The following is a 72,089-nucleotide window of genomic DNA, read 5'->3' on the forward strand; positions in this document are numbered from 1 at the left end:
ATCTTTTATTTCCCATGGTACACTTGTGAGAACTAAAGATATGTGAGTGCATTGAGGTTGTGCAGAAAAGTTGTCACCACAACTCGTAATTTGCACAGAAGTGCCACATAATTATCCCAAAGGACCACATAGATTTGCACTGAAGTGCCACATAGGTTTGCACCGAAGTGCCACGTAATTATCCTGAAGGACTAAATAATTGTCTTAAAGGACCACATAGAACTCTCGACACTTGGAATACCAACTATACCCCTAGGTCTCATATCACATAACATGGACATTATCATTTATTCTTATCACATATTCATATAGTCACACAATCATCACATCACTTATATCTTTTCACATGTAGTCACATGGGTCATATCTCATAGCATATATCACATGTCTTATGTAACATTTTCATGTGTTCACTTAGATCATTGTCTTATAACACATATCACATAACATATAATGCTAGCAAGATGTATTAATACATGCATGTAATCACATAACTTATATCATATGACTTATTCTTTGTTCTCTTATGATCACCTTTCAACTCATATAATTTAGGCAGTTACTCTTATAAATATTTTAATATAACTCGTATATCAATACAATATCACTTATCTTACCGATTTTCATAATCATCTATATTATATAAAGTTTATAATAGTTTCATATATTCACTTTTCAACTTCACATATTTTGTTACCTAACATGTATTAACATATGTTTCCTATATAATTACCATACAATTAATATTAAATGTTAGTATAATAACTTATGTCATTTTTTCTAGATTATATCTGACTCTTATTTTATTATCATATATATCAATGCTACTTAACTTATCTCATTCTTTATTTATTCACATAAGTCCATTATATTAGTTCACATAGATCTAATTCATATAACTTATACCTTGTTATCATATTTTACCTAAATCGTTATCATACAATATGATATATGCCATATAGTACCTTTAAACTTAGAATATTTCATATGGTTCATGTTCACATGTCACATTTTCACATAAGTACTTAAGTCGATAACACATAACTACGTAAATTCCTATTACATGGTTTACATATTGTTCTTATCTCTTTTCATAGTCTTATAGACACCTAGATCCTCATTACCTAACTTATATTACATGTCCATATAATCATTGATATTTATACCACATAGCGTATACCATTTCCTCTTGTTATCACTTATGTCATTGTTATCCACATAGTTCATGATCACACAACTTATATTACAGAGCCACGTCATTACATAAATCATATCACATAGCAAATAACTTAATAATACGTATTCACATACTACAGCTACCAACTATACTTATTTTCATGCATTCATAAAATCAAAACATGGATATAGACTCATCTCAAGTCAAATTTCCATATTATCATATACTATAATTATATGCACTCACCTGAGCCTCACCAGTCAATACAAACACTTATGACTCTTGTATATTCATGTAGCTCTGAATCGTCTTGAAGTTGTCTTCAATCGATATCTACACGAATATACAACTTCTATGAATATCGGAGTTCGAATTACTTATAACCAATCAATATAACGTAAGCTGAAAGAAACACTTAACTTAGCATTTTATATGAAATAGTATCGGTACTCCCCATATAGTATTGATACTACTCTTCTATGGTATCGATACCCCTCCTCGGTACTGATACCATTTTTACATTCTGTATTTACAATTTGATAATGGTATCGATACTAGACACTTGGTATCGATACCCGTTCAATCAGTACCGATACCACTCTTTCGGTATCAATACTTCTTAAAGATTTCATCTTCTTATCATATGGTATCGATATTGTTCCTTCAGTATCGATACCTTAAGCTAAATTTCTACTCATTTTGCTTTGAAATATCAGTATTGGATGAACACTACCGATACCCAATGCTCAGAATTTACTTATTTTACCCAAAATTTTTCCAAATCTTACTGAATTTCCACTCTAATAACTTCTTTCAATTACTCAAATTGAAATATATTTACTCAAATCATCTTATATCACTTTAACACCTCCAAACATCCAATATCTAATTAGAACACTTGAAACTAAAAATCTTACCAATTACTCAACATGTTATTAATTCATTTATATCACTTGAATCTCTTATTTCAACTCATGGCAAGTCAAATTCAACTTCAAAATCCATTTACTCTTTCTTTTTCAAAAATTCACTCAAAAACCTATTTTACTTAATCTCTCATAACTTGTCCATCTTTTAGTTTTTACTTATCTTTAAGCTTTTTTAAGCTTTCTTAATACCCAAAGAATCAAAACCAACCTTAAAATGAAAGGAATAATAACTAATAAGTATACTCACCTTATGCAAAAACCCACGATGGAGATGAAGAAGAAAGTTGAAGAAGACTCTGGATACTCTTTCTCTCATTTCCCACGCGTTTTATATCACTTAAAGAGGGAAGATAAAAATCTTTCATTTGAAAAGATCATAATACCCTTCCAATGATCCAACTTTGATATCAATCCCCAAAAAAAATTTCCAAAATAGATCCTTGAACTTTTCAAGTTATTCTAATTAAACTACTAAATTTTGAATTCTTTCAATTTGGTCACTGGCCCTGTTTTTGGGATGTTACAATTTCCATATTGATTCAAACATCTATAGACTTTTATGCTAAGTTGAGGTCCTATCGATATCTCATATAGTGAAAGACAATAAGCTTTCAGTTCAGAGGAATTGTTTCAGATGATTGGGTTCAGAAGATCAGAATAGTGTGTCTATTGTGTTCCCACAAAACCAGTGAAAATGTATAGATATTTTTAAAACAATGGCAATTTAAAACATATTTTTCAAAAACCATAGTAATCCCTCCAACCGAATGCCATATGTAGCTCCCCAAAACTGTATAACCTAATAGAGTACCTTGGGGCCCGATAACCTACCCAAGAAATATTCTCAAGGATGCAGAGCCTACCCAAGAGTCGCCTTAGGTCCATAAGGAATTACCAGTCGGTGTTGAACCTATACAAGGAATCACCAGGAGCGACTAAACCTGTCTAAGATAGGAATTACCAGTCGGTGTTGAATATATACAAGGAATTACTAGCACCTGACAGACTCTTCATACCAGATACCAGAGTATTAGTATAAAAATAATTACAGTCATTAAACAAAGATATCATAAATCAGAGCAGTGATCAATATTAGAAAAAATAAGAGAAAACATTTGTGTGGTTAAGGAACGCACTAGAGGTTTCAGACTTATCAAAATCACTTACTTAATCCTCAATCATTGAGGTTACTTAGTTCATTTAGTAGTTCAGTCTATCCCGGTCGATTCGGAGTTTCCATAGTAATTCAGACGTTTCAGATATATATGGTACTTCCGTTCAGTTCAATTTGGTCATATAATAATGTCATTTTGGAATTTTAGGTTGTTTCAATCATTTCAGAGCTTAAGGGTATTTAGTTATTCCATGGCTTAGAGATACTTTAGGGGCATTTTGGTCATTTTACACTTTAGGGGCAATTCTATAATTCCAATATAGATCTTGAATTTAATTCAATGATTCCAAAGTTCAAGTATGTTCTTTTAGAGTTATTTTTTCCATTCGGGGAAGTCTTGGTCCTTTTTCCATTACAAGGGCATTTGTAATTTTATCTCATGGTGCTCTTTTCGATAATTTCATATTCAAATAATCTCAGTATTTAACCTTTAAGAAAATTATCAAAATTCATGGATCTTAAAATCAAATAATTTATTATTTTTGATTGATCTTCCACTTTCTTAAGTGAGCCATATAAGTCATATTAGGTTACCGACTTTTTATAATATTCGAATCGAGTTTAGAAAGTGATCACTACATACATGTGACCAATTATACTCATCCAGGCAAAAATCAATGCCAACATGTTCTATAAAGCATGAAACATGTAGTAATGTATTACCTCGATTTCTATGCCATATCAATCGACCATTTAAATTTCATTCGATCGCCCTCAAACTTGAAATCAACGTCCAATAATTCCTCTTATACACAACAACATAAATTTCATCAAAAACGGAGCTTAATTACAAAAAATGGATTAAATCGGGTGTTAATCGGTGAAAACGGCTTACCATGTTTGAATTTGGTGAAACGGACCCCAAAAACGAACTCAGTACATCAAAAAACATGAAGATAGATGTTCTCGAAAAAAATCAACGGTCGATCAATGGCGATCAATGGTCAGTCAACGGTCAATGGCTCACCCAAACGGCTCGGCTTGCTCAGCTCGATTATGCTCATACTAGTCCAACCGGTTCAGACTGGTTTCCATAAAATCCTAGACATAAATCAACCCTCACGCGCAGTAAGCGGCTCGTGGGACGCATGAGTGGCGACAAGGGCCACTTCAGGAGGCCGATTCATCCAATAATTTATTTCAACCACTAATCAGCCAAAAAATCATATTCAAATACCCTAAACTAAACGAAAAAAAGAAACAAAAACCTTACCCACGGCGTTTTTCGACAGGGTGATTTTCGGACGAAGAGATCAGTCAGGTTAGGAGCGGATGACGATGGGGAACTCATTGGCAGCGGCGGTGAGGTGAGCTGACGACCGAGGTGGCCAAAATTCGTGAAAAATCGAACTACGGTCACGACATTTTACCCTCGATTCTGGCAACGGTGGCTGATTCAGGTTGTGGAAGGTCGTGGTTGAGTTATCGGAGAATGCTAGTTCTGATGATGGCGGCGGATCACGACAATAACGGCTGGAACAGGGTGAATCACAGAGGGGGTGCGGCGACTAGGGTTGGAAAATTGGGGGGAAATTTTTAGGAAAATTTTTGGGAAGGAAAAAAAAAGAACATTAATTTATTTTTCACTAATAAAGGAATATGATAAATTCAGGGTTAGGTTTTTGAATTTCCTACAACATTCAAAAAACTGACTATGAGTTTCTAAAACTTATAATTTAACCCCTAAATTAAGGTATTAACGCAAAGGTGACCCTTAAGTCTAAAAAAATATTTATAAAAATAAGGATGAATACATTCAAATAAATTTGATTATTTCAAGTTGGAATTACTTTTCGAGTTCCTGCACTTGTTTATTAGCTTCTTGAAGTCGAGAAGAACTTCAGCAACCATGTTTTGTGTGTAAAGTGTTGATGAGCGGTTGAGATGAAAGAGCCACAATGTTGCAGGACAGTTGGTGCTGAATTGATGAATCGGGTTGAGTATATTTAGCATTTCGTGAAGATTTTGAGCAAGACTTGTTTTTTCCTTTTTCTGTTTCTTGGGAACATTTGACAAGTCCATGGTACACAGGGTTTCTTATTATCTCTGGTGCAGGTCGGGATTCCATTGGTTGTAAAAAAAAAAATGGAACGTAATTGATCATAATATACAAAACAAAGACATACATTTACATCACAAAATTTGAAAGAGAAAAAAAAATCAGCCGATAACAAATTACAAGAGGATTATATTATAGCACATCAAACCCTAAAATCTTAGATACACGTAGACACAATAACTCTAGAGTAGATCATACTAGAAAAATTATTAGATGAACTCATATTACTACTTCATCTGTGGTCTCAACTAATAACATTTTTCTATATCATTTTTTCAAAGTGAATATTTATCTCTTTATTACGTGTAAATAAATAACGGACATTTATTTAAAAATTATTTTAAAATTAATGGATGTGATTCGCTAATACCTTGACGACAAAATGAGTCTGGATCATTAACAATTTATCGTCGAGAGCCTCCACATCCGCTAGAAATCCTCATTTATTCTTGTATTTTTTTTACCAAACGAATTGTAATACGAACTTCAACCAACTTCAAGTCATACGCACTATCATCAAGTAATTATGAATAGATAATTAAAATAGATATAAAACTGAATCTTCTAGAATAACCGTTGTTTAATTAATATAAATTTTGATTATAACCGTTAGAATAAAATTAGGTCAGATTCCTAAATAGGACTTAAAACTGAAGTTTTTCTTAAAATATATCCTACTTGTTATTATTTTATTCCAACAAATGTAAAATACCTTAGCTTTTACCTATTATTCTCCCTGTTATATCATTGTCTATTATCTATTTACAATCTAAATTTGCATGAATACTACTCTATTTTTTTTTCTCAGCAATAAAATTTTAATAATATAATCTAGATTAAGAATCTCGTTAAACCTCCCTAAACCTAAATAGAGGAATAGAGTACACTTAACTAGGAAATACAAATTGAGTGAAGATATGGCAAGAAAAAACATACCCATTGATGCTGCAGTGTAATCATGGGCTGTGTTGAATTCATTAATCTGCATCAAATTCCAGGCCAAGGCAAACAATTAAGAGGTAAACACAAAAAAAACAACGTAAAATTGCTGACAAAACTTACCCAACTTGGTGCAGCACCAGAATGGTCATCCCGGCCAACAAGTGCCACGTGTTTAACATCCGACGGATACCCAATATCCATCTCTCGCTCCTTCGAAACTGCTGCAACAAAAACCATATATGTAATCACAGGAAACATTAGCAGAAAGTGAATGTGGAAAAGGAAATCACCGAAGATTTTGGAAATGAATTTGAAGCTTTTGAAGATCCCTTTGATCTTTGACTTGTAGTCATGATGGTGGAGTACTAGGACCAAAGGGGACTTACCAAAGGGACAGCCGATTCAAAGAATGGTTGGATGTTGAAAGGAATCCTCTTGGCTCAATGTGGATCCAATCTTCATATCTTTGTTTCTTATCTGTTTCGATGAGTGGACGAGATACTAAAAAAAGGGTATCTCTAAGAGGAAATAAATCAAGCGCGGGGAGGGTGAAAATGCAAGCAAAATGGATGTAAATGGCGGCTTCAATAGAGTGTGGGGAGATATCATTTGTGGGTGTTTGTAAGCTGCTTGTTATTGGGAGTGAGTAAAAATGGGGAATTCAGGCCGTTCTTATGTCTTCTTAAGGTAACTATGAAAGGAAATATGCAAGTATTTTTCTCATTAAATGTGGGAAAGAAAAACCATAACGATTTGGATAGGGACAATACAAAATAAGTTAATTAAACTCATTATTTAATCCCTTAACTATAGGATTGATTCTATTCTGACCATTGAACAAAAGCTTTTCTCACCAAACTTTTAACTTGGTTTAAATCAGGTAGTCGATCATTAACTAGATAATGAAATTGTTGATATGACAATTTAAAAATTTATATTATAACATATTCAATCTTCATTACTTACATACTTAATCAATCTAATCTTAGCTAAAATTAATTTAACTAAATTAACTCTTCAAATTTACAAACTTTGTTAAATTGGTCTCATCTAACTCATCTTATATTTTTCCCTTTATTTCTATTTTGAGTTGATAAATCAGTTCATCCATGTCAAGTCCAAGACAACTAAGCCCATAAATCAATATAAAGCCATCGTGTTGTCGTTGTCCCTCTCATTAACATCTTGATGTCGTTTAAGTAGATTTCGCCTTATATACTAAGTTACTATTCGACATAGGCAGATTCCACCCTTTATACTAAGTTTTCAATTATTTGACTGTTATTCACTCGTTCAATTTCGTCGTCACTTGTAAGAAGCAAGTTCATCGTCACTAATTCAACATCCACTTGTTGGGCTCCACCTATAAATACCAAATTAATGAATAAAATAGAAGAAAGATCGACAAAGAAAAAGATACATGCACTTGAAAGATAACGTACAATCTTGAAAAAAGATTACCTCAAGTATATCATTAACGAGCTCTTTTTCAGAACGACACCTGACTTTGAAAACATAAAACCGAAACTAATAACCAACCTAACAGAAACATAACTAACCCATAACCAGCTTTACACAGTATAACAATACACACAAAAAGACCAATAGTCACGAGACAAACCCCGATAGCATCAAAAATAAACGAAAAGAAAATGAGAAGAAGCTCATTCTGGTTTGAAAGAATCGAAGGCCTCTAAGCCTTCCTTTGAGAATCCGTCCTTGAGGGGGCTTTAGAAGTGAACCGATGGCTACATAATTAATTTTATGATTGATCAGTCGGTAGACGATTGATATCATTGAAAGAAATTTTTTTTTTAGATCTACTTGGTTTGAATGCTTTTTAAGAAAAACAATAAGTCTATAATCGAGTTTAAAAAGAAAAAAAGACTTTAAAATATATTTTATTTTTTTGGGAATTGGAAATTGATAAGCGTAAGAGGATGACGGTTGACAGTGATAATTAGGATCTATTATTGTCGCGGCCGTCTTTCGGGTAAGTCTGAAATTGGGTTTCGACTTGAATAAAATGGTTAGAGTCGCCACCAATCATTTTAAAAATAATATTTAGACTGATCGGACACCATCTTACCTGATTTGTACCTTACTAAAGATATGTCGGATTCGAAAGTCGGTTACAGTTAAGGAAGGATTAGCACCCTTGAACTGCCCTTTCGGTACTAATTAATTTTCAGTTGTCTTAATTAAGAAAATCGTAATTTAAATTGAAAGATAAAAGTTTGATCCGATTTACTCATCTTTAATGGATTTAAAAGCATATTTTTTTAAAAAGTCAAAAAAAAATGTTAACTAAAGTGAAATGCAGAATCAAAAAAAATAACTATAAAAAAATATCCCGAAATAAAAAAGAAAATAAATACAAAATAAAAAAGAGTAAAAACTAAATAAATTAACTAAATTAAGGAAACAAATCAAATAAAAAAATAAAAATAAAAACAGAAACAAAACAAAATAATAAAAATAATATATATATATATATATGTTAAATAAAATAATAATAATGATAATAAAAAATAAAACAAAAAAACACATAATTCAACACTCTCCACCTAACCTAACTAACTACCATCATTTCATAAAAAAATAGAGAAGAAATCAGATAGAGAGAGGAAAAGAAGAAATTAAAGTGTGGGCCTAACAAATAATAATAATGAAGGTTAGGAAATATATGTATATATATATATATATATATAGTATTTAATAAGTAAAAAATAAAATAAAAATAAATAAATAGTGAAAAAAGAATAGAAATAAAAAATTAAAAATACATATATAACGTATTTAAATAAAAAAAAGGGAAAAATAATGATAAAAAAATAAAAATAAAATATATACAAAATGTTAGGTAAAAAAATAAAACAAATATATATATATATATATATATATATATATATATATGTTAGATTAAATTAAAAATAATAATAATTAAAATGAAAATTGAATAAGAAAATACTAAATTGAAATAAAAAATCAATCAGGTGGCCAAATTAAAAGGAAAATCAATGTAAAAATCAAATTTAAGGACGTTAAATGAGCTTTTAAAACAAAGGGGGACTGAAAATGTAATTATCCTAATTTTCCTCAAAAACACGCGGGTCAAAGCTGGATGGATCGGGTCACGGGTCGGTTACCGGGATGGTATAAATACCACTAATTTAAAAACATCACATTTTTCATTTTGAAAAACCCCTTTTTTTTAAACTCTCTCAAAGTGTTCTTCACTTTTGAAGAACACAGCCGTAGGGTTCTTGGTGAATCCAGATTCCGGCCGCCGGTCATTGGCGGTGAAACTTATTTTTTTTTTATTTTCAAAAGCTCTTCCTCTCTACTTTCAAAATATGGGCTTTGTTTTTTAAAAAACGCCTCGGGGAGACTAGATATAGGATCGGAAGCTTCGAAACCTTCCCCTTTTCATCGTCGATTTGGTTTTTAAACCGAAAACAAAAAAATGTGTAACATGCAAGCTAAAAAAGCAAAAGCAAGGTAAGGAAAAAATTACCTTTTATTTCAAATGACTTTTGAAATTTTTACAAATGTTCTTGCTTCGATTGCTCGTAATTTCTCCTAAAATTTTTGTATGTAATTTTCGTGTATTTCCAATGTATTTTTTTTTGAGTGATTTACTTGCATTTTTATAATGAAAATAAAATATTATTTTTAGCTTGAAAGAGTCCTAATGAAACTAAACTCTTTGCTTGGCTATGGCTTATTTTTCGGTTGCCCTTGGAGTGATGTTCACCGAAAAAAACGAGGGAGAGGCGTGCGACTATGGATCTAGCTTGCGGCGCAGAAGGAGAGAATAAGAACTAGGGTTTTGGAAACCCTATTTTGCTAGGCCGATTCAGGTCTAGACCGGTTCGGGCCTGGATTGGTTCGGGTGGCTCCACTGGTTCTGCTGGATTGGGTCCACTGTTGGACTGTTACACGCGGGCCTGTAAAATAAAAGAGAAAATATATGTAAATAACATATATGTTATATGTTATATATATATATATATATATATATATATATATATATATGTATATAATCATATCATTATTTATATATGGACAAAATATGGTGTTTACAGCTACCCCTCTTTACTCATTATCGTGTAACGAAAATATGGCAAAAATTAAAAGACACAAATTTCGTCCATATCGAATGCCCTCTATCGTAGAGTTGAAATCCGATGTTAAGATTGGTCTATCAATTTGGATTGAAACACGAAATAACTCCCTCATCATGAGGTTGAGTTGAATTGGAAAATTCTAAGCACGATATCATTCGTCGCGAAGTTGAAACCGAACTCAAAACTTTGGCAAATAGTCCATGAATCGTCTTCTAACTCAAGATACTTCGTCGTGAAGCTGAATTTGATCTGAAGACTGCATTGTTACAGATGACTCCTTCATCGTTAAGTTGGGTTAATCTTTTGGGTATGATATCCTTCATTATGAAGTTGAAATCGTAGGAAAATCAAAAAGTGGCTTCTGGTTGCCATTCTTGACCTTGGTCTTCTTCTCGACTTAAAGACCTTGGTGAATACACCCTTGAGCTTAATGGTATTGAACTTGACAGTGTTTATTGACAGATAACTCTTTTCTCCTTGAGTTATGTTGTACTTGGCTGGGGAATAAACCCCTGTTATTGAAGATGACTCATTTACTATGAAATTAAGTTGATCTATTGGGCACGATATCCTTCGTCGTGAAGTTAAAATCGTGGATGGCTCCTTCGTTGTGAAGTTGAGCTTTGAATTGGATATCCTTCGTTGTGAAAATGAAATCCAATCTAGAGATGGATACTACTGGTGGGCACGATATCCTTTGTCGTGAAGTTGAAATTATGGATGTCTAATTCGTTGTGAAGTTGAGCTTTGAATTGGATATCCTTTATTGTGAAGTTGAAATCCAATCTAGAGATGTATGTTGTTTGTGGGCACGATATCCTTCGTCGTGAAGTTGAAATCTTGGATGGCTCATTCGTTGTGAAGTTGAGCTTTGAATTAGATATCCTTCGTTGTGAAGGTGAAATCCAATCTAGAGTTGTATTGCTTCACCCAAATGGCTTTGAGTTGGATGTCCTTCGTTGTGAAGTTGAAATGCAATCTTGAGTAAGTTGCTTTGTTTCGAGTCCAATATCCTTCGTTGTGTAGTTGAAATTGACTCTGAATGAAACTCCAAAGTTGTTTACTGAGTCCAATATCTTTCGTTGTGAAGTTGAAATTGACTCTGAAGGAAACTGGAAAGTTGTTTGTTGAGTCCAATATCCTTCATCGTGAAGTTAAAATTGACTCTGAATGAAACTGGAAAGTTGTTTCTTGAGTCCAATATTCTTTGTTGTGAAGTTGAAATTGACTCTACAAGCTGTAAAAAATAATGAATGTGATGCTCTTAAGTATGTCTAAGATGCATGCAACATGAATTAGTTATTTTTTATCTCCTGGATGGAGTCTCATGCTTTGTCTGCCGATCTGGTCCTTGGAATCAATCATGCCCCATTTCTTCTTGGGTTGCAACCTTTCACATTTGAGACTATCTTGTTTGAAAATGTTTTTCCCTTTCTCTCATTTTAGGAGGGGAAAAATATATGAGAGTTTAAGAATTATGTAAAACATTGCCCCTTAATTCATGCTTGCAATCAAATCAAATCATAAACATGAGTTCATACAAATCAAAAGAATCAATAGATCTTTAATGCTTTCAGAGTTATAGCTCTTTGACAAATATTCAAGTTGATAAGTTGGTTTCAGGTTAGCTTCCTAATTTCTAAGGTTTCAGCCAACAAAATGTCATCGCAATATGCCACTCTTTCTCGGCTTGGCATTTTAGTAGGATACGAACAAAATAACGCAACTAGCATAATCAATTACTATACCTTCTATTTCTGTCATCTGAAATCTTCTATTTGTTCAAGCTTTATAGGCTCCTCTAACAAAGACAGTGCAGAAGTATTGGTCTAAAAATAAAATTCTTGAGTGCTCTTGTGAAATTGACCATAATAGGTGTTCCTTAACTCCATTAGTCCATCATTATCGAAAACTCCTTGTTTAGATAAATTTGATTCAACTTTGCCATTATCTGACTAGCTGGATCCATAAAGCCGGGGTGTTTAACCAAATGCTCTAGAGGGTCAGCTTAATATTGTAATCTTCTTTATCAGGTTAACTGAAGGGTTCATCTCATCACAAAGTCTTCGGCCTGACAATAGCAGTGGAGCAAACACCGAATTGCCAAGTGTCCGAGCAATGTCATGGTTTGAACGCAATCTATTCATAATGCCAGGGCTTTCGAGTTTCCTCTATAACCAATTAACTTAGTGAAATAGCTAAACTTTATGGATTTAACTTCTTAAGATTGTCAAGAAGAACCTGGTATAGTCTAGGTGTTTGTTGAAGGTCAAAAAATTTCATCTTTAGTTCAATTTCCAAGCAACATACCTAAACTAGACTCACCTACTCGACTATTCCATCTGTAAAGATCATTATCGTCATTGAACGTCTTAAAAAAAGCATAGTAATGTCATATGTAAAAGATGCCCCATGTTGTCTGCTCCTATGCATACCTAAATACCAAGCCTCTCGTTCACTCCCTTATGAAAGGAGAATGCTATATCAGTTTTTGCAAGGGAAATATATGGTGTTCGGGCGTATCTTTCTGGGGTAAGGTCGGTCAAAAGGCCTTGTTTAATCATGTTACTTTGTCAATGATCTGTAACTCTGAATCATTTACAGAGTTTTTTAATTCAGTCGATATTCAAAGAATCACAAGTTTGCAAATTTGATTCATTGCTCGCCATCTTTAAAGTAACATAAATTTATTTAAATGTCCTCACAAAAACTTGAGAAATGATGAAAAACAAATTCAAACAAAGTGCTAAAAATGATGAAATGATCTTCCTCCTCACTTGGATGCCCCTGAGTTGTTGAAGTCGATCCAGTTCTTGTTACGAATCTTCTGTATTATTCTCTTGAATACATAGCAGTTCTTAATAGTGTGCCCTGGGACACTGTCGTGATATTCGTAATGAGCATCCTCATCATACCACTTGGGGTATGGGGGCTTCATTGGTTCCACAAGGTATGGTGACACTACGTGGGTGTCAAAATTGTTTTGGTAAAACTCATTGTAGGTCATGGGAATATGGTCAAAATGTTCCTTTTCCCTTTCCTTCTTAGGTTCTCTGGAATCTTGCCTAAAAGTACCTGACGGTACAACTGCAATTGATTTTGGGTTAGATATTGTAACACCTTTATTAGTGTTGTAGGTGTTAACGTTGTTAATATCTTTATTCATGTTCTTCATAGGAGGTTTTTTGATTGCCTCCCCGTCCTCAATCTTGCATTGTTTTATGGTCGTTTCACCATTTCCCCGTCCATGACTAAGTTGGAAAAATTACCATATTTAATTGCAACTAGTGCCCGAAGTAAGGAGCCTTTAGTGTTTGCATGAAGAGCCTCCAGGTTTCTTTCTCATCCAAGGGTGGATGAACTTGCACAGCCAAATCCCTCTATTTTTTAGCGTGTATTCTGAAACTTTCATTATGCTTCTTTTTCATGCTTTGTAGCATAACTCGATCTAGCCTCATGTCATTGACGTATTTGTATTGTTCCATAAATGACTTGGCTAAATCCTTCCAAGTCTTGATATGGGATCGGCTTAGCTGATTGTACCTCCGAATGGCTGAGCCCGACACACTCTCTTGGAAGAAATGAATCAGGAGTTGATCATTTCCCACATATCCTGTCATCTTCTGACAAAATATCGTAATGTGGACTGGGGGACAACTGTTTTCATTGAATTTCTTGAATTCGAGGACTTTAAACTTTGGTAGAAGCACCAAATCTGGGACCAGACTAAGTTCTAATGCATCTATTCCGTAATAATCATAGTCCCCTTTGACCACCTTCATTTGGCCTTCCAACAGTTTAATTTTCTCTTCCATCTTTTTCTCTTTGTCTTCCTCATCAAAATCCAGGATATGGTAATCATCTGGAGTATTGTCAGGGTTGGTTGTAAAAGTTTATTTCTTTGCAACAGATGAGGTTTTCCCTTTTGCCGCATATAAGTCCCCTTGTAATCCAGGTAATATTCCGGGTGAGATAACCACCTGTGGAGTCGGTGGAACAGTTACCCCCTAGGACGAACCTGCCCCTAGTGCACTCGCTTTTTGTAAACCAGATAACTTGGCCACGATTTGATCGACCAAGGATTCTTAGCTCTTTCTGATGGTATCCAGTGTATTCTGACTGTTTTGGGTTATCTTGTCTTCCAGGTAAACTCGGTGTTTGTTTTTTCTTCTGATAAGACATGTTTTGTTAGTTGATATTAATTTAAAAATATGGAAATATAACAATAAACATGAAATATAAAATTCAAATGATGATATGCATGATGTATGAAATTTTAGAGGCATTGATCCAGAAATGTGTCTGTTATTATAAATAATCCTTATTTAAACAAAATTGTGTTATCTTTTTAAGAGACAATAAACATATCAAAGGTACATTCGGACTAAATCCTCTAGACCCTGAACATATTCTAATAGATTGACAAGTCTTATTCCTTCATCTATCACTGGTTGGATACCTTGTCGAACCACTCTGGCTTCCCTTGCTAAGCCATGCAAATGACAAGCCGCCTTCTATACTTGCTCCAGGAAGTCACTGATTACTACATCTCTAGCATTCACCCTTTGATGAGCTTGCTCCCAACGGAAATGCCACTAGAACCTTCCATCAAGGCACTATCTGAAGCTCGCTTGCTTGCTTCTTGAATCCATCCACAATAGCCTATAACTCATCTATGGGTTTTTCATCCCGCTCTTGTTGTTTCTGAATAGACTTCTCTAAGTCAGCTACCTAGATTCTCAAGTGCTTGTTCTGATGCTGACTATATATTAAATACATCTGACCAGTTTTTAGCTGTTCTTTTAGAGTCTCTCTTTCGTCATGCCCTTCAAACTTTCTTTTCAGGCTGCTAGCTTCGCCTTTCCAGTACTCAGAAGTCCTTTTCAGATTGGAGTTATTCTGGACTTGCTCTTGGTACCCATTTTTCAAGTCTTCAAACTCAAAATGAACTTTCTTATGTTCATTCTCCAGCTTGTTTGCCCGATCCTTCTGAGTATCGGTATCTAACTTCCATTGGTATTGTTCAGCTTCAAGTTCTCTTACCCTTTGTTCCAGTTTATTCTTCACGGCTTCAAAATCTTCCCTTGCTATCTCAAGTTCGGAAGGGACATACCATATATGTTCTTCCATGGCCTGGGTGTCCTCGCAATCTGGCACTAGGATGTTGTCATTTTTCCTTAATCTTCGCCACTCCAAATAGTCAACAGTAAGCATGTCTTTGGCAGCCACGACTTCCATTTGGAATATTTTCATCCATGACTCAGCTACATCCTTGATCATTTTCTTGTAGTTGTCTTCATGGTACATAAATTATGATCCAGATAGTCCGTATGTTACTAGGACAAACTGAAGTGCCCCATACTGTCGAAGTGTCAAAAGCAGAGAATACCCAACTCCTCCCCATAGTCCTAGTAGGGTTATAGTGTCTGAATCCCTACATCAGAAGAGAATGTCACTGTGAGTCAACCAAGGAACTCTTCAGGCAATATCCCGGTCCTAAAGATGTGTGAAGACTTTCATCCATTTTTCTTTTGAGGAACCTTTATGCCATTTCAAAGTGATGAACTCTCCCAAAGGTGAATAAGTGCTGTTGAATCGGCGGTAGGCAACTCCGTTAATCTTCCAGAAATGGCTGTGAATCCAAACTTGGAGAAACTGAGCACACCCTATGAACCTTCCTCCGCCAGTCTTTCTGCAGTGGTTGAGAGAGCGGAAGGTCTCAGTTAAAATGGTCGGTGCTGGATTTACTCACTTCGAGAGCTGTTCAAACAATTCCACCACATCTGTATCAATGCATCCCAAAGTCTTTGGGAAGATAACCAAACCGTACAGGCGTGCGAAGAGATCTATTGCCTTCCATTCGTTGGGGCGGTTCGTCATTAGTTGCTTGATATGGATCCACTCAATTCCTTCTCCGTTACCTTTGCGTCGAAGTAGGTCAGTTACCTATTTTTCATCTACCCCTACAACCTTTGCCAGTCCGTTCTTGAAAGGCAGACTTTTGATGTGTTTGATGTATGTCCGCTCCAATCTGATGCTTTCACAGTGTAACAGTGTAGTGTACTCTTCAATTATGGGCGCCATGTTCTCCTGGTTAAAGGTGAAGCAAATGTTCCCTGTGTTCCATAATTGAACCAATGCTCTGATCAGGGGCTCATCAGTCTTGACATAAAGCAAGAGTGCAATATCACCATACCGCTGGCTGAACTTCTATTTCCGACCACTCTTCTAACTGTCCCAGATGTTCTGAAGCTCTTGTACATTATTCTGCTTTAGGCTGATAGAGGCGTAGCTAACCAAGTCTGACACATAGCTTCCTTGAAGATTGTCTCCCTTTTCTTTATGGGTCTTTTCAGACCATAGTCGTACCTTGGTGTTTTTTACGTCTTGTATTGCAACCCCTTTGTCCATTAATTCAGATTATTTATGTATAACAAGCACCTTTCTATGGATCACTATCCTCTTTTTATGATGCAAATGCTAAAAAGACAAACATGAAAGCACAAAGTTAGTAAGATAATATATATATATATATATATATATATATATATATATATATATATATGACGAAAGTAAAAAGAAATATAAATGAAAAAACTGCATGAGTAAAATCATCATATGTTTTGAAATGGGATTTTGGGGTAGGCTCTAATTCCCTGTCGTATCCCAGTTTAGGTTCTAAAAAAGATACTTGAGTTCTCATTGTCGGTACCCCCTTGGGCTTGCCATACCCTTAGTCCTAAACCCATTACAGGCCCATGTGGACTAAGTTAAACTCGAGAGGATACATTCCCTTATGCCCGCACGGAAAATAAATTCTCAGAAGACATAAGGTATATGAGTCTCGAAGGCTATTTGCTAGGCCCGCACGGAGAATAAATTCTCCTGAAGGTGTACTTTCACCCCCACTTAAATAGGGTTTAGAGCTCAGGTATAAAGTCTTCGATGAAAAACGAGTTTGACAAACTGAAACCATTAAAAGAAATAATCAGTACAACTATTTATTTGAAAAAAATAATCAAAAGTAAGTAAAAAGGAATGAAAAGTTACCTTAAAATTTAAACTTACCATTTTCATTAAAAAGACAACTGGAAATTACCTTAGCCTGACTCACTTACATGTCCCCATTGGAGTCGCTAAACTATCGCGACCGCCATTTTCATTAAAATGATTAGAGTCGCTACCAATCATTTTAAAAATAATATTTAAACTGGTCGAACACCATCTTACCTGATCTGCGCCTTACTAAAGATATGTCGGATTCGGGAGTCGGTTACAGTCAATGAAGGATTAACACTCTTAAACTGTCCTTTCGGTACTAATTAATTTGTAGTTGTCTTAATTAAGAAAATTTTAATTTAAATTGAAAGATAAAAGTTCGATCCGAATTACTCACCTTTAATGAATTTAAAAGCATACCTTTAAAAAAGTCAGAGAAATGTTAGCTAAAGTAAAATGCAGAATCAAAAAAGACAATAACTATAAAAAATGTCTTGAAATAAAAAAGAAAATAAATACAAAATAAAAAAAAGAGTAAAAACCAAATAAGTTAACTAAATTAAGAAAACAAATCAAATAAAAGAAAAAAAGAAAAAAATGGGAAAATAATAATAAAAAAACATAAACAAAACAAAAAATAATAATAAAAAATAATAATGTATATATATATATAAATGTTAGATAAAATAATAATAATGATAATACAAAACAAAAAAACACCTAATTCAACTCTCCTCACCTAACTTAACCAACTACCATCATTTCATCAAACAAATGAGAAGAATTCGGGTAGAGAGGGGAAAGGAAGAAATTAAAGTGGGGGCCTAGAAAATAATAATAATAATGAAGGTTAGGTAATATATATAGTATTAATAAGTAAAAAAAATAAAAATAAAAAATAAATAAATAGTGAAAAATAGAAATAAAAAAACTAAAACATATATATAACATATTTAAATAAAAAAAGGAAAAATAATGATAAAAAATAAAAATAAAAATATATACAAAAATTATAGGTAAAAAATAAAAACAAATAATATATATATATATAAATAAAACGTTAGATTAAATAAATAAATTAAAATGCAAATTAAATAAGAAAATACAAAATTGAAATAAAAAAGCAATCAAGTGTCCAAATTAAAAGGAAAATCAATGTAAAAATAAAATTTAGGGATGTTAAATGAGCTTTTAAAACAAACGGGGACTGAAAACGTAATAATCCTCATTTTCCTCAAAAACACGTGGGACAAAGCTAGATGGATTGGGTCACGGGTCGATTACCGTGTTGGTATAAATACCACTAATTTAACCCAAAACACTTCATTTTTCATTTTAAAACACAACCCCCTTGTTTTTTAAACTCTCAAAGTGTTCTTCAGTTTTGAATAACAACCCCGTGGGGTTCTTGGTGAACCCATATTCCGGCCGCCAGTCTTCGCCGGAGAAACTTTTTTTTTCAAAAGCTCTTTCTCTCTAATTTCAAAATATGGGCTTTGTTTTTAAAAAATGCCTCAGGGAGGCTAGATCTAGGATCGAAAGCTTCGAAACCTTCCCCTTTTCATCGGTGATTTGGTTTTTAAACCGAATACAAAAAAGGTGCAACATGCAAGCCAAAAACGCGAAAGCAAGGTAAGGAAAAAAATTACATTTTATTTCGAATGACTTTTAAAATTTTTACAAATGTTAATACTTTAATTGCTCGTAATTTCTCCTAAAATATTTGTATGTAATTTTCGTGTATTTCCAATATATTTTTCGAGTGATTTACATGTGTTTTTATAATGAAAAATAAAATACTATTTTTTCGGTTGCCCTTGGAGTCATGTTCGCCGGAAAAAACGAGGGAAAGGCGTGCGGCTGTAGATCTTGCTTGCGGCGCAGAAGAAGAGAAGAAGACCTAGGGTTCTAGAAACCCTATTTTTCTGGGTTGGTTTCGGTCTGGATGGGTTCGAGCCTGGACTGGTTCGGGTGGCTCCACTGGTTCTGTTGGGTTGGGTCCACTATTAGGCTGTTACACGCGGGCTTGTCAAATAAAAGAGAAAAATATGTAAATAACATATATGTTATATAATTATCGGAACCGTCTTTTGGTTGGGCCTGAAACTGGGCTTCGACTTGAATAAAACTACTTAGAGTCGCCACCGATCATTTTAAAAAATATTTAGGTGGATCGGACACCATCTTACCTGATATGCGTTGTACCAGAAATGCGTCGGATTCGGAAGTCGGTTACTGTCAAGGAAGGATTAGCACATTTGTACTGCCCTTTCGGTACCAATTAATTTGTGGATTGTCTTAATTGTGAAAATTAACATTTAAATTAAAATTTAAAAATTCAACTCGAATTGCTTACCTTTGATTGATTGGTATTCCTCCAAAAAGTCAAAAATATTAGATAATAAATAATAAATAAATACTAAATAAATCAAAGAAAAAAATAAAATTAAAATAAAACGAAAAGAAAAAACCTTTCTCAAAATTGCTTTCCAATTCAACCAGGTAAGTGCTGAGCTATGGTTTACCACTTTTTTGGCCCATATTTGTTCACCAGCTTGATTATTAGTCCGTCCTCCTCTTTAGACCAAGGCCCTTTAACTAACTCTGGATTCAAGACCTTTTCCCACCTGTGTAAGTACTGTACATCAGTCCGATCCTTGAAACACTCGGCTATCTTTTTCTAATTTTTTCCTTTGAAACGTTGAACAGCGTCACGTAGAATCTCATCGTCTTAAGCTATCTATTGTCCTTTTGTAGAGCGTCTTGTAGGACTGGTAGTCCTCCCATGAAGAGCTCGCATTCTCTGAGCATCATCGCCGATGTTGGGTCCAACCGAAGGGGTCGATATTTTTTTGTCACCTTCCATAGTTCTTTTGTAAATAAATGAAGATGCATACCGTAATTCCAACTCTACAACGCTTCGCCCCTTAATCTACTGTCCAAATCATCAGAAATCAACGTAACTATAAAGTTCCACTTAACTGAGCTTCGAAACCCGAGAAACGAAGAATCTGAAAAGAGATGAAGTAGAAACGATTGGCATTTGCAGATCCAAGCGAGGAGATGTTGAGAAAGCGAAGATAAGGATGTCCAAAATGCACAGCGAAGATTAAAGAAGATGAAATGGAGAAGATCAAAATAAGAGCAAAAGGAAACCAAGCAAAAAATGGAGAGGGAGAGAGAAAAGGGGTTTTTCGTTGGTCTCCATCTCATTTTTACTGAATGCCTGCCTCATTTATAGTTGAGTGTGGCTTTGTTTATTGTGATTGGTAGTGGGTTTAGTGGAGTAGGTGGGGGTAGTGGAAATGGTTGAGATATAGGTTTGTAAATGAATCGAACGTATATGAACGGAGGTATGTTCATATTCGTTCATTTAATAAATAAACGAACATAAATGAATACGAACATAAAGGAACAAATTTTTTTGTTCATGTTCGTTCATTAAGGAATATAATTTGTTCATGTTCGTTCATTAAAATGATAAATGAACATAAACGAACACAAACGAACGAACATAATAAATGAACACAATAAATGAACAAAATAAACACAAAAAATAAACTTATTCAAACTCAACAAATGAATGTAAAAAAAGTAAACAACAAGATTGACAATTTAAAATTTATTAATATAACCTAGAACTTCAGAGTTAATTTGTTCGAATACGACAAAAACATACATAAATCATGAATATGCCATATGAACATAATAAATTCTTAAAGTTAATTTGTTCAACAAAATAATCTTCTTGAAATCCAAACAACTTCAATAATTTCGTAACATATTCAACTTGCCCTATGTTCAAACATAAATGAACGAACATAAATGAACATGGATGAACGAACATAAACGAGCATATAATCGAACGTTCATGAACATAAATGAACAAACGATCACTTTGTTCATGTTCGTTCATTTAATTAAACGAACGAAAAAATGTGTTCATATTCGTTCATTTAATAAATAAACGAACTTCCCGCCGTACGGTTTATGAATGGTTCGCTGAGCGTTCAGTTCATTTACAGGCCTATTGAGATACGTAGGGGTTGGAGTTAAATGGGCTGAGTACTGGGTTTGGGTCGGATCCGAATTCGGGTCTTACAACTGGGTCTTGGGTGTGTACTGATGGGCTTCTAACTGGGCTGGGAGTAGGCCTGCAAAATGTAATTTAATTTAATTAAAATTAATAGTATATTTTTTGACCCGGAAAAAAACGGGTGTCTACAGCTGCCCCTCTTTGCACATTCTTGTGTTAACAAGAATATGGCAAGGATGAAAAAGATAACCATTTTTTGTCCAATTCTTTTTTTGGTTTTGGAAACTTGATAGTGTTTGATTTGGGGATTGACACTGCTCATAAGTGATATAGAGGTCTGGTCGTCTAAGGGTAACACAGTTACTGTGACACTAAGATGATCCATTGGGTACAATATCTTTCTTAATGAAGTTGAAATCATGGGTGACTCTTTTTTTGTGAAGTTCAGTTGAACTGTACAATCCTAAGCATGATATCCTTTGTCATGAAGTTGAAATCGTGGACCTCTTGAGTGCGATAACCCTCGTTGTGACACTGAAACTGAGCTCAAAGTATTGGGAAGTAGCTCATGGATTATCTTCTAGCCCAATATACTTTGTTGTGAAGCTGAAATTTGACCTGAAGGAAACAGGCTTTTCATTGATGTGTCACAGATAACTCATTCGTCGCGAAGTTGGGTCAATCTTTTGGGTACGATATCCTTCGTTGTGAAGTTGAAATCGTAGGTTTGATGACGGATAACTCTTCTTGTCTTTGAGTTATGCTGCAATGGGATGGGGAATGAATCCCTGTTTTTGCATATGACTTTAAGTCTATCCATTAGGCACGATATCATTCATCGTGAAGTTGAAATCGTGGATGTCTCCTTCTTTGTGAAGTTGAGCTTTGAATTGAATATCCTTCGTTATGAAGTTGAACTCCAATCTAGAGATGGATGCTGCTTGTGGGCATGATATCCTTTATCGTGAAGTTGAAATCGTGGATGGCTCATTCGTTGTGAAGTTGATCTTTAAATTGGATATCATTCGTCATGAAGTTGAAATCCAATCTAGAGATGGATGTTGCTTGTGGGCACGATATCCTTCGTCGTGAAGTTAAAATCGTGGATGGCTCATTCCTTGTGAAGTTGAGCTTTGAATTGGATATTCTTCATTGTGAAGTTGAAATCCAATCTAGAGATGGATGTTGCTTGTGGGCACGATATCCTTCATCGTGAAGTTGAAATCATGGATGACTCATTCATTGTGAAGTTGAGCTTTGAATTAGATATCCTTCGTTGTGAAGTTGAAAACCAAGGGTTGTTTCACCAAATTGGTTTTGAGTTGGATATCCTTCGTCCTAAAGTTGAAATCCAATCTTGAGTAAGTTTCACCAAATTGGCTTTGAGTTAGATATCCTTCGTTCTGAAGTTGAAATCCAAGTATTGTTTTACCAAATTAGCTTTGATTTGGATATCCTTCGTTGTGAAATTGAAATCCAATCTTGAATATTGTTTGGCTTTGAGTTGGATATCCTTTGTTGTGAAGTTGAAATCTAATCTTTTGCAAGTTGCGTCGCTTCGAGTTCAATTTCCTTCACTGTGAAGTTGAAATTGACTCTGAATGAAACTGGAAAGTCGTTTGTTGACAGACAGCTTTTCTCAGCTTAAGCTGTGCTGTAAATTTCCTATAAATGAAGGATGGCCCCCCTTCACGGGTCTAAACCAATCATAGTTCTTTAAATGGCTCCCCTTTTACGGGAAATCTAAGTGGTATATTCTGTCAGTCATTTATCCTCCGTTGTGGAGTTGAAATCTGACTTGAAAACGTCAACTGAAAACTAGTCACTGGTTGTTGAGTTAAGCTGAACAGAATCCGTTCCAAATTGGTTCTCGAACCCGTCTAAATTTGATTTTAATATATGTTGGTCTTTCAATAGGTCAAATTGGTTGAGGTATAGCTCATCGGTGCTGAGTTAAGTAACCACCATCAATTTCTAAAGGTGCTTTTGAATCGAGTATCTTTTGCCTTGAAGTCAAAACTTGACTCTAAAGCTGCAAAAATTATGTATGTGAAAAAGAAATGATAAATGTAATACTCTTAAGTATGTCTAAGATGTATGTAAAATGAATTAGTTCTTGTTTTATCTCTTAGATTGAGCCTCATTCTTAGTCTGTTTGTTCCTGCATGTGGAGGAAAAACCTTCAGAAGATCTGGTCGTTCACATCTGGATGTTGAATCCCCAAAGATGCCCCAATATTCGACGTTGAATCTCCAAAGACGCCCCAACATTTGATGATTCAAATATGCCCTCATCGTTCCTCATCTATTACTTCAGCACTGATTCTAAGCATAAGCTTTATGTCTGAGAGTCACATGTCAAATACCAAGATACACTCTAGAGAGATTGTATTGTTTGAAAAGTGTTTTTCTTTTTCTTTTATTTTCGAGATCTGAAAATATTAATTTAGAAGAGTTTTGAAAAATGTTTGATCAAAAGTTTTGAAAATATTCCCCCTTTCTTGGTTTCATAATTGAGACGAATCATAAACTAGAGTTCATTGGATATCAAAGAATTAATTACATGGTTAATCCTTTAATAAATTATAGTTATTTGACAAGTGTCAAGATCAAAGCTATCTTTGGGAAATGGTTAAGTAAGGAAAGGATAAAAAAGTCTTAGGTTATTGTGTTTGGTCAAAGGTTTAACATTTTTGTTTATTTGATGCGCAATGGTTTGATGGGGTAGCTTGTATGCTCCTTTATTGGAAGTGTTCTCCGACTCCCAACTTTCATGGTCACGCTCAGATTGTGCGATGCCTTATCAAGGAATTTGTCTATTCGAGCCCCCTTTTCAGGTTTTCAACTTGAATCCTCCTTTGGTTTCAAGGCATAATCAGAATCTATGTCTTGAACCCCCTTTATTATTTTTCTCTATCATGCATTAAAGATTTTAAAAAACTTTTTATAAATAAAGATTAATCCTGATGGGCTGGATGAAATCTGAAGATAGTCTCTTCTGTTCAGAAATCCATGTATGATTAGAAGGGACTTTTAAGGCACGTAACGTATGTCATGGTTCATGGTTATGAAAGAAAAGGATAAATAGGCCCAAACAAGTGTTTCGGGGTATTGAACCAAGTATCAATTCATTATGATGCCTTCAATCCTATCTTGTTCAATTTGAATATGTTCATATGTGTTTTTCTTGATTTTCTCTGGATGCTCCATGATCTTCGAGTGAAGTGATTATGGAATGGTTGTGCTTGATCAATCTCATAATTTGAACCTCGATGAATCGAGAGAATCTTTGCATATGCATCATGTCTTCTTTTTTTCTTCACTTTTTCCTTTGATTTTGTTTCTCTTTTTTTTATTTTCTCTTTGCTTTTTTCTTTGTTTTTTTTCTCTCTTTTTTATTCTGATTGGATCTTCACACTTGGCATTTGATTCACCTTTTGGTATCTCTTTTGGATTGATGTCTTCACTCATGTGAGCAGATTTCTTCCACCTTGGCCCCCGGTGTGGAGGGTGATCCTTGGTTAGGGTTGAATCAGAAGAAAAATACTATAGGCTCAAAATGGGACACAAGGGATATATATTTTATCCTGTTATGAAGGGATAAAGAAATAAAGTCGTTCATCATTTCATACATGGAAGTCTTCAAAGAAGAGGTATCCCCAAGGGGAGATTTTCAGGATTAATTTTATTCACATGAAAACAGTGTAATTAATGCATGATAGAATTATTTCGAATGAATTATTCTTTCTTCTTCTATCTCCCAACATGTCTCAATGTTCAGGCTCCTTGGAGATGCCCCAAGTTGTGTCTTAGAAGAATGCTCATGTTCAAATGAACAACTCAATGCCTTAGGTTTTAATGGTATAAAAATGTCAATTTTGAGTCTAAAAAGATAATGGTGTGACTTTATTGACTCAAAGAAAGATATGGGTATGACTCTTTGTGTATCTTAAAGATAAAGGCAATGTTCAAAAGTTTCAAAGAGATGTAATGTCCAAATTTGGTCTTTTGGTAATGACCATGAGTTGTTTTGGGTAAAGAATCAAGGTATTTTATTTTGGGGTTTTAAATAGGATAAGAGAGGTCTAATCTTGTCATATGTCAAAAGTCTACAATTCTTGAAGAATTAAAAGAATATTTAATTTATTTAATATTTGAAGAACAAAATATTAAAACTCGTTCAATTATTCCACCTTAGAAGGTAGCATAAATTCAGTCATTTAAAAGATTAAGCAAACATGAAAGATAAAAAACGTTTTCAAACAAAATAATGCTCTCAGTGCAAATGGTAGAGGCAATGCCCCCTTCTTCGATTGCCCATTCCCCTAAATCCATCAGGTTTTGGATTTTGCGCTTCAGTGCCTTACAATTCTTAGAGGAATGTCTGGAGCTTCCTATATGGTAACTGCACACAGCTTCAACATCGTAGCCCTTAGGGTATGGGGACTCTTTTTTCAGATCATCATGGCAAGCTTAGTCCTACAATCAGCTGATCAAGCTCTCGCTGTACTGATTTTAGTTTTTTCTTTTAATTGTTAAAATCTTACTTCCATGTGGTGTCATGTGGTTAAAACCACTTCATCGAATCATCTATGAAGAAATTTCATGTTTATGAAAATGCTTAAAAATGAAATGTATATGCAAAATGCAAAAAATGCATGATATGTTCGAAACATTGATCCGAAAACATGTCTGTTATTATAAATAATCTTTATTGGGACAAAAGTGTTTTATCTTTTAAGAGACAAAATTATCAAAGGTATATTCTGACTAAATCCTCAACACCCCGAACGGCTTCTAATAGGTTGACTAGTCATCTGCCTTTGTCTGTCACCGGTTGAATACCCTGTCGAACCGCTCCGGCTTCTCTGGCTGAACCGTGTAAGTGTTGAGCTACTTTTTGTACTTGTTCCCAGAAATCTCGAATGGCTGCATTTCTGGCTTTCACTCTTTGATGAGCATGTTCCCTAATAGAAATGCTATTGGAGCCTTCCGTCGATAGCAGCTATCTGAAGTTCATTTGTTTGTCTCTTGAATCCGTCCAAAATGGCCTTTAACTCAGCTAGGGTTTCGACATCTTGTTCTTGTTGTCTCTGAAGGGACTCTCCCGATCAGTAGCCTTTTTCTCTTCTTGCCCCTGCAAATTTTGCCAACTCAAAAGGTCGACTTTTGATGTGCTCGGTGTAAATCTCGGTCTGTTCTGAGTCCTCTACAAAGTGACATATTTTCGATTATGGGTACCATGCCTTCTTGGTTGAATTGTCTTGCAGATTGTCTCCCTGACCATAGTCAGACCTTCGCATTTTTCACCTCTTGTATTACAACCCCTTTGTCCATTAATGTGAATTAGCTAGGTTTAACGAACACATTTTAGTGTATCAACATCTCTTTTGAATGATGCAAATGATAAAAAAATAAAATAGAATTAAAAAAGGGAAAATGAAAAGAGAAAAATATTAGTGAGATAATGATAATAAAAAATAATAATGAAAATAAAAAGTCCTACCTCACATGTTATCTACCCCACATGCTTATTATTCATACTTGGACATGATCTATATCCCGCATGCTAACTTTAAGCAAATCTTAACTGCATATTTGTCTAGTTCGCATGTTTTGAACAAAAAATAAAGCAGAAAATAATCTCAAAACAACCTAGGGTTTGAAATGAGGTTTTGGGGTGGGCTCTAGCTCCTTGTAGTCTCTCGATTTAGGTTCTAAAGAAAGGTACCCGAGTTCTCCTTGCTGGTGCCCCATTGGGCTCGCCAGACCCTTAGTCCTAAGCCCAATACAAGCTTATGTAGACTAAGTTAAACTCGAGAGGATACATTCTCTTATGCCCATACGGAGAATAAATTCACACGAAGACATAAGGTATATGAATCTCAAAAGTTACTTGCTAGGCCCATAGGGAGAATAAATTCCCACGAAGGCGTCGCTTTCACCCCTACTTAAAAGGGTTCGGAGCTAGGGTATAGAGCCTTAGACGAAAAAAAGTTAAAGATATGAAATCATTGAAAAAAAGTCAGTGCAACTATTTATTTGAAAAATAATCAAAGATAAATAATTAGAATCGAAAAAATAAATTAAAATTTTAAACTTGCAATTTTTGCTTAAAAAGACAACCAGAAATTAATTTCGGCCTGACAAACTTATCTGTCCCTAGTAGAGTCGCCAAGCTATCGGAATAGTCTTTCGGTTGGGTCCAGAACTGGGCTTCGACTTGAATAAAATGGATTAGAGTCGCCACTGATCATTTTAAAAAACATTTAAGTGGATCGGACACCATCTTACCTGATTTGCGTTTTACCATAAATGTGTAGGATTCGGGAGTCGGTTATAGTTAAGGAATGATTAACACCCTTGTACTTCCCTTTCGGTACCAATTAATTTGTCAGTTGTCTTAATTGCGAAAATTAAAATTTAAAAATTCAACTCGAATTGCTTATCTTTAATTGGTTGGAATTCTTCTAAAAAGTCAAAAATGTTATATAATAAATATTAAATAAATCAAGGGAAAAAATAAAAAATTTTAAATTTTAAATTTTAAAAAAAAGGAAAAGAAAAAACCTTTCTCTGCATTGCTTTGCAATTCGTCCAGGTAAGTGCTAAGCTATGGTTGACCACTTTTTTGGCCCATATTTGTTCACCAGCTCGATTATTAGTTCGTCCGCCTCTTTAGACCAAGGCCCTTTAACTAACTCTGGATTCAAGACATTTTCCCACCTGTATAAGCACTGTACATCAGTCCGATCCTTGAAACACTCGGCTATCTTTTTCCAATTTTTTCCTTTGAAACGTTGAACAGCGTCACGTAGAATCTCATACTCTTCGGTTGTCTATTGTCCTTTTGTAGAGCGTCTTGTAGGACCGGTAGTCCTCCCATGAAGAGCTCGCATTCTCTGAGCATCATCGTCGATGTTGGGTCCAACCGAAGGGGTCGATAATTTTCTGTCACCTTCCATAGTTCTTTTGTAAATAAACGAAGCTGCATACCGCAATTCCAACTCTACAACACTTCTCCCCTTAATCTACAGTCCAAATCATCAGAAATCAACACAACTATAGAGTTCCACTTAACTGAGCTTCGAAACCCGAGAAACGAAGAATCTGATAAGAGATGAAGTAGAAACGATGGGAATTTGTAGATCCAAGCGAGGATATGTTGAGAAAGTGAAGATAAGGATGTGCAAAATGCACAGCGAAGATTAAAGAAGATGAAATGGAGAATATCAGAATAAGATCAGAATAAGATCAAAAGGAAACCAAGCAAGAAATGGAGAGGGATAGAGAAAAGGGTTTTTTTCGTTGGTCTCCATCCCATTTTTACTGAATGCCTGCCTCATTTATAGTTGTATGTGGCTTTGTTTTTTTGTGATTGGTAGTGGGTTTAGCGGAGTAGGTATAGGGATGGCAAAAAAATTTTGAATTTTAATGGGGAAAATCGAAAATCGAATTAAACGGGTCGGGTTCGGGGATGATAAATGGGAACGGGGATGGGGAAAATCTATTTATTTTAAACGGGGACGGGGACGGGGACGGGTTTGGTAATCCCCGCCCCGATTACCCGATTACCCGCCCCGATTACCCGCCCCGATACCCAACCCGATAAATATTAAAAATAATTATTTATTTATATATATATAATATTAATAAATTTAATTTAAATAAAAAATATATATTTATATATTTAATTTAAATATATATATATATACTCGGCCCGATTCCCGGCCCAATACCGACCCAATACCCGACCCAATACTCGGCCCAATATCCGTTTAAATAACCGTTTATGCTAAACGGGGATACCCGTTTCCCCGCAGTTTTCCCCGATTACCCGACGGGGATCCCCGTTTAAATCTCTACGATTTTTTAAACGGAGACGGGTACCGATTTTTTAAACGGGGACGAAGACGGGGGACCAATACCCGACTCGAACCCGGCCCGTTGCCATCCCTAAGTAGGTGATTTTTTTAGTGGTGGGTAGTGAAAATGGTTGAGACACGTGGGGGTTGGAGTTGAATGGGTTGAGTGTTGGGTTTGGGTTGGATTCGGATCCGGGTCTTGCAACTGGGTCTTAGGTGTGTACTGCTAGGCTTGTAACTGGGCTGAGAGTAGGCCTGCAAAATGTAATTGAATTTAATTAATAATAATAATAGTATATTTTTTGACCTGGACAAAAAAAGATGTCTACAATAATATATATATATTATATAATCATGTAATTATTTATATAGAGACGAAAGATAGTGTCTATAATTATCTTTCTTAATCATTAATAATATACATACATTCCATACACGTTTATTTAGAAAGAATATCACAAGTAATATTTATTGTTATGCTCTTTAATATCTATATTTTTCATGATTTCATTATTCATAAAAATGGGATAATGATTTATTACGATAATAATTATAAGAATTTAGGTTATCGGCATAATTCTTTTTTTATTAATGTAAGGGTAATTATAAGTTAATACATGTTTGTAAACAATCATTCATTTAACTATTGATGTAACTTAATCTGTGCAGTGTCATAATTCTTTAAATATATTAATTTCATTCCTAAATAAATAATTTATTAGAAATTATCTTTAAATGTTGACTTTAAAGATGATGAAAATTTCATTTCACTATCAAGATAGTTAAGGATTCATTTCATTTTAGAGTAACAAAGGTATATACATCAACAGATACTTATATAGTAATTTAACATTGAAAAATTATATAAAGAAAAAATTAATGAACCACCAGTGACACTACCATTGAAGATCTCAATAGTATCACCTTGGGCAACTTGATGCTACCTAAACGATCGGTTTTCATCCATCACATTCTGTTTATAAATAAAAAAAAAAGGAGCCTTGTTGTGGCAAATGAAAATGAAGCCCTTGGTACAACTTTTTCCTCATGTCCCCAACATTATCCGTCGCATTCACTTCCAACGGTACCTTCTTCGACCCGCACTTCGGCAACACCAACAGCTTCAATTTCTTAGAACCCGACGCTGTCCCTGTATCCGTAGGAGACAGCTTAGTATCAACATCGATATCGTTATTCTCCATCGGCTCACACTCTCCGTTTGACTTAACTACTAGCTGACTAGCTAGGACGGCTTCCATTTGATCGTGAATATTCTCCTTTGATCGTAAAACCGTGTCTGTTTCCACGGGGACTGCGGTTTTTGACGATGTCATATCGACATTGAGTTGTGCTTTCTTTGACGGGGGATGAACTTGGTTAGATAATTTTGGATAACGTTGATGGCAGTTGTTGAACTGAAAAAACTGATTTGAGAAATCAAAAGTCCAAAACTATTTAGATCGGAGTCCTGAGTCCCATACCCAAACCTAGATAGAACATACGAGAAATATAAAACAATCAAAATTTAACTATCAATCGATAGTTTATTAGACGTTAAATAAATTAACATTGTGTAAAGATAAAAATTAAATTAACAAAATCAGTACCCAACCTGGATTTAATTAGCCAACGAGTTAGTTTGACTATATATATATATATAATTGATAATCCACCAACTATATATATATATATAATTGATAATCCAACCGTACCTGATCTAGATTAAGATTAATTAACCAATAAAAAACTTAATGGTCCAATTTTTACGTCTCTTGTTAACTCGCCAATTGTGTTACCAAAAAACTTGTGATATCTTAGTTAAGAATTTTGATAACTAAAATTAGGGCTACTTTTTTGTGCAACAATGTTCAATTCTATATCCTGTAATAAATATGAATCCATAAAACTATTACTAAATACTATTATCTTTTCTATATATATACACACATATGACCGATAAGGGGGCTATCTCAAAATCTTGTGATTCCTTAGATGCCCATGGAAGCACCATTGATATGTTACTACACAGAATCCGTATGTGCAATCTAGAGAAATCATATGACCGTACACTACATTCGAGGCCAAGCCTGACCGAACACATCCTTCTTCGTGTATTGTCGATCCCAAGACCACGGGACATCTGCAATCGAAAGAGACAACAAATTCGATGAATTTTGGAAATTCAGCTTATAAATATTGAAGATGATGCACGAGATTCAAAGTTTTATGACCTTCACATGTGTATAGCTCGGGAGGGAGTTCGTACGGCACGGGCAATGGAATTACTTCGGATGTCTTGCTTCCTTGCCAAACAAGAGTTACTAGCTTCGTTTTTGCTGCTACAGAGTTGCTGATCGGTTTTGATTTAACGATAACCTGATTTTACAAAACAATAGAGATGGTCATACCTTTTTCTTCTATAGGTAAGTGCGAATGAATCGGAAACAGCCATTTACCTTTGATGAACCTCCATTGGCTGTACAAGAAAATTCGCGGCCATCTTCTTTGATATGAGAAGGTAAAAATAGCACACCGAGCTAGAAAGATTTATACAGAACATAATGTTGATGCTTAGCTAGCACGAACAAGTTGAAGGGTCGAATAACAAGAGAAAAGTCGAATAAAAAGCAATGCATTCATTTGTTGAATAACGAGAGAAAAGTCGAATATAAATCGATGCATTCATTTGTTGATTATCGACAACGTATGTACCTCGTAAGAACGGATCATCAACTGAGAATTGTTCTTCTGAAGAGCTCCCCAGGCAGCTTTGCTAAGATTTGCAGAAGTTAGCAAGAACCAACTGCATCCATGGAGAAAGTTTTAGAAACCAGCACGAGAAAACAGACACACTGATGGCCCAAAGTCGAACGTATAGTAGAGGCAATACAAAATCTTAAAAATTAAAAGCTTTTGAAAGCATTATTTAGGGGCTGAATGAATTCTTACGCCAGTTGTTGCCCCTTGTAGCGGGTAAACGTCTTGATATGTGGCATTGCACGACTGAAACACCCGAAAAAAGAAAAATCTTAAGGATCAACAATGCTGATTGATATTTTATAGCTTAATCTTTCCCCAGCGAGGAAATAGATATACCAGCGGCCGGTATGGCTTGCCTTCCACTTTGCCCAATACTTCTTCAAGAATCCTTTTTCCACGTTCTTTATAGGACTTGGAATTGCACTGCCAGCAGCATAACCCTATGAAACAAGGTAGAATAACAAATATAAGCGAAACTTCACTTGAAGAGAAGTAGTGATTTTTGTTCAGCATCAGCTCATACCACTAACATTTTAGTTTAAAGCCTAAAAAATAATGTTAACACCGAGAAACCTACTCGATAGTACCTCTAAGGAGCATCTGCATACCACTACCAATTTAGTTTAAAGCCTAAAAATTAATGTTAACACCAAGAAACCTACTCGATAGTACCTCTAAGGAGCATCTGACGTCCTCAACAGTGGGCCAAATTATAAATGGCTCTCCCAATCCAAGTGGTGTTTTATCTTCTGAATAACCCGATGACATTGAAGTTGCTAGCTCGGACATCCATTTCTCGTCCAACGAACCGAGGGAGGAGAACTACAACAAGCCGAACAAGAAAAAATGGCATCAGTGAAAGCAAAATGTATACAACTACTTTCTTCTATTAATCTATACATACCATGAAAAAAAGTCCAATAACTTAACGAAATTTCATTAGTCTGATCCCCGAGCTTTAAAATTCAATCCAAATCACCTCATGACTACACATTAATCAAAGTCCAACAATACCTGATAAACTAGAGGAGATTTCTGGAACTCTTTATCAAAAACACACTCTTGGAGAACAGTACGCATTTTCATATGACCCCACTTTTTCATATTAGAACCCGTATGATATCCAGGTACGGACGCAATTAGTTGAACCTGAAAATTTTCAAATAGTTTATAGGGTCCCACATATAATTATGATCTGTAGGTATAGATCTAAAATATAATTTCAAACAAATAAATTTATACCTTTGCCTCACTGTAATCGAACTTCCTGAAGAAGGTGGAATTAATGTTGAAGTTTCCAAGAGCTGGTAAATTAGCAGTGAACTCTGGCCACTATAAGAATTCCAGAAAAGAAAGGCATTGTTATAACTATTATCAAATAATATACGACAGATACCTGTAAGTAATTGTATGAAGGGAGAAATGTTTAAATTCTCAGCGCAGACAAAATCATGTTTCTCACATGCAATTTATAAGAGCCAATCCAAAGAATGTGCTAAAATTTGGTACCTTCAATGTGCTGAGATAGTCAATCAAGTCATTCTCAAATCCACATCCTTTTGCTGAGTTACTTTGATCTTTCCAAGGGAAATCTTGCATCCATAAACCTTGACTTTTATTGTTCCAGTCAACATATATTAAGTTTGCCGTATGAACAATAACTCTAATTCCTTTAGAATACACAAGGAGCATTGCCTTCGAATGGTGTGTTCCAAATGAAATCGGTAATGGTGGCTTGTGTAGAATCCAATTGTTAGGCTTCCTTCTCTGTATAAGGAACAGCAAATGATGTGAAAATTCACAAATCAAGCTTTCAGCGATAAAAAGAGACATTTAGACCTATAGCTGACCTTCATAAGATCCAGCCTGCTATCACCTTCCCCATGAATAACCAATACATTGGGAATTTTCGCAAGTTTCGGACATGCTACACAAGGCAAGATGAAGGAACAGTGTTAGATGTATGAAAGAAGTATAAACCGGATAAGAAAAAAAAACAGCCTCATAATCAAACAACAAGAACTACACCAAAATGAGACATCGATAGAATAAAGAACATCATAACCGAAGTCCTTACACAATGTTACTTGAGGAACTGAATAACAGATGCACCATAAAAGTTGAAGAAAATTCACCTGATATTAACCAATCAATATCTACCATGTAATTCGAGAGGACCGCAAGAAGAACATCCCCCTAGCAATGACATTAACAATCAAGCAGTGATATATTCAGTAAAAAAAAGGCCATACATAACATGAATCACCAATACCATTACCTCAATCACATCCCCTATAGAAACAGAATTAGTATTTGCCCATGCCGGCAACCCTTGAACTTTCAAGAGACGAAATGTTTGCGGCAACTTATCATTCGAAACCCGAAAACTACTAATAGCCTCAACACAGTTCTGCTCTTTATTACTACCTTCTTTCTCCTCTACCTATCAAATTAGAGCAAACCCATAGAAAGAAAAGCTTTTTAAAGGGGGGAAAACATAAGCAAAAGCTTCAAATTTAATACCTTCAGCTGCTTAGCCGAGTTTGTTTCATTTTTGGAACCTAGATTTCGCTTTTTCTTAGCAGCAAGTTCCGGGTTTTCTCCATCGCTGTTAGCTTCACTAAAACTTCTCTTATTTTCGCCAGTTGAAGATGATACGTATTTGAAAAGGTGATGACCCGGAATCAGCTCTATGATATCACCATTGCTAATAGCAGCATTTTCGCGGGAAGCAAGCTTCTTTCTCACCTTGCCGGACCTAACAACCACGGGGTTTGTTCCCTCCTACAAAAATTCCACCAATTGATCAACAGAAGAGAGGGAGAGAAAGAAGGAAAAGATTAAGAGAAAAAAGAATGGAACTTTACGACGAATAAATCGGCGGAGCCGTCAGGGGAGGTGGTTAAAGCAATGTGTTTGCGGCTGAGTCTCTTGTCGGGAACGGAAACATCGTTGCGGCCGATGAAATTGGGGCCGTGAAAAAGCGGGAGCTTAGGGAGTGAAGTGTCTTCTTCGAGATTGTTATTTACAGCAACCAAGTATCCAATCTATTAACCAATAAAACGAGTTTATAACCATGAAATTAGAAGAATAAGAAAAAAACAATAAAAAGAGAATTATTTCAGAGGGGTTATTGACCTGTGATCGAGGCATGGGTGACGAAGTGGCGTTCGGTGCATGAAACAGAGAAACAAACGGTGGCTTCAAGAGACTGGTGTCGTTCTTCTTGCTCTGACCTGGGCTTTTGGCGATTATTTGTAAATTCGAGCAAGATAAAATTAATTTCTGAGGTAGTGGACTTTTGGGCCTGGCGGTGCGGTGCGCAGTGGGGCAGGGCGGCAGCTCGGAAGAGAGAGCCAATTCCATGGAAAATCATGTTGCGCTCAACTTCACCTTCATCACATTAGACAGTAACACGAAGAATCAAAGTTAATCGGTCAAAACATAACATGTCACATTTCATTCTCAAAAATTATTTTTATTTTTTTAACTGAACACATTTGTTTAAATATTTTCCAGAAAAATGAAAATAACCTTTTGTTGTAAAGTGAGGAATTTTTACCTAATAATCTAGGCAGGTGGATTATTTAGCCCAATAGCACACCTGGAATTTTATTTTGGAATCTATGAAAAATGTTACAGTGTCCACAAAACTCGTCATGTTAGCGTGACAAGTTCCATGGGATATATTGTAACCTCCTCAGACCGATGCGGGTAACCCGATCCGATCTAAGGTGTCATATTAGGGTCACCGGAGCGACCCATTGTAAAAATCTCGGAAAATTTAAAACTTTTATTAAATCCTGTAACTCATAAAATAATTTATCAATATGCCGAAATAAAACAGATTTTCAGACTCGTATATAAAATAAAATACAATTACATGTCCTCTAATCACATGTACCATACTCTGCAAGCAACGCCAGAAAAACTCCCTTACTAATGTTGATAGTTACACTGGTAAAATTCTTTTAACCTGCAATGGTGAGTAATAGAGTAAGCTTCAGAAAGCTCAGTAATACAGAACTACCAGGTGATACTACATGACATGCAGATAAATGGAAAGTCATATAATTTCCTTATTGAATCAAACATATACCGGTTTTCGGAATAATCTGAGGTTCCACTGGTAGTTCATCAAGTAAAAGCTATGAAGATCTTAGGTCATAGGAAGCATTCATATAATGACATTTTCAGGAGATCGAATAGGATGTCTAGTGTGTTCCACTCAAAACCAGTGAAAAAATATAAATCTTTTAAAACCATAGTTGAACCCTTACCCAAACTCCATTATACAGTTCCTTAGAACTGCGTCCATAGGGCTTACCCTAAGCACAGAGCAAAAAGGGAGCCAACCTAAGGATATACCTTGGGGGCCTATGGGCCTACCCATGGATATCCTTAGATCAGTAGGGTTACCCTAAGCACACAGCAAAGGGAACCAACCTAAGGATATACCTTGGGGCCTATGGGCCACCCAAGGATATCCTTAGATCCGTAGGGTTACCTTAAGCACACAGCAAAGGGAACCAACCTAAGAATATGTCTTGGGGCCTATGAGCTTACCCAAGGGTATCCTTAGGTCCGTAAGGTCTTACCAACTGAGTCAGAGCAGTGCCTTCATACTTCAGAATCCTATCCATATAAAAATCCAGTAGAAATCAGTTTAGCCGTAAATCATAATACCTGGACCGTGATCCAGTAATATGTCATAACCGTGATAATGAAATAAATCATATAACCAATTTCCACCTGTACACCATAAGTATTCAAATGATTAACCCAAGGGAGTACCTTGGGGCCCAAGGATCCCATTAGGTCCGTAAGAAATTTCAAGCTTGATCAGAGCTATACCTCCAGTCTACCCATATAATATCCCAATAAAACAGTTCGATTATAACCAGTGAATCATAAAACCATAGTTCATAAATCAGTAGCTTTCATGATTTCATACATTAGGAAAAATTCATATTTTCGGTGAAAACCATAATCGAATATCATATACCATGTTGTCATGGTTCATAAACCAGTAAATCAATACTTTCGTTAAAACTCATTTTAAAACATATAAAATCGTCATGTAGCACATGTGGAACATACTAAAGAATCCGAGTATTTTTCAAAGGCACTATATAGTTATCAGTATGGACAACATGAATTTTTTGCAATTTGATCGGATTACAGGAACGAGGTCCTATGGGAGAGAATCAATTACTAACAGATCTAATCAGACATTTAAGGTTGATACTTTAGAATCCCATTATGTTTTCATGTGCATCAGGAAAGTGTTCAATAATGCGCGGAGTGATTTGTGTTGTTAAATGAGAAATGAAGATTCAGGACATTTACAATCCATGCTGATCGATCGGGTTATCGAACAATTTGAACTGAACAACTCTCAGAACTAATGCATGTCGACCCGTCAATTTGTTGCCTTCCTAGGGTATTCACTCTTTAATACTAATAATTCTTGTCCTTAAATCATCTTCGTAATCATCGCTGAATAGATTTTCCAATGGTCTTTATTTCATTTCCACGTTTCAACGATATCAGTAAATACTGACGTAATTGATTCGTGGTTTATGACCCATAAGTATAATTCATCATGTAAATTCAACAGCGTTTCCAAACTCATCCAAATCACTTATTTAATCCTCAGTCATTGAGGTTACTTATTAAATTTAGCAAACATGTCTATCCCAGTTACTTCAGAGTTTTCCAGAGTAATTTAGAGGTTTCTAAATTTCGGATACCTATTGTACTTTCATTCAGTTCAATTTATTCATTCTGGTATTCGTGGTTGATTTATCTCATGCATATCCACTTCTTAGTACCGAATGCACTCTAGAGTTGAGCTGAGCTAAGTCCTTCCAGAATTATCATCGATCCAAACTTGAGAAGACGAACACATATTCAAGTGATATCTATGTCATTTAAGTATTGGCATAGCATTAGGGTTGATCTATTCACTTAAGTTGTGTTCCATAACTTTTAAGGGTAGTGCAACACCCACGTTTATTTGGATTCCTTAATTAATCCAATACATTTACTTAGTCTAGGCCATAAGGGTATGTTGGTCATTTGGTGCTCAGTTTTATTCCATTCATTTCAGAGCTCAAGGATATCCAATCATTCCTGAGCTTGGTGATATTCTTGGGTCATTTCTGTTCAGGGGTATTTTGGTTATTTTACAGATCCAGTGTATTACAATCATTTCCTTCCATCCGACCTTATTATCGAATTCAAGCTTATCATTTATTTCAGTCGTTTCGAACAATTCTGTCAAAAGAGCACCATCGATAAATTATTCTTCATGTATTTACTCATAACTCAGAGATTTACGGATTATTAGGAATTTTCTGTATAAACGTGTAACTTAACGATGAAACTAGTAATTCATCGATTTAGGCATGACTTCATGAGTACTTTTCCATTCAGGGTCAATTTGAGCTACTTTTCCCTCTCAAGGGTAATTTTGTAATTTCTTAACCATTTACTTTTGGAATTAAAACTCTTAACCAAGATAATTATAATTTAGAGATTCTAGGGTTAATCGCTTTTCGTGATAATCTCTAAACTTTAAATCATTACTTATCAAACTTCTAATATCTTGTACAAGCCATCTGGGGTTTAGAAATCAGTTAACCAGATTTCCTAAGCAAAAACTAGTATTTTCTATACACGTCAGTAGTTTCATCAGATCAATATGTCTTTACAAACTTCTTATCCAACTTCCAGGATCAATTCTTGTTTTTTTACAACACAAGGGTATTTTCATAATTTTACCTAATCGAAGTATTCTCATCCAAGTACCTTAGACATTTAACCTTTAATGACATAAATTATAATTTACATAACCAGACTGATTCATTTATCACTTAATCACAAAACTTGTAGTTTAAATCCAACTATCCTCTAATTTCTTATATTAGTCATCTGAACCATATTCAGTTACCAAATTTTGACCGTATTCGGATCGAGTGTAGAAATTAATTATCTGCACAAATGAGACCAAACATTATCTTATTAATACATTTACCAATATCAACATGTTCCATAAAGCATAAAGAGGTAGTAAAGTATTACCTCGATTTTCATGCCATACTGATCGACCATTTAAACTCAATTTGAACGTCCTTGATCTTGAAATCAACTTCCAATAATTCCTTGGGATACATATCAATAGAAATTTCATTAAAAACAAAGCTTAATTGCGAAAAACGGATCGAATCGGGTGATTAATCAATCAAAAATAGCTTACCGAGTTTAAATTTGACGAAACGGACTTTGGATTCAGATTCAGGACGTCGAAAAACTTAAAATATGTCTTTTTCGAAAATTTTAACTTTTTGGTCAAAGTCAACAGTCAAAGTTAACGGTCAAACGGGTCAACGATCGGGTTAAAACGGGTCAACTGCCCCAACTGTTTTCGAACCTCCCCCACTCGCAGGGGCGACGCATGGGGCGCATGAACAGTACTACATGGCAGAGACACTTACCAAGGTCAGTTCACAATTTTAAATGGCGGAGAGCTCGATTTCGAAACGCCGAAACTTTAACTTCCTCACCCCCTCACGCGTCGGCGACGACGGAGACACAAAGGACACCGGTGGACTCGAAACGATGCAAGGAACACGATGGTGCGGGAGGTGTCAAAAACGGTTGGTCGGATCGACGTGAATCGACGGAAAACCAACAGATATTGAGTTAAAACCGACGATACTTTCTATTGAAATTTACGATGAATGACGCCGATTCACGATGAAAGGTTTAAGGGGTTTTGTTCATTGGTTGTCAACGAACACGATGGTGGTTTTGGTTCGTCAAACGGTGGCCGAACAGTGAATAGATCGGAGCTCAAAGGAGGGTTGAGGGGAAGAGAAAATGGGAACAATTCTGCAAAAATATACGGAGGGAGAGGCTTATAATTCTCTCCAAAAGAAAAATGTCTAAATCATGAGTTTAGTCACTCATTTTCCTGCACTTTATAAAATGGTATTCTAACTTTGTAATTTTACACTTTAATCCCCAATTTCTTCCAAAATACCACTTTAAATCCAATACTTTATAATTTCTAAAATTTAGCCCCTAAATTGGGGTGTTACAATTCTTCCCTCCTTAAAATAATTTTGTTCTCGAAATTCATTCATGTCACAGAATTGCATAAATGAAACTTACATCAGTTCTTTCATATATTTAAGTAGCTTTTACAGAAGAACCGATACTCTATTAATCCTTAACTAGCTGAGTATACATTTTCTTCAGAACTCTCCCTCATTCCAATAAAATAATCAGAACATAATTGTCCTTGTGGAATCAATTCAGGCTTGGTTACGAGAATAGGCTCACAGAGCGGTAACATATCCCAATATCATTTATAGAGTCGGGTAAGAATTTCTCATATGAGTAACTCTCACATGGTTCGTGAGTTACTTTACATAATTCAAATAGACATTATTGGTATTCCTTTATGGAAAGGTATAACCTTACCGGATAAAAACTTAGGTTTGCTCGTTACAGATATGGACTCAACCTTGGGGTTCCAGCTCAGAGAAGTACGATTGTAGTCTAGGGATAAGTACTGATCATACATCTTTTGACATTCGCCCGCCGGTCTATCATGAAAATTTTGACTCAAATCAAAGCTCTGATACCACTAAATATAACCCCCTCAGACCGATACGGGTAACCAAATCCGATCTAAGGTGTCATATTAGGGTCACCGGAGCGACCCATTGTGAAAATCTCAGAAAATTTAAAACTTGTATTAAAACCTATAACTCATAAAATAATTTATCAGTATGCCGAAATAAAATAGATTTTCAGACTCGTATATAAAATAAAATATATTTACATGCCCCCTCATCACATGTATCATACTCTGCAAGCAACGCCAGAAAAACTCCCTTACTGATGTTGATAGCTGCACTGGTAAAATTCTTTTAACCTGCAATGGTGAGTAATAGAGTGAGCTTCGGAAAGCTCAGTAATACAGAACTACCAGGTGATGCTACATGACATGTAGATAAATGAAAAGTCATATAATTTCCTTATTGAATCAGACATATTCCGATTTTCGGAATAATATGGGGTTCCACTGGTAGTTCATCAAGTAGAAGCTATGAAGATCTTAGGTCATAGGAAACTTTTATAGAATGACATTTTTAGGAGATCGAATAGGATGTCTAGTGTGTTCCACTCAAAACTAGTGAAAATATATAAATCTTTTAAAACCATAGTTGAACCCCTAACAAAACTCCATTATGCAGTTCCCTAAAACTACGTCAGTAGGGCTTACCCTAAGCACATAGCAAAAAGGGAGCCAACTTAAGGATATACCATGGGGCCTATGGTCCTACCCAAGGATATCCTTAGATCTGTAGGGTTACCCTAAGCACACAATAAAGAGAACCAACCTAAGTATATACATTGGGGCCTATGGGCCTATGGGCCTACCCAAGGATATTCTTAGATCCGTAGGGTTACCTTAAGCACACATCAAAGGGAACCAACCTAAGGATATTCCTTAGGGCCTATGGGCCTACCCAAGGGTATCCTTAGGTCCGTAAGGTCTTACCAGCTGGATCAGAGCAGTGCCTTCATACTTCAGAATCCTATCTACATAAAAATCCAGTAGAAATCAGTTTAGCCGTAAATCGTAATACCTGGATCGTGATCCAGTAATATGTCATAACCGGGATAATGAAATAAATCTTATGACCAATTTCCACCTGTGCACCATAAGTAGTCAAACGATTAACCTGAGTGAGTACCTTGGGGCCCAAGGATCACCTTATGTCCGTAAGAAATTTCCAGCTTGATCAGAGCTGTACCTCTAGTCTACCCATATAATATACCAATAAAAGGGTTCGATTATAACTAGTGAATCATAAAACCATAGTTCATAAATTAGTAGTTTTCATGATTTCATAAATTAGGAAAAATTCATATTTTTGGTGAAAACCATAATCGGATATCATATACCATGTTGTCATGGTTATAAACCAGTAAATCAATACTTTCATTAAAACTCATTTTAAAACATATAAAACCGTCATGTAGTACATGTGGAACATACTAGAGAATCCGAGTATTTTTTCAGAGTCGCTATATAGTTATCAGTATGTATAAAATGGAATTTTTGTAATTTGATTGAATTACAGGAATGAGATCCTATTGGAGAGAATTGATTACTAACCGATCTAATCAGACATTTAAGGTTGATACTTTAGAATCCCATTATGTTTTCATGTGCATCAGGAAAGTGTTCAATAATGCGCGGAGTGATTTGTGTTGTTAAAGGAGAAATGAAGATTCAGGACATTTACAATCCATGTTGATCGATCAGGTTATCGAACAATTTGAACTAAATAACTCTTAGAACTAATGCATGTCGACCCATCAAATTGTTTCCTTTCCAGGGTACTCACTCCTTAATACTAATAATTATTTTCCTTAAATCATCTTCATAATCATCGCTGAATAGATCTTCCAATGGTCTTTATTTCATTTTCACGTTTCAACGATATCAGTAAATACTAACGTAATTGATTTGTGGTTTATGACCTATAAGGAGAATTCAACATGTAAGTTCAACAATATTTCCAGACTCATCCAAATCACTAATTTAATCCTCAGTCATTGAGGTTACTTATTTTATTTAGCAATCAAGTCTATCCAGGTTACTTTAGAGTTTTCTAGACAAATCCAGACATTTCTAAATTTCGGATACCTATTGTACTTCTATTCAGTTCAATTTAGTCATTATGGTATTCTTGGTTGATTTGTCTCACGCATATCCACTTCTTAGTACCGAATGCGCTCTACAGTTGAGCTGAGCTAAGTGCTTCCAGAATTATCATCGATCCAAACTTGAGAAGACGAACAAGCATTCAAGTGATATATATGCCATTCAAGTATTGACATAGCATTAAGGTTGATCTACTCACTTAAGTTATGTTCCATAACTTTTAAGGGTAGTGCAACACCCATGTTTATTTGTATTCCTTAATTAATCCAAGACATTTACTTAGTCTAAGCCATAAGGGTATTTTGGTCATTTGGTAGTCAGTTTTATTCCATTCATTTCAGAGCTCAAGGATATCAAATCATTCTTGAGCTTGGTGATATTCTTGGGTAATTTATATTCTAGGGGTATTTTGGTTATTTTACAGATCCAGTGTATTACAATCATTTCCTTCCATTCGATCTTATTATCGAATTCAAAATTATCATTTGTTTTAGTCATTTCAAACAATTTTGTCAAAAGAGCACCATCGATAAATTATTCTTCATTTATTTACTCATAACTCAGAGATTTACGAATTATCAGGAATTTTTTGTATAAACATTTAACTTAACGGTGTAACCAGTAATTCATCGATTTAGGCATGACTTCATAAGTACTTTTCCATTTAGGGTTAATTTGGGCTATTTTTCCCTTTCAAGGGTAATTTCATAATTTCTTAATCATATAATTTCGGTATTAAAACTCTTAACCAAGATAATTATAATTTAGAGATTCTAGGGTTAATCGCTTTTTCGGATAATCTCTAAACTTTAAATCATTCCCTATCAAACTTTTAATATATTGTACAAGCCATCTGGGGTTTAGAAATCAGTTAACTATATTTTCTAAGCAAAAACTAGTATTTTCTATACACATCAGTAGTTTTATCAGATCAATATGTTTTTACAAACTTCTTATCCAACTTCCAGGGTCAATTTTTGTCTTTTTAACACACAAGGGTATTTTCATAATTTTACCTAATCGAAGTATTCTCATCCAAGTACCTTAGGCATTTAACCTTTAATGACATAAATTATAATTTACATAACCAGACTAATTCATTTATCACTTAATCATAAAACTTGTAGTTTAATTCCAATTATCCTCCAATTTCTTATATTAGTCATCTGAACCATATTCAGTTACCAAATTTTTACCGTATTCAGATCGAGTGTAGAAATTAAGTAACTACACAAATGAGACCAAACATTCTCTTATTCATGCATTTACCAATATCAACATGTCCCATAAAGCATAAAGAGGTAGTAAAGTATTACCTCAATTTTTGTGCCATACTGATCGACCATTTAAACTCTATTTGAACGCCCTTGATCTTGAAATCAACTTCCAATAACTCCTTGGGATACATATCAACATAAATTTCATTAAAAAAACGGAGCTTAATTGCGAAAAACGGATCGAATCGTGAGATTAATCAGTCAAAAACAACTTATTGGGTTTGAATTTGACGAAACGGACTTCAGATTCGGATTCAGGACGTCAAAATTTTGACTTTTTGGTCAAAGTCAACGGTCAACGGTCGGTAAACGAGCGGTCAACGGTCAAAGGGTCGGGTCAACGGTCGGGTCAAACCGGGTCAAACGGGTTAACGGTTGGGTCAAACGGGTCGGGTCAAATCGGGTCAACTTCCTCGACTATTTTCGAACAGTACTACGATGTCCGAAAAATTCCCGAAAATTTTCTAAAAATTATTTTATGTCATTTTGAGTCACTTACTATGCTCCGTTCGTAATTTTGAACGGCGAAGGGCTCGTTTTTGATATGTCGAAAACTTTGACTTCCTCACCCCACTCGCGTCGGCGACGATGGAGACACGGAGGACATCGGTGGACTCGGAACAATGCAAGGAACCCGATGGTGCGGGAGGTGTCAAAAACGGTTGGTCGGATCGACGTGAATCGACGGAAAACCAACGTATATTGAGTTAAAACCGATGATACTTCCGATTAAAATTTACGATGAACGACGCCTATTAACGATGAAAGGTTTGAGGGGTTTTGTTCATCGATTTTCAACGAACACGATGGTGGTTTTGATTCGTCAAACGGTGGCCGGACGGTGAATAGATCGGAGCTCAAAGGAGGGTTGAGGGGAAGAGAAAATGGGAACAATTCTGCATAAATATACGAAGGGAGAGGCTTATAATTCTCTCCAAAAGAAAAATGGCTAAATCATGAGTTTGGTCACTCAATTTCCTGCACTTTATAAAATGGTATTCTAACTTTGTAATTTTACACTTTAATCCCCAATTTCTTCAAAAATACCACTTTAAATTCAATACTTTATAATTTCTAAAATTTAGCCCCTAAATTGGGGTGTTACAATTCTCCCCTCCTTAAAAAAATTTCGTTCTCGAAATTCATTCATGTCACAGAATTGCATAAATGAAACTTCCATTAGTTCTTTCATATATTTCAGTAGCTTTTACAGAAGTATTGATACTCTATTAATCCTTAACTAGCTGAGTATACATTTTCTTCAAAACTCTCCCTCATTCCAATAAAATAATCAGAACATAATTATCCTTGTGGAATCAATTCAGCCTTGGTTAAGAGAATAGGCTCACAGAGCGGTAACATATCCCAATATCATTTATGGAGTCGGGGTAAGAATTTCTCAGATGAGTAACTCTTACATGGTTAGTGAGGTACTTTACAGAATTCAAATAGACGTTATTGGTATTCCTTTATGCAAATATAGAGCATTACCGGAAAAAAAACTTAGGTTTGCTCGTTACAGATAGGGACTCAATCTTGGGGTTCCAGCTCAGAGAAGTACGATTGTAGACTAGGGGCATGTACTGATCAGACATCTTTTGATATTCGCCCGTCGGTTTATCATGAAAATTTTGACTTAAACTAAAGCTCTGATACCACTAAATGTAACCCCCTCAGACTGATGCAGGTAACCCGATCCGATCTAAGGTGTCACATTAGGGTCATCAGAGCGAGCCACTATAAAAATCTCAGAAAATTTAAAACTTTTATTAAAACCTGTAACTCGTAAAATAATTTTCTAGTATGCCGAAATAAAACAGATTTTCAGACTCGTATATAAAATAAAATGCAATTACATGCCCCTAATCACATGTACCATACTCTGCAAGTAACGCCAGAAAAACTCTCTTACTGACGTTGATAATTGCTTTGGTAAAATTTGTTTAACCTGCAATGGTGAGTAATAGAGTGAGCTTCGGAAAGCTCAGTAATACAGAACTACCAGGTGATGCTACATGATATGTAGATAAATGGAAAGTCATATAATTTCCTTATTGAATCAGACATATACCGGTTTTCGGAATAATCTAGGGTTCCACTGATAGTTCATCAAGTAGAAGCTATGAACATCTTAGATCATAGGAAGCATTCATAGAATGACATTTTCAGGAGATCAAATAGGATGTCTAGTGTGTTACACTCAAAACCAGTGGAAATATATAAATCTTTTAAAACTATAGTTGAACCCCCAACCAAACTCCATTATGCAGTTCCCCAGAACTATGTCCGTAGGGCTTATCCTAAGCACATAGCAAAAAGGGATCCAACCTAAGGATATACCTTGGGACCTATGGGCCTACCAAAGGATATCCTTAGATCCATATGGTTACCCTAAGCATACAACAAATGGAACCAACCTAAGCATATACCTTGGGGCCTATGGGCCTACCCAAGGATATCCTTAGATCTGTAGGGTTACCTTAAGCACATAGCAAATGAAACCAACCTAAGGATATGCCTTGGGGCCTATGGGCATACCCAAGGGTATCCTTAGGTCCGTAAGGTCTTACCGGCTGTATCAGAGTAGTGCCTTCATACTTCAGAATCCTATCCATATAAAAATCCAGAAAAAATCAATTTAGCCGTAAATCGTAATACCTTGATCGTGATCCAGTAATATGTCATAACCGTGATAATAAAATAAATCATATAACCAATTTCCACCTGTACACCATAAGTAGTCAAATGAATAACCCGAGGGAGTACCTTAGGGCCCAAGGATCGCCTTAGGTCCATAAGAAATTTCCAGCTTGATTAGAGTTGTACCTTTAGTCTACCCATATAATATCCCAATAAAATGGTTCGATTATAACCAGTGAATCATAAAACCATAGTTCATAAATTAGTAGTTTTCATGATTTCATAAATTAGGAAAAATTCATATTTTTAGTGAAAACCATAATCGGATATCATATACATAAACTAGTCAATCAATACTTTCGTTAAAACTCATTTTAAAACATATAAAACCGTCATATAGTACATATGGAACATACTAGAGAATCTGAGTATTTTCAGAGGCACTATATAGTTATCAATATGGATAACATGATTTTTTTTAATTTGATCGGATTAAAGGAACAAGGTCCTATTAGAGAGAATCGATTACTAACCGATCTAATCAGACATTTATGGTTGATACTTTAGAACCCTACTATTTTTCCATGTGCATCAGGAAAGTGTTCAATAATGCGCGGAGTGATTTGTGTTGTTAAAGAAGAAATGAAGATTCATGACATTTACAATCCATGTTGATCGATCGGGTTATCGAATAATTTGAACTGAACAACTCTTAGAAATAATGCATGTCAACTCGTCAATTTGTATTCTTTCCAGGGTATTCACTCTTTAATACTAACAATTTTTTTCCTTAAATCATCTTCGTAATCATCGCTGAATATATCTTCCAATGGTCTTTATTTCATTTCCACGTTTCAACGATATCAATAAATACTGACGTAATTTATTCGTGGTTCATAACCCATAAGGACATTTCATCATGTAAGTTCAACAACGTTTCCAGACTCATCCAAATCAATTATTTAATCCTCAATCATTGAGGTTACTTATTTCATTTAACAATCAAGTCTATCCTGGTTACTTCAGAGCTTTCCAGAGTAATCCAGACATTTCTAAATTTCGGATACCTATTATACTTTCATTCAGTTTAATTTAGTCATTTTAGAATTCATGGTTGATTTTGTCTCACACATATCCACTTCTTAGTATCGAATGCGCTCTAGAGTTGAGCTGAGCTAAGTACTTCCAGAATTATCATCGATCCAAACTTGAGAAGACGAACATGCATTCAAGTGATATCTATGACATTCAAGTATTGACATAGCCTTAGGGTTGATCTACTCACTTAAGTTGTGTTCCATAACTTTTAAGGGTAGTGCAACACCCATGTTTATTTGGATTCCTTAATTAATTCAAGACATTTACTTAGTTTAGGCCATAAGGGTATTTTGGTCATTTGGTGCTCATTTTTATTCCATTCATTTTAGAGCTCGAGGATATCCAATCATTCCTGAGCTCGGTGATATTCTTGGGTCATTTCTATTCCAGGGGTATTCTGTATTTTACAGATACAGTGTATTACAATTATTTCCTTCCGTCCGATCTTATTATTGAATTCAAACTTATCATTTATTTCATTCATTTCAAATAATTCTGTCAAAAGAGAACCATCGATAAATTATTCTTAATGTATTTACTTATAACTCGGAGATTTACGGATTATTAGGAATTTTTTGTATAAACGTGTAACTTAACGATGTAACTAGTAATTCATCGATTTAGGCATGACTTGATGAGTATATTTTCATTCAGGATCAATTTGGGCTACTTTTCCCTCTCAAGGGTGATTTCGTAATTTCTTAACCATATAATTTCGGTATTAAAAATCTTAACCAAGATAATTATAATTTAGAGATACTAGGGTTAATCGCTTTTTCGGATAATCTCTAAACTTTAAATCATTCATTATCAAACTTCTAATATCTTGTACAAGCCATCTGAGGTTTAGAAATCAGTTAACCAGATTTTTTAAGCAAAAAACTAGTATTTTCTATACAAATCAGTAGTTTCATCAGATCAAAATGTCTTTACAAACTTCTTATCCAACTTCCAGGGTCAATTCTTATCTTTTTACAACACAATGGTATTTTCATAATTTTACCTAATCGAAGTATTCTCATCCAAGTACCTTAGGCATTTAACCTTTTATGACATAAATTATAATTTACATAACCAGACTGATTCATTTATCACTTAATCACAAAACTTGTAGTTTAATTCCAACCGTCCTCCAATTTCCTATATTAGTCATCTGAACCATTTTCAGTTACCGTATTCGGATCGAGTGTAGAAACTAATTAACAACACAAATGAGCCCAAACATTATCTTATTCATGCATTTACTAATATCAACATGTTTCATAAAGCATAAAGAGGTAGTAAAGTATTACCTTGATTTCAGGGCCATACTGATCGACCATTTAAACTCTATTCGAGCATCCTTAATCTTGAAATCAAATTACAATAATTCCTTGGGATACATATCAACAGAAATTTCATTAAAAACAGAGCTTAATTGCGAAAAATGGATCGAATTGGGTGATTAATCAGTCAAAAACAACTTACTAGGTTCGAATTTGATGAAACGTACTTCGGATTCAGATTCGGGTCGTCGAAAAACATAAATTATGACTTTTTCGAAAATTTTGACTTTTTGGTCAAAGTCAACAGTCAAAGTTAACGGTTAACGGGTTGGGTCGGGTCAATGGTGGAGTCAAATCGGGTCAAACAGGTCAAGGGTCGGGTCAAACTGGTCGTGTCAAACCGGGTCATCTGCCCCAACTGTTTTCAAACCTCCCCCATTCGTGGGGGCGGCGCGTGAACAGTACTACGGTGTCCCAAAAATTCCCGAAAAGTTTCTTAAAAATATTTTATGGCATTTTGAGACACTTACCAAGGTCGGTTCACAATTTTGAACAGCAGAGAGCTCGATTTCGAAACGTCAGAAACTTTGACTTCCTCACCCCCTCACGTGCCGGCGACGACGGAAACACGGAGGACACCGGTGAAGTCAGAACGATGCAAGGAACACGATGGTGCGGGAGGTGTAAAAACGGTTGGTCGAATCAACATGAATCGATGGAAAACCAACTGATATTGAGTTATAACCGACGATACTTCCAATTGAAATTTACGACAAACGACGTCGATTCACGATGAAAGGTTTAAGGGGTTTCGTTTATTGGTTGGCAACGAACACGATGGTGGTTTTGGTTCGTCAAACGGTGGTCGGACGGTGAATAGATCGGAGCTCAAATGTGGGTTGAGGGGAAGAGAAAATGGGAACAATTATGCAGAAATATATGGAGGGAGAGGCTTATAATTCTCTCCAAAAGAAAAATGGCTAAATCATGTTTGAGACTGTCCTATTTGAAAATGTTTTTCTCATTTTTCTTGTTTTAGGAGGGAAAAGGGTAAAAATTATATAAAATATTGCTCCTTAATTCATGCTCACAATCGAATCAAATTATAAACATGAGTTCAAAGAAAATCAAAAGAATCAATAGCTCTTTCATGATTTCAGAGTTATAGCTCCTTGACAAATATTCAAATGAATGAGTTGGCTTTAGGTTGGCCTCACATTTTCCAAGGTTCCAGCCATAAAAAATGTCATTTTTTTAATTGCAACGTACATTTTTCTTGGCTTGGATTTTTAATTGGATGCAGTCAAAATGACGCAACTATAATGATCAATTACTAGACCTTCTATTTCGGACCTCTGAAATCTTCCGTTTGTTCAAGCTTTGTAGGCTCCTCTAGGAAAGAAAATGAAGAAATATCGGTCTAAAAATGAAATTCTTGAGTGCTCATGTGAAATTTATTGAGTTAATTGATTGACGGAATCGGCCAAGAGGGGGTGAATTGGCAATTAAAAAGTTGGTGAAAGCTTTTGCAGAAAATTGAAAGAAGTTGCACATCGATTTAGAGTGGTTCGACTTTCTCAACCAAAGTCTACGTCCATTACCTTAGCTATCCACACTAAGGATTTTCCAACAAATTCACTAATTTGTTCTTTCTTCTGAGGCCAAAGAGATAACCTTACAACTCTCTCAAGAATATACCCCAATTCTTGAGAACACTCTTTTCTCAAAGAGAAATATACAAATTTGCAAACTTACAAGGAAAAACCTCACAAGGTAGATTGTTTGCACAATTCTAGAACAAAGAAAAGAACACTCAAAAATGAATACAATTGAGTACAAGTAGTGTTCTTGAAAGAAAAATGAATATTGAATGAAAAATAGGCTTGAATTGCTCAAACAATGAGTTTGATGCTTTCTCTTTGATTCTCTCTTGATTCTAGTTGCTTGTTGTTTCTTGTTGTTGATCAATGGCTTCTACGCTTGTTTAAAAACTCCGTCAATTGATTTTGAATGTTTGGGATGACTAGTGGAGTCAATAAAGCCGTTTAAGTGTGAAAATAATTAATAAAATCAGTTGGGAGCATCAGTGCTTTGATGCATACCCAAGGTGCATCAAGTGTAAAATTCAAATATTTTGACCGTTGGACCCTTAGTGCATCGGTGCACTAAGAGTGCATCGATGCATAAAATGCATTCGATGTTTCAAAATAGCCTGAGTGCATCGATGCATGGCTGGTGCATCGATGCATGGCTGGTGCATCGATGCATCAAATGCATTCGATGTTTTCATAAAACCCTGAGGGCATCGATGCATGGTATGTGCATCGATGCATGAAATGCATTCGATGTTCAATTTATTCCATGGTGCATCGATGTATGGATTGGTGCATCGGTGTATCACTTTGAAAATTTTATTTTAGGATTGATTTTGGTTCAAAATACTTTGTGAAAAGTGTTTTAAAAATATATTAAGTATAAAACTCAATTTTACACATTTAGTAAGGTTTGAAATTGATCTTGAAAGACTTGGAGTAATAATTTGATATTCGAGTAATTAAATCAAATATACTTAGAAAATCATTTGTCAAATCTTAAAATTCATTTATACATAATATGTTATATCGAAACATCAAAATGTTTTCAACAATCTCCCCCTTTTTGATATAACAAAACATTTGTGTAATTTTAAGATTTTCTTTGAAAATAAATTTTGAAAAATTACTCCCCCTTTTTGTTAAATCAAAAAGACTTTAAAACGTTTTAAACAAGGTTTTGAAAAGTATAGCCAATTGATAATAAGTAAATAAGATTAAGCTGCTAAGATCACAATCAAAAGAGAGATTAGCCATTAGTTTCATAATCAATATTCATAATCAAATGTGAAATGGCATAATTGGTCATTTATGTCTAATGATGCAAAAATAAGAAAATTCAACCAAACCAAATATATATATATATTAAGTTCAAAATCCATAAAACATCAAATAAGTTCGAACATCCAACAACCAATAAATTTAAACATCCAAAGCAAACAACCCAGAAACATCAAAATCAATCCAAGTTTTAGAAAACCAAGAAATCATAACAAGGAAACAAATCTACTCCATCGGAGGATCGGGAGGAGGAGGATAATGAGCTCGTACTTCAAGAGTGAGAGCGTCCATACATTCACGCATCTCCCACTGAAACTCAGTAATCTGAGACTCCATGGAAGCAAACCTCAGATCAAACGATTCTAAAAAAAACTGAAAATATGGTGGTGTTTAATCTTCTTGTCGTGCTGGTTCCGGTGTCGGAGGAACATCGTCAGGAATTTCTTCATCAATATCTCGCATGAGTTGCTGAAATTCTGGATCATCGTCCATAGCCGGCGCCGGAGGAGGAGGAGGAGCACGAGAAGAGTTAGGAGCAGCTCGAGAAGAACTAGCTCCCGAAGTTTGCTTAGAGGTTCGAAAGACCCATTGACCAGTTACCTTGTCTTGTTTCCAATCGGCTTTCTTCAACGAGGTTAGATTGATTTGATTTTGTAGAGGGATGTGATTATCAGAGAGACGTTTAGACAGAGTTTGATAAAAAGGTTACCAAGAAGACATCCATAAACTAATGTTTCGACATGTTTTGAAGGAACAATGTTTATGATATCCACTAGCTGACTAAATATAATGTGTGGCAGATTTATTTTGTTCTTATTCTTGATACAGTGCATCCACCATAAATCCCTAGCACGAAGAGTGGAGTACCTACCTCTGGATGGTCTAAACCACCAAGAGATAATCAAATGAAGAAAACGATCGTGATGAGATCGTAGAGTACTAACACTAGTATTTGGAACATAGGGATATTCCACAGTTTCATTCTCATTATATAACCCATCATCATCTAGCCCAAAATGGAAAGCTATAGTCTCGGGGTCAATATTAATATTTTGGCCTAAAAGATAGGATCTAATTGACATAGTCCCACATTGAGTCTCATTTTGAATACATACCACATTAGAGTAGAAAATGCGGACTAACTAATGATAGACAATAGGTTTGAGGTGAAAATTTTTATCAAACTTCCAAGTTTTAAGAATCGAAAGGTATTCAAAGTCAATATCTATCATGGCTTGAAGAGAAGGAATACGCTCTTCCCGGATTCTATAAGATTGGAAAGAATTTATATACCTATGGTACAATTCGTCTCTACGACGTTCAGGCATATTAAAATAGGATCCTATAAGACTAATAGGTGGAGGAGGAACGGGATTAGGAGGTCGGGTTGAACGACTCGATGTAGTCCTAGGACGTTTAGGATTGGACATGGTTAAGGTATTGGAATAAGGAATGAAACCTGCAATTTGAAACACATGTATGCACAATAATCAATCCTAAAACTCAATTGAGTCCTCAATAATTCAAGGTTCTCTAAACTGAATCCTAATGGGCAAGGTTTTGAAAACTATTTGAAAATAATTTTTGAAAAATCATAATATGTATAGTTTTCATGAAAACAACATAATTAAATAAAAAAACATCAAATTTAAAAATTAAATTCAGATTTTTGATTTTTTTTTAATTTCTAAAATTCAAAAATTCTTTAAAATTTTGTGAGTTTTTTATGAAATTGGTTGTAAAATCTAGTTTGAAATCGTCAAACAATCAATATCTGATATAATGTTCATCCTAGAACTAATTAAAACTAGTCCTAAGATCAAAATATGATAAACTAGAAGTTTTTAGAATAATACCTTGAAAATTTCAGATTGATGAGAATGAGATGTTGTGTTGCACGATTTAATGATAGTAGCAAGATATAGATATGAAAAGCTCGATAATTCCGACAAATTTTCGTTGATTTTGAGTAAGAGGAGAAATTAGAGAGAGAGGCGGCAAGGGAGTGTTTTTAAGGGTTTTAAAACAAAGAAGAGAATCAAATTTTTTAACCAAAACCCGATGGATGCATCAATGCATGGCCTTGTGCATCGATGCACATTCAAGGAGTGCATCGGTGCACCTTCATGGTGTATCGATGCACATTCAAGGAGTGCATCGGTGCACCTTCATGGTGTATCGATGCACATTCAAGGGGATGCATCAATGCACTGTTAGGTGTATCGATGCATTAAGCACAAAAATGTCAAAAATCCGTTTTAAACACTCAAAATGCTAAATTAATTAGCTCTAGTGGTATTTTCAACTCATATATTGAAAATTAATCATGTTCAATCAATCAAATTAATCCTTAAACTATATTTGAACATAAAGTTAATTTTCACCAAATAACATAAACTCCCCCTAACTAATAGCAAAGAATGCAATCAAAAATTATTATTATAAGCATTTTTCATTTATTCTTAAAAGTGCTAAAAATATATTTTAAACACTAAGTGAAGATAGGTTAGTTAAACCTAATTCTCTCCTAAGTGTCCAAAATCTTTCTTTGTCTAAAGGTTTTGTAAAGATATCCACTAATTGGTGCAAAGTATCAACAAATTCTAGAACTGCATCTTCCTTAGCGACATGATCTCTAATGAAAGGATGTCTTTTTTCAATGTGCTTAGATCTAGAATGTTGGATGGGATTTTTAGTGAGACAAATAGCACTAGTATTGTCACACTTGATAGGAATGGTACATACTTCAATTCCATAATAAAAAAGTTGTTGTTTCATCCATAAAACTTGTGCACAACAACTACCGACTGAAATGTATTCCGCTTCAGTGGTAGATAATGCAACATAATTTTGTTTCTTTGAAAACCAAGAAATTAGTATATTTCCAAGGAATTGGCAAGTACTGAAGGTGCTTTTCCTATCTAATTTGCATCCTTCATAATCCACATCAGAAAAGGCATGCAAGCTAAAGCTAGAGTCTATAGGATACCAAAGTCCTAAACTAGGAGTGTCCTTAAGGTATCTAAAGATTCTCTTAACAATTAGTAAATGTGATTCCTTAAGGTATGATTGAAATCTAGCACATAAGCAAACACTAAACATAATGTCTGGTCTACTTGCAGTTAGATAAAACAAAGAACCAATCATTGACCTATATAATTTAACATCCACACATTTACCTCCTTCATCTATGTCAAGCTTTTTTGATGAGCTCATTAGAGTGTCATGCGGTTTCCTATTTTCCAGTCCAAACTTCTTGAGCATATCTTTGATGTACTAAGCTTGATTGATGAAGATGTCATCTTTTCTTTGATTGATTTGGAGTCCCAAGAAAAATGAGAGCTCCCCCATCATGCTCATCTTGAATTCACTTTGCATTAGCTTAGAAAATTCTTGGCAAAGAACATCATTAGTAGAACCAAATATTATATCATCAACATAAATTTGAACTACTAATAAATCTTTACCTTTATGCTTTAAAAACAATGTAGTGTCAATCTTCCCTTTGGAAAAACCTTTTTCAATTAAAAAGTTTGACAATCTTTCATACCAAGATCTAGGAGCTTGTTTTAAACCATAAAGCACTTTTGTCAATTTGAGAACATGATTTGGAAATTTTAAATATTCAAAACCAGGAGGTTGTTCCACATACACTTCTTCTTTTATAAACCCATTTAAAAATGCACTTTTAACATCCATTTGATATAATTTAAATTCATGAAAACATGCAAGTGCTAATAATATTCTAATTGCTTCCATCCTAGCTACGGGAGCGTATGTTTCATCATAGTCTATGCCTTCTTCTTGAGTATACCCTTGAGCAATAAGTCTAGCCTTGTTTCTCACTATATTACCACTCTCATCAAGCTTATTCCTAAATACCCATCTAGTACCTACAGTAGATTTATTACTAGGCATTTCAACTAATGTTCAAACTTTACTTCTCTCAAATTGATTTAACTCTTTTTGCATAGCCATAATCCAATGTTCATCTTTTAATGCTTCTTTGATATTCTTAGGCTCTATGCATGAGATAAATGCAACATAATTACAAATATTTCTAAGAGAAGATCGAGTTGTTACCCCTTTGGATGGATAACCTATAATCTCACCATCCTTGACATAGTTGTACTCTATTGGATAAGATACTTCCCTTTCTTCAATGGTTGGATTCTCGAGAGGATCTTGAGTTTCCTCATCTTTCGTTTCTTCCTTTGATGATGATTCTCCAACGTCATGTCCAGTGTCATTTATATTTATAATGTCTACATCATCATTCACACAAGAATCCTTCCTCGGAAGGAGATTATCATCGAAAACAACATGTATAGACTCTTCTACAACTAAAGTTCTTTTATTAAATACTCGATAAGCTTTAGAATTTAAGGAATAACCCATAAAAATTCCTTCATCACTTTTAGCATCAAATTTGCCAAGATTGTCTTTACCGTTGTTTAAAACAAAACATTTACATCCAAAAGGATGAAAATAGCTAATGTTAGGCTTTTTATTTTTTAAAAAGTTCATATGGAGTTTTATTCAAAATAGGCCTAATCATTACTCGATTAATAACATAATAAGCGGTATTTGTGGCTTCTGCCCAAAAATATTTTGGCAAATTGTTTTCACAAAGCATGGTTCTAGCCATTTCTTCTAAAGTTCAATTTTTCCTCTCAACAACTCCATTTTGTTGAGGGGGTTATAGGTGCTAAAAAATTATGGCTAATACCATTTGAATTACAAAAATCAGTAAATCCAATATTTTCAAATTCAGTTCCATGATCACTCCTAACACTAGTTATAGAGTAACCTTTTTTGTTTTGGATTACTTTTGAAAATGTGATGAATTTTTCATCTTTAGTACTTAAGAGTAGAACCCAAGTATATCTAGAATAGTCATCTACCAAAACAAATGCATATTGTTTTCCACCCAAGCTAGTAGTTCTAGATGGCCCAAAAAGATCTAAGTGGATCAATTGTAATATTCTACTAGTTGATACATCATTAATGGATTTAAAAGAAACTTGTTTTTGTTTTCCTTTAGCACAAGCATCACAGATTTTATTATTATCAAATTTTAGTTTAGGCAACCCTCGAACTAAATCTCCTTGAATTAGCCGTTGCAAAACATTCATACTAGCATGTCCTAATCTCCTATGCCATAACCAACTATCATGCTCATCCTTAGCAAATAGGCATAAATTAGTCATATCAATAGAGTCTAAATGCACCATGTAAATATTTCCTATTCTATGACCAACAAGCATAATCTGATTAGATGAAATGTCAATAACTTTACAACCATTACTTTCAAACATGACATTGAATTCCTTATCACATAATTGACTAATACTCAAGATATTATGCTTTAATCCATTCACATATAAAACATTCTTAATTTGTATGGAAGAGGTATTACCTATTGTACCTATACCTTCAATGTGACATTTTGAATTATCACCAAAAGTCACTTCACCTCCATTTTTGGCGTTAAGCTCTATGAACCAACTTTTATCCCCGGTCATGTATCTTGAGCATCCACTATCAAGGTACCATGAGTTTGAATTTGTTTCCCGTGCCTTGTGGCAATGCTCTTTTTCCTACAAACATAGATTAATTTCTAATTTTTTGTACCCAAATTCTTTTGGGTCCATATTCATTAGTTTCCAAAATCCTAGTCCCTTTAGGTATCCATTTGTGTAGGATATCCTTATCTTTAGTAGTAACAAGTCCTTTAGGAACCCATATACTTCTAACAATTTTTCCATTAGAGGTTCTTCGGGGACCTCTATGATTGTAGTTTTTAAAACTTTTTCTAACAAAGTTGGATTTTGAATTTTCTTCATTTTCAAAATGATTTGTTCCAACTTTATCAAAAGAAGCTTTAAGATTATCAATTTTCTTTTGATGATCATCATTGACCTTTGAAAGTAAATTTTACAAATCCGAATTTTTCTTTTCAAACTCTTCTAGTTTGATTTGCAAATATTTGATTTTACTTTCAAGATCGTTGTTGGTTTTGGATATGAGTTTATTTTCATTTTTCAATTTTGAAATATCATTTTTATATTTTAAAAACAATTTCTCATAATCCGAAGTCAGCCCATTATATTCCTCTAATAACTCATCATAAGATAAATCATCTAAATCAAATGAGTTAGAGGTTACATTCGAATCTTCCCCGAATGCCATCAAGCACAAGTTTGCTACTTCTTGTTCCTCTTCATCGGAACCTTCTTCATTTCTCCATGTAGCCACATGAGCCTTGTGCTTATTCTTTGATTGACCCTTTCTCTTCAATTGTGGGCAATCATATTTGACATGCCCCGGTTTTTTGCATTCATAGCAAATGATCGGGTCCTTCTCTTTTGGTTCATTTTTGAAGCCTTCATTTCGTTTGAATTTTCTTCCTCGGTTAGGCCTCATCATTTTTTTGAACCTTTTAGCAAACAATGTCATTTCATCGCCATCGTCATCTTCATCTGAGTCACTCTTATCTTTTGTTGATTTGAGAGCAACTCCCATGTTCTTCTTCTTCTCCGTCTCCTTCTTTGGCTCGTCTCTTTTCTCAAGATCTTCCTCTTTCTTTAAGCATCATTTCATGCGTGAGGAGAGAGCCAATAAGTTCATCGAGGGTCAAGGATTTCAAGTTCTTAGCCTCGATGATACCGTCTTCTTTGATTGCCAAGCTTTTGGAAGAGAGTAAACTAACTTCCTTACAAGATTGTCATTTGGAATGATTTCTCCATATGATTTGAGACTATTGACAATTGTGGAGAATCTATCCGTCATAGCTTTGACATCTTCATCTGGTTTCATCCTGAAATTTTCATAGTTATGAGTTAGAAGACTAATTTTAGATTCTTTTACCTCGCTTATGCCTTCATGAGTGACTTGTAGTTTGTCCCATATCTCCTTGGCGGTTGTACAAGATGAAACTCTTCCGTATTTATCCGGTCCAAGAGCACAAAAAAAATGATATGGATGGCTTTGGAGTTGAGCTGGAACATTCTTGTCTCTCCTTCACTCCACAACCTCATGTGAGTGGAGGGTTTGATGTATCCATCTTCTATGATATTCCATGCTCCCATATCACTTCCTTGAATGAAATACATCATCTTATTCTTCCAATAAGAATAATTAGCTTCATTGAAGAAATGAGGCTTGTTGACGGGCAATGAATCAAGACTGAAGTCAGAGTTTGAAGTACCAGCCATTGATGACTTTGAAAATCGATGTAACTCTTCCCGAATCGACTCAAGAGGTGATTAAACCTTCAAATGAGTGAGGCTCTGATACCAATTGTTGAGTTAATCGATTGACAGAATCGGCCAAGACGGGGGTGAATTGGCAATTAAAAAGTTGGTGGAAGCTTTTGCAGAAAATTGAAAGAAGTTGCACAACGATTTAGAGTGGTTCGACTTTCTCAACCAAAGTCTACGTCCACTACCTTAGCTATCCACACTAAGGATTTTCCAACAAATTCACTAATATTTTCTTTTTTTTTTAGGCCAAAGAGATAACCTTACAACTCTCTCAAGAATATACCCCAATTCATGAAACACTCTTTTCTCAAAGAGAAATACACAAATTTGCAAACTTACAAGGAAAAAACTCACAAGGTAGATTGTTTGCACAATTATAGAACAAAGAAAAGAACACTAAAAATGAATACAATTGAGTACAAGTAGTGTTCTTGAAAGTAAAATGAACATTGAATAAAAAATATGCTTGAATTGCTCAAACAATGAGTTTGATGCTTTCTCTCTTGATTCTAGTTGCTTGTTGTTTCTTGTTGTTGATCAATGGCTTCTAAGCTTGTTTAAATACTCCGTCAATTGATTCTAAACATTGGGGATAACTAGTGGAGTCAATAGAGTCATTTAAGTGTGAAAACAATTAATAAAATCAGTTGGGAGCGTCAGTGCATCGATGCATACCCAAGGTTCATCAGTGCATAAAGTGTAAAATTCAAATATTTTGACCGTTAGACCCTTAGTGCATCAGTGCACTAAGAGTGCATCGATGCATAAAATGCATTCGATGTTTCAAAATAGCCTGAGTGCATCGATGAATGGCTGGTGCATCGATGCATCAAATGTATTAGATGTTTTCATAAAACCCTGAGTGCATCGATGCATGGTATGTGCATCGATGCATGAAATGCATTCGATGTTCAATTTATTCCATGGTGCATCGATGCATGGATTGGTGCATCGATGTATCACTTTGAAAAATTTATTTTAGGCTTGATTTTGGTTCAAAATACTTTGTGAAAATTGTTTTAAAAATATATTAAGTATAAAACACAATTTTTACACATTTAGTAAGGTTTGAAATTGATCTTGAAAGACTTGGAGTAATAATTTGATATTCGAGTAATTAAATCAAATATACTTAGAAAATCATTTGTAAAATCTTAAAATTCATTTATACTTAATTTTTTATATCGAAACATCAAAATGTTTTCAACAAAATTGACTATAACAGGTGTTCCTTGACTCCCTTAGTCCATCTTTACCGAAACTCCTTATTTAGATAAATTTAATTTGCCATTTTCTGGCTAGCTGAATCCATAAAGACGGGGCGTTTAACCAATTGCTCTAGAGGGACATCTCAATATTATAAACACCTTTATCAGGTTAACTGAATCTTATCCATAAAGTCGGGGCGTTTAACCAATTACCTTAGAGAGACAACTCAAGCTTTATCGTATAGTATAGTTACCTTTATCAGGCTAGCTGAATCTTATCCATAAAGTTGGGGTGTTTAACCAATTGCTCTAGAGGAGCAGTTCAAGCTTAATTGTGTATATATATAATAATATGGGCATACGGATCCAATTTTTTAAGTTTGTCAAGAAGAACCTGTTATAGTCTAGGTGTTGTTGAAAGTAAAAAATTTCATCTTTAGAATTCAATTTCCAAGCAACTGACCTAGACTAGATTCTTCTACTCGATTATTCCATCTGTAAAGATCATGATCATCACTGAACGTCTTAAACAAAAAGTATAGTAATTGTCATAGCAAAAGATGCTCCATGTTGTCTGCACCTATGCACATATAAATACCAAGCCTTATGAAGAGGGAAGGCTATATTAGTTATTTGCAAGAGAATGATACGGTGTTTGAGCGTAACTTCTGGGTAAGATCAAAGTCCTTTTGGCTTGTCAAAGATCTGTAACTCTGAATCATTTACAGAGTATTTTAATTCAGTTGATATTCAAAGAATTACAAGTTTACAAATTTGATTCATTGCTCGTCATCTTTAAAGTAACATAAATTTATTCAAATGACCTTACAAAAACTTGAAAAAAAATGAAAAACAAAATCAGACAAAATGCCTCAAATGATGAAATGATTTTCTTCACTTGGATGCCCCCAAGTTGTTGAAGTTGATCCAATTCTGGTTACGCATCTTCTGCATGATTCTCTTGAATGTGTAACAGTTCTCAATATTGTGCCCTAGGACACCGCCGTGATATTCACAATGAGCATTCTCATCATACCACTTGGGGTATGGGTGCTTCATGGGTTCCACCGGGTATGGTGACACTACGTGGGTGTCAAGAAGTTACTGGTAAAACTCTTTGTAGGTCATGGGAATAGGGTCAAAATGTTCCCTTTCCTTTCTGGGTTCTCTAGAATCTTGTTTAGAAGTACCTAACGGTACAGCTGCAACTGATTTTGGGTTGGAAATTGTAACACCCATATTGACCTGGTTGATGTTGTTAATCTCTCCACCCCTCTCCCTTATAGGAGGTTTCTTAATGGCCTCCCCATCCTTAATTTTGCCATGCTTTATGGCTGACTTGATTATTTCTCCAGCCATAACCAAGTATGAAAAGCTTTCTGATGTGATTGCCACCAGTGCCCGAAGTAAGGTGTCTTCAAGGTCTGTACAAACAGCTTCCTAGTTTCTTTTTCATCCAAGGGTGGATGAACTTGCACAGACAAATCCCTCCATCTCTGTGTGTATTATATGAAACTCTCATTATGTTTCTTTCACATGATTTTTAGCATAACTCGATCTGGCCTCATGTCGTTGACATACTTGTATTGTTCCAGAAATGACTTGGCTAAGTCCTTCCAAGTCTTGATATGGGATCGACTAAGCTGGTTGTACCACCAGATTGCTGAGCCCGACAGACTCTCCTAGAAGTAGTGGATCAGGGTTGGTCGTTTCCTCCATATCTTGTCATCAGTAGAACATGGTGATGTGAGCGGATGGACAACTGTTCTCGTCAAAGTTCTTGAATTCTGGGGACTTGAATTTTGGAGTAAGAACTAAGTCTGGGACTACACATAGTTCTGCATCATCGACTCCATGGTAGTCATGATCTCTTTTAACTACCTTCATTTGGTCCTCCAATTGCTTGATTTTCTCTTACATCTTCTTTGATTTGTCATCTTTGTCTAAATCTGGTATATGGTAATAACTCGGATTATTCTCAGGGTTAGATACAACGGTTTGTATCTTTGTAGCAGACGAGGCCTTCACTTTTATAGCAGATGAGTCCCCTTGAAGTTTCGGTAAGATTCCAGGTGAGACAACCACTTGTGGGTAGGTGGTATAGTTACCCCTTCCGATGAACCTGCCCCAGGTGCACTCGTTTGATGTAGACCAGATAACTTGGCCATAATTTGATCGACCAAGGACTCATGGCTCTTTGTGATTGCATCCAGAGTACTTCGACTGCTCTGGTTTATCTTGTCTTCCAACTCTCTCTGAGCTTTAACATGTTCTCCTCGATCTGAGTAATTCTGGCTTCCATCTTCTTCTTTTTTGAGCTGTTGTTATGCGGATGGGGGGTGTCAAATGCTTGAGGTTGTATATCATGTATTTGTTCCTTTATTAGGAGACATTCTTTTGTTAGTTAATGCGAATGTAAAGAAATGAAAATAACAAAATGCAAAATATGTTTAAATGTATAATGCATGCAATGTTCGAGGTATTGATCTAAAAATGTGTCTATTATTATAAATAATACTTATTGGGGACAAAAGTGTTACGCCTTAAGAGACAAAAACATTTTAAAGGTATAGACCCCGAACAGCTTCGGACTGATTGATTCGTCTTCAGTCTTTTTCTGTCGCCGGTTGAATGCCATGTCGAACTGCTTCGGCTTATCTGGCTAAACTCTGCAAGTGATGAGCTGCTTGCTCCAAGAAAATCTCGAATGAATGCATCTCCAACTTTCACTCTCTACTGAGCTTGTTCCTAACGAAAGCGCCATTGGAGCCCTCCATCTGAAGTTTATCTGCTTGTTTCTCGAATTCATCAACAAAGGTCTCCAGCTTAGCTAGGGTTTCACCATCTTGTTCTTGTTATCTTTGAAGGGACTCCCTAGGTTGGTAACATTTTTCTCATCTTGCCCCTGCAACCTTTGCCATCTCAAAAAGTTGACTTTTGGTGTGCACAGCATAAATCCGGTTCATTCGAACCATAGTTAGACTTCTGAGTTTTTCATCTCTTGTATTATAACCCCTTTGTCCATTAATGCAAATTATTTACGTTTAACGAACAAATTTTTTGCGGATCAACACCTCTTTTGAATGATGCAGATGATGAAAATAAAATTAAAAAAAAAGAACAAAGATGAAAAGAGTTAGTGAGGAAAGTCATAACAATAATGAAAATAAAAAGTCCTACCCCACATGATATCTACCCCCACATGCTTAGTATTCCTACCCGGACATGATCTCTATCCTGCAAGTTGATTTTGAACAAGTTCGAACCGTATAATTTTCTAATTCACATGCTTTGAACTTGAAATAAAGCAAGAAATAATATCAAAGCAGCCTAGGGTTTGCAATGAGGATTTAGAGTGAGCTCTAACTCCTTGTAGTCTTCCGATTTAGGTTCTAAAAAGGTACCCGAGTTCTCTTTGCTGGTGCCCCCCTTAGGCTTGCCAGACCCTTAGTTCTAATTCCATTACAAGCTCGTGTGGACTAAGTTAAACTCGAGAGGAAACATTCCCTTATGCCCATACGGAGAATAAATTCACACGAAAGCATAAGGTATATGAATTCTGAAGGTTACTTGCTAGGCCTATACGGAGAATAAATTCTCACGAGAACGTCATTTTTACCCCACTTTAAAACAGGTTTGGAGCTCGAGAATAGAGCCTTAGATGAAAAAAGCTTTAAGGGCTGAAATCATTGAAACAAAGTGTCATTACAACTATTTATTTCAAAAAATAATCAAAAGTAAGTAATAAGGATCGAAAAGTTATCTTAAAATTTAAACTTACCCTTTTCGTTAAAAAGACAACTGGAAATTACCTTAGTCTGACTCACTTACCTGTCCCCAGCGGAGTCGTCAAGCTGTCGAAACCGTCTTTCGGGTGGGCTTGAAATTGGGCTTCGACGTGAATAATTGGGTTAGAGTCGCCACTAATCATTTATTTTAAGAATAAAACGGGTTGATCGGATACCTTATTTCTCACCTGATCCACGTCTTAACAGAAGATGTGTCGGATTCGGGAGTCGGTTACAGTCAATGAAGGGTTAGCACCCTTGAATTGCCCTTTCGGTACGTAATTTCCAGTTGTCTTTAATTAAGAAAATTGTAGTTTAAATTAAAAGGTAAAATTAACGATCCAAATTACTTACCTCTGATAGATTTTAAAAATATACCCTTAAGAAGTCAAAAAACGAGTTAGTTAAAAAAGTAGTAAAAATATATAAAATAAAGAAAGTAAAAATAAATAAAATACATAAAATAAAGACGATGATGATAATAACAATGAAAGATAAAAAAAAGTAAAAAAAACAGAATAAAGAAAAAAGAAAATAGATAAGTAAATGAATAAAAAAAATATGCCTACACATAAAATGTTAAGAGAAAAAAATATTAATAGAAAAGAAACCAATAATGCAAAATAATGAAAAAAATAAATTAAAATAAAAATAAGATATATAAAATAAAATGTATATAAATAATAATAATAATAATAAAGACTAAAGAATAATAAAATAATAAAATAATAAAATAATATAGAAAAAAATAAAAATAAAAATAGTATAATGTAATAGTAATAAGTGAAAACCAAAAATAAAAAAAGGATAAAAAAATAATAAAAATAATTATATATATATATATATAATGATAAAAGGAATATATGATTGAATAGAATACTAAAAAAAGGTAATAATAAAAAAAACAGAAAGGAAAAATGAAAAATAATAAAATAAAATTAAATATATACAATAATAAGGGACTAAAATTTTAAAAAAAAATTAAATTGGGGGGCCAAAATTAAAGATGATTAACGTAAAAACATCGAATTCAGGGGGCAAAATCAAATATTTAAAAAACAGGGGGACCAAATGAGGATTTCCCCATCTTCAAAAACACGCGAACCCTAGTGCCCGGGTCGGGTTGACGTGCAGGTCACACAGGGTCCACGGGTCTCCTATTTAAGCCATTTTTTTTTAAAAAAGAAATCTCATTTCTCTTCTTTCAAACCGAAAAACCCCCTGTCCTCTTCTAATTTTCTCTCATTTGTTCTTAAGCCATGAAAAACACGGGCCGTGAACAGTGGCCACCGCCCGCCACTCATCGACGGTGGCCCCACCTAAAAAAAATTGCTTTTCCGATAGATCCTCTCCCCCTTTCTTCAAATATCAAGATGGTTTTTCAAAAAACGCCTCGTGGGGGTATGGATCTAGAAAAAATGTTTCGAACAACCCCCTTTTTCGATCATCAACAATTGTTTTTTAAAAATCTTTCGAGTTTTCACAAAAACAAATGCAAATAATCACTCCAACAAACACATACAACCGACAAATCGAACGAGGTAAAGTATTTCACCTTTTTATTTAGCTTCGAAATCGATACAAAAGCTTCGATTTTTTCAAGTATTTCATTACAACTTGTAGTACGTATTTCGTGAATAATTTCTTGTGTATTTGTGTAGTATTCATGACCCCCTGAATGGGTTCGATTACATGTTTATTTATACCCTAGGATTTGCTATTTTAAGCCTCAGTTGTAGAGTCCTAATCAAAATAAAACTTGCTGTTTGCATGCTTGTTGGTTGGAGTCCCATACACGCACGATGGTTGTTTGTTGCTGAGAAGAACGGGGGAGAGGCATGCAGTTCTGCTTGCGGCGCTGGGCTGAGAAATTGGGGCTAGGGTTGGAAAACTCTAGCTTGCATCGGGTTGCAGACAGTTCGGGCTGCTCCAGGTTGGCTTCGGGTTGAGGACTTGGATCTGGGCTGCGTGTTGGGTTGGTCCACTGTTGGTCTTGGGTCACTGGATTTGGGTTGTTTTTTATTTGCATGTAATGGGCCTGCAAGTGTAATAAAATAATAAATAAATATACATGTATATATATACGTTAAATAAACATATATATATATATATTATAAATATGTGATATGAGAATGGGACGAAATTATGTGTCTACAAAGATCAAACACTCATCTATAACCAACATATTTGGGATTCACTAAATTACTAATCTTAACCTGAAATTGCAGCTATTTTAGCTTCATAACTGGTATTCTGACCTTGCCAATAGTGTAGGGGAGAAGAATGAAACGCACACCAATTAATTCCCAGATGAATGGCTTTTCAGCTCCCTTAATGTCCAGCTCAAGCTCTTTGCTGAGATCTTCCTCTTTTTTCCTACAGTTAAAATACGGGTAATTTCTATTGAAAAAGAAAACAAGGTGATTAACGGGTGGCATATGCACATTGCTCAAACTGTGTTTATGTAAACAAAACCACATTGCTCCATGTGTGGTTAATGTAAACAAAAACACACTCCTCTGTGAGTCTAATGTAAACAAACCAAAATATTGGAGTATAATTTGATGGTCTAAAACTGAAAAGTAAATGCAGCATACTTGTCCATTTGTCTGTTACTCTTCTTCATATTTGTTGTCCCTCCACTGCGTTCAAGTTCCAATGCCCGCAGACTGTTTTTGTCTACAGCCTGAATCCAGAAAAGGGAAAGCAGTAGTAACAATTAAAGGGTCAAACGAAGAGAAATGAAAGCACTTCTATGTGACATACACTGGAAACAGTTATGCTACAAAATTCTCCTGTGATGCCTTTTTATTATCATAACAAGCAGTAAGCTATTTGAACTTTATTTAATGCATTTGGGAAATGCTAGAGATGGGAGGGTAGAGTTGAATCTTTGTTGCTGACTCTCTACTCTTGGGGTAACAAGCAGTAAGGTAAGCTTGAGTTGGTAGCATATCTTCTCGAAGATATGACAATGTCATTGCAAAATACTAAGTCACATTGCAAAAAGTTCGGACTTCTAAGTGATATATCTACCAATATCAAGCATGTCCGCCAAACATTGACATTCAGAAAGTAGCAATATTTAGATAATACTTGATGGTAACTCACCTGATTATATCTGGTCAACCGATTGAAATATTGAAAAACTGAAAGAATCAGTAGAACACCAACCAGGACCGCAAGTGTATCCTAGAAAACACGTATATAGGACAGAAAGAAACAAGTAAATCCAAAACCTTCATCCGAACCAGGAAAAAAATACTTAATAACTGCAGATATAATAAAATAATCCTCACCGTTCTGTGACCATAATATGCTCGGTAGGATCGAGCAGCATTGTAAAACACCAAAATGAAACAGAAATTTGATGATTAATCTTACAGAGTAAGATCAACTGCAGTGAAATCAAATGATCCATGATAGTAACAAGAGTGATAAAGCCAAAGAAAAAACACAGTTCTCATATCACAGAGCATAATATACTTCCAAAATGCCTTAAACAAAAACTTAAAATTCATCTCCTCTTGATGTGCTATTGCATAATCATACTGCTCCCTTGTAGCTTCATCTTTCAATATCTGCAACCCAAAAAAACCACATTATAGGGAGAGACACGTATCAGAAATTCATAATTCACTGTTACGCAGATAAAGAATCAGCAAATTGAAAGAGAAGGGATTGTAGTTACCTCATACGAATTGCCAATTTTCACAAACAACTTTCTAGATTTCGGATCTGGATTCTTATCCGGATGACTAAAAAGGAAAACAATAGAAATTATAGTTAAAGATACAATTAAAACAATAAAGAGATCGAAGCATTTTTTTCTATAGAAAGAAAAACACACAATTTCAAGGAGAGCTTGTGATAAGATTTCTTGATCTCCGAGGCATTAGCAGTTTGAGAAACCCCTATAAAACACTAAAGTGAAGTTAAAATTAAGAGGAAGAAGAAAAACTGAAAGGGCAGTGAAGTTTGTGACGGAGCGGACCCTAGGAGATCGTAGCAGTCGTCTTCGTCGCAGTAAATAGCGGGCGTCGGTGAGATGTAGAGGGATACAACGAGCGTCAATACGACTGCGCACCACCGTATACTTGCCGGTGGCGCTATCATTTTCCCCTTTCTCTGTTTTCCTTGGAAATGCCTTCGTATGTTTCTGCGGTTAGACTAGATTAAAACAGATTGCCTTCCTGTAATCACATGCATACATAACCCCTTTGGTCTCTCTGTTCAAAAGTCAACCGGTTGACTGATTTAAATTTTTGGCCCATTTACTGTATTACGAGTAGGGTGTGCATTATCGGATATCGAATATTATCTGATTTGAATTTTCGGATATTCGAAAATTTTGTATACCTAAAATTATATCTGTATCCGATTTGAAATAATCGGATATCCGAAATTTCAGATCAGATATCTGAATATCCAGATCCAGATTCGATTATTTTTTTGCAAAAAAATAAAAAAAAATCAACATAATAAAAGCATTAATCAAATAAGAAACACTTAATAGCTCTTATGATTTCACAAAGATATGGTGAAACTAGAGGATGATTTCCCATTTTCACTATATTTTCATTGTTTATTTCTTCATTCTTTCCCCATTTTTTGTTGGATGATAGATCATCATGCTTGATTTGATATCTATGGAGATTTATCAAGGCTTTTTAATGATAGCGGTGGAGCTATGGGCCACTTGGGTTGATCACTCGTAGTGATAGCGATAAACGTAGTGGTAGTTGACACTTGAGTATGGCATAATCATTTTCCCCCTGTATTTGCCCTTGTGTTGTACAGGCGGAGAGATGCTCGAGAGTTCAAAGGTGGAGTCAAGTGTCCTCTCATGGATGGACCTGAGCTTTGTGGTGGGGGTTGTTCATTGTGGTGTTGTTCAGCAGAGGACTTTGCTCATTTGGAATTTTGAATTAACATGACATGAGAGAAGACCTTCCCCTCCCCGGTGCTGCCCCAAATTTTCAAATTATTGGCTTTTGAAGTCAAAAAGTTTCCGTCATCCTTGTTCTGTGGATTTTCGTTCAAGGTGGAATTGGATTAGTGAAGCGAACTTCTTGGGGCTTTGTTGACTAATAGCTTTAGCTGTCTGGCAGAACAAGTTTGCAATACTAATGTATAATATATCCCAAACAGCTATGGGCTAATAATATAGCCCAATTTTTTTTCGGGTTTTCAGATAATTCGAAATTAGATTTTGATCGATTTGTATATCTGAAAATCCAAAAAAAAAAATCGGATACGCGATTCGAACTATCCGAAAATTAAAAAACGGATCGGTCGAATCGGGTTTTTTTGCACATCCTACTTACGAGTACGCACAATGGATTTCGATCTGATTAATTTTATGGAGTTTAAATTTTTATTAAAACCTTAAATTTGTATTGGATTTTTAAAGGATGAAATCGAGTTAAATCAGTCATAAGTTTAGGTTGAAATTTTTATACCGAGCGATCTGATTTGAGAAAATAACATAATTACCTCTCTTTTTATTTAGGTTATTAGTTTAACTAATAAAAATGAGAATTATATTTATGTCGGTCGCATCAAATCGGATATAAAATTTACCCTAAACAATAAGTCAGGTGTAGGATTGTAAATGATCGAGTCGAGCTTGAGTATTACCAAATTGGACTCGACTAAAAAAATTTAAAGTTAAGTTCGACTCGAATTAAAAGCTCTCTAGCTTAAAATTGTTGAACTCAACTCAAATTCGAAATAAAAAAAATTAAAACTAAACTCGAGCTAGAAAAAATTTTGCTAAAATATTTGATTCGATCCTACATTAAATGTAGTCGAGGATGTATACATAAAATTTTGGTTTTTTACCCAATACTCCAAGCAGGTCAATTATTTAGGGTATTGGGTCTTCCCAACTTTTATTTTAAAAAATACGACATTTACTATAGTCCGCTAGGGACTCGTCACGTCGAGGTGACGAGTTTCCTCAAATATTATTTTTAAATGGTCTTTGAGAAGTGGGCTCCATGTGGGCTATTATTTTATTATTATTAATATGATTCGTCACCTCAAAATAACGACTCCATTTAAAAATTATTATTTTTAATTAAAAAATAAATTTATAAATTTTAAAAAGAATTAGATGGAATTAGTCACCTCGATGTAATGAGGTGACGAATTCCTTCAAATTAAAAAAAACTATCCGTTTTGTAGCCATTGATCAACGGGCAAATAGGCAATGGTCGACAACAGTCACTTGAAACTCGTCACCTCTAGATGACAAGTTCGGTTGGAAATTTGAAAAAAAAAAATAGTTGTTTATAGCCGTTGGAGGCAAGACTATAAAATATGGGTTTGGGGTTTTGATTTTCACTAAACCTCGAATCTAAAAAAATTACAAAATATCATACGTTCTGTCAAAAATCTCAAAAAATGGTAACCCGAGAATATATGTTGCGCCTGGATAAAGTCCATATTTCGTCGATCCAACGCGGGCCAAAAGATTAATGGAATATTCGTAAGCGCGGGGTGACATATAAAGATCCGCATCATCGGATGACAATATATCTAAAACAATCTGGTCTATTTACGGCCATATTTGTACGTGGCTTCAAGTTGTACCTGATGTTGATTGAGGCTTTGATCGAACGTTGGCGGCCGAAGACGTACACATTCAATTTCCCGAGTGGTGAAGCGATGATTACTTTGGAAGACATCGCTTACCAATTCGGTGTTCTTGTGAATGGAGCCCCCATGGTGAGTCAGAATATTTACGACCCTGTGATGTTGGTTTACCAAGTTTTGGGAAAATTGCCACCATCCGATGCCATAAAGGGCTATCAGGTACTGATAATGTGGTTGGAGTCTAAATTACAAGTGATTGCTGACTCTTCTGAGGAGGAGGTTATTTTCACGTCCCGAGCATATCTTCTCTAATTGATCAGAGGGGTACTATTATCGGGTAAATCTGGTAATTTGGGGCACACTCAATATCTGCGATATTTGGAAGACTTTGTTGTGTGCCATAATACTAGTTAAGGCTCAGTGACTTTGGCCTTTCTTTATCGGGAACTTTGTTGTCTTTATCGGGAACTCCGTAATTGTCTAGCCATGTTGAAAAGTCGATGTAGCAAGCTGTCTAATACTGTTGTAGTCGTGAGATTGGTATCAATTCTCGTTTTTTGACGCCAATTACAACAACCCCGATCAAGTTTCTACTGGCTGCAAGGAAATTGTTTAACTTCATTTATTTAACCATTTTTTAATTTCATAAATTTAATTATTTTTTTATTTGTTTATAATATTTTTTTATTTTTAAATATTTTAGATGGCATCATAAAATCACCGAGAGGAAGCTGGCGGTGCCACTGCATGAGATATACAGAAGAGGATCGATATACGTTATGATATACGATATTTTTATTGTTTTTATTTTATTTTTTTAACTTTATAAATAATAACTTTGATATTTAATATTTGCAGTTTTCTTGGCTTTGTTGACGAGGAGATCAATCAATTATTACCGGCGTGATTTTTTGAGGGGTCCAACTTATGGTGTGTTGTGACGCCGTTATTGCATTATGTGATTGTTGAGTGGCACGCAGCTGATAAAGTGATACGACCGTTTGTGTCGCATCAGCCGATTCTTACGCACATGGGTGATATGGGCACGCTCCATATAATCGATACGCATGGGAAACATACCGATAATTGTGGTGAGGCACGCTTACTACATCAACCTATGGAATCAACGTGAACTATCAGTCCCCCGCGTTATGACATTACACCGCTGGACCTAGATTTTGACTATTCTCCCTATCTTCGAAATTATGAAGCAAATGGGAAACCATATATGATGACACTAGAAGAGAGGGGAGAA

The 72,089-nt window shown here is 35.1% G+C and overlaps 2 protein-coding genes and 1 pseudogene across 3 annotated transcripts; all 3 read right to left on the reverse strand.

Moving 5' to 3' along the window:
- Positions 1–28,284: 28,284 nt before the first annotated feature.
- LOC120170714 lies at positions 28,285–31,321 on the reverse strand (annotated as a pseudogene).
- LOC120170593 (tyrosyl-DNA phosphodiesterase 1-like) lies at positions 31,219–35,450 on the reverse strand. Of its 2 annotated transcripts, XM_039178532.1 has the most exons (16): positions 35,209–35,450; positions 34,938–35,117; positions 34,594–34,854; positions 34,349–34,513; positions 34,206–34,266; positions 33,921–33,997; positions 33,580–33,837; positions 33,313–33,402; positions 33,085–33,219; positions 32,743–32,892; positions 32,407–32,510; positions 32,260–32,313; positions 32,023–32,113; positions 31,767–31,847; positions 31,542–31,686; positions 31,219–31,450 (listed from the first exon to the last, which is right to left on the reverse strand). In XM_039178532.1, exons 1-16 carry the CDS (start codon positions 35,434–35,436, stop codon positions 31,380–31,382), a joined length of 2,151 nt encoding a protein of 716 aa, XP_039034463.1. In that variant the 5' UTR covers positions 35,437–35,450; the 3' UTR covers positions 31,219–31,379. The 2 variants fall into 2 exon arrangements, 1 of the variants encoding a protein (XP_039034463.1); XR_005520794.1 differs by lacking the exons at positions 31,219–31,450; positions 31,542–31,686 and having other exon boundaries at positions 32,733–32,892.
- A 30,418-nt stretch (positions 35,451–65,868) lies between these two features.
- On the reverse strand, positions 65,869–70,926 carry LOC120170715 (dnaJ protein ERDJ7-like). Its single transcript, XM_039178610.1, has 8 exons — positions 70,832–70,926; positions 67,926–67,992; positions 67,721–67,815; positions 67,534–67,600; positions 67,346–67,426; positions 66,832–66,920; positions 66,493–66,610; positions 65,869–66,272 (listed from the first exon to the last, which is right to left on the reverse strand). Exons 1-8 carry the CDS (start codon positions 70,924–70,926, stop codon positions 65,982–65,984), a joined length of 903 nt encoding a protein of 300 aa, XP_039034541.1. The 3' UTR covers positions 65,869–65,981.
- Between the last annotated feature and the right edge of the window lie 1,163 nt (positions 70,927–72,089).

This window comes from Hibiscus syriacus, unplaced genomic scaffold (genome assembly GCF_006381635.1).
Source record: "Hibiscus syriacus cultivar Baekdansim isolate YM2019G1 unplaced genomic scaffold, ASM638163v2 tig00111783_pilon, whole genome shotgun sequence".
NCBI classification, from domain to species: domain Eukaryota; kingdom Viridiplantae; phylum Streptophyta; class Magnoliopsida; order Malvales; family Malvaceae; genus Hibiscus; species Hibiscus syriacus.

Bases quoted from the DNA above. Each gene is read 5' to 3' on its own strand.
- LOC120170593 (XM_039178532.1), bottom strand. From the start codon at position 35,436: ATGGAATTGGCTCTCTCTTCCGAGCTGCCGCCCTGCCCCACTGCGCAC. The intron at 34,267-34,348 runs GTAATGGTATTG...TGTCATTGCTAG, and splicing joins CTATAGGGGATGTGATTGAG to GGGGATGTTCTTCTTGCGGT. The intron at 32,314-32,406 runs GTATATCTATTT...CGGGTGTTTCAG, and splicing joins GCAAGCCATACCGGCCGCTG to TCGTGCAATGCCACATATCA.
- LOC120170715 (XM_039178610.1), bottom strand. From the start codon at position 70,926: ATGTCTTCCAAAGTAATCATCGCTTCACCACTCGGGAAATTGAATGTG. The intron at 67,816-67,925 runs GTAACTACAATC...TTTGGGTTGCAG, and splicing joins AAATTGGCAATTCGTATGAG to ATATTGAAAGATGAAGCTAC. The intron at 67,427-67,533 runs GTGAGGATTATT...CGTGTTTTCTAG, and splicing joins CATATTATGGTCACAGAACG to GATACACTTGCGGTCCTGGT.